We start from the raw sequence: 55,988 nt of genomic DNA, 5'->3' as shown, positions 1-55,988 counted from the left end.
TCAAAAAATACGGTTAAAAAGTTGAAACAAGGTTCATGGTCATGTGCTCCAGATACTAGGGATCTGTATTAGAGCACACCAAGTACAACTCACATCATTTCTCTCGGAGGATACAGTCATGTTAGGCAGGACCACACCATTTTATCCAGTTCTTCTAGTTTGCTTGAACTACTGTAAATACAGTAATTTGGTTTAATAATAAGTTCAATTTTTATACCGATTCTTGAAGGCATGGTCTGTGGTTGTTACTATTCATTGCTAATGTCAACTACTGTCACAGCAGAAAACCCTCAACCTCTTCCTTGTCCATCACTTTTTCTTTTGTGATTATTCTTGCTTTACAGTTGGTCAGTGAACTAAATTCTCACATCAGTCCTACTTCACATATAAATTCACAATAAAATATGGAGAAGTTGGAGGATATTCTTTCACTAATCTATTTCTCCTTCCCACAGGCCAGTCAAGGTCCAGCTTGGAAGGAGTTGCAGGACTATCTTTCCAGCACTGGGTAGCAGAGGCAGGATTAGGTGTTCAAAGCAATTCACAATTACGTAGGGTGAGGGAAGCCTGAGCTACAGGAGACATTGATATAAACCAGCTATTCTCAATCTTCCTAATGTTGTGATCCTTTAAAATGTTCCTCCTTATTTGTTGAACCAGGGTGTAAAATGATTTTCACTGCTACTTTATAACTATACTTTTGGTATTTTATGAATTATAATGTAAAATATCTGTGCTTTCTGATGGTCTTAGGCCAGTCCTGTGATAAAGTCATCTATCCCCCAAAGGGAGCTGTGACCATCAAGGTTAAGAAACCTTGCTGTAAACTGATATAAGTAAATAAACAGCACTTAAGAAAAAATGGAATGAAATTCTTAAACTAAGAAACATTGAAAAATATAGCAGTAATGCATTTAAAGAAAATGAATGTTAAAAATGATACCAATAATTCATGCTTTAAAAATGATAAAAAAGTAGAACACTTATCAATACTAAATTTGAAATGGAGTAGGACCTTCCCTGATAGAGAGAATGCCATTAATAAGAGACTGTATGACTTTGTTCCATACATAACATAACATAACATACATAACATAAAATGTTAGCTACTGAGTGATTTAATACGATGGTGTTACAGTCAATTGCCTGTTTCTCAAACCTTTCAGCTGACTTAACTGTGTCAACTAAGATTGTACATATCTACATAGGAGAGTTCTCTAATGGGAAACTGAATACTTAGTAGTTCAAGCTATCATCCCTAAACTGTACACCCACCAACTCTGTCTGTCTTCTTTCACATGGAAGGAATTAATACAAGCAGGGAAATTACAAAGAAAGTCACTCACCATGCCCTAGCAGTCCTTCTTTGTAATGGAGAGCCCTGTAACTCACTGCCTTCAACTTCAGTCTGTGACCTAGCTATTATCTAGTCTGTTTCCCCTGCAGTGAACACAGAACAATGTTCTTCCTCTCTGGTAGGAAGGGAGAAGCCATGCTCCACACACAAATCCTTTCCCTGTTCTGTAATGGACAGTTTCCTGATCTGCAATGGACAATTGTCCACTGTGTGACTCAAACACAATTTTAGAACCGTGTGGTGCTGCAGACATGCAATCCAAGGTTTAGAGTGTTTAGACAAGAGAAGAAGGACAATGCCTTGTGTGGCTACAGACAGGGTTCAAGCCCAGTGCAGTCAAAATAGGAGACCTTGACTCAAAATCACTTTTCAAAAAGACTGGAAATTAATTGTAGAATTAATATACCTTTATCACAAAACAGGACTTTATTTTGATTGTGACCCTGTAATGGCCCCTTGAGCAGCATTTAGAAGCCAGTTTTATAATGGAGGGATGGGCAGGTTGCAAATCAGGCTTGTCTCCTTTGTTAAGGGAATGTGGCTAGTTAATCCTGGGGGGCAAACTTTTATGTTTTACCATACTAATCTCAAACAGGCAAAGTAAGAATCCCATTACCTTTGGGGTATTTAGGATGCAGTTCTCCCTTACCTAAATTTTGCTTTGTGACTTAATGTTTCCCCAAAAATGGTAATTCCTTATACCATCAATTCTATTCTTCTACATCACAGATTAGCAGTGGAGTGATACTCTATACAGGCAATACTGTTTACAAGCTCCACAGAATTAACTCCAGATGGATCCTAAACCTAAATATTAAATGTTCAACGTGCAGAACTTCTGGAAGATACTAGACAGTCCAGGGCTATGTGACTTTGGCTAATCCATGTTCCTTTGCAACAATACAAGCACTAAGGAAGCCCGCATTTCACAGTGAAGTCAACAGCAATGGTATTTCAAAGCACAGTCCCATTCCCAAATCTCTGAACAGGCGCAGTAAGGAGAGTGAAGTTACTCAGAGGCTGCCAGCCAGCTCGGGATTTTCAAAAAAACATCCAGATTCATACATGTTCACGCAGACCCTGCTGGAGCAGGTAGGACCAACATGACCAGGCAGAAACAGGATGAACTCTGCATCTGCTCAGCGACTGGCACCTGGCCAGAGGAGGATGCAGCACACTGTCTCCCATGGCTCAACTAGCCACTTCTCCTGGTCTGAGAACAGCCCCAAGCTCACCACATTGTTGTTTTCCAACTTGCCCATGCTCCTTGTTCAGCTTCCTGCACTCACAGCAGAGCACACAAGACCACTGCTGCTGACTTCTCTTCAAAGTCAAGCTTGAAAATGGCTGCCACCACTGGAAGAATCCTGCACAACTTCTGACTGGCAGGTCTCCAGAAGGGTCTGATTGGCTAATGAGGCCTGAGCGAGAAGAGCACCTCCCATAGAGTTATATTGTACTTAAGACATAGCTCACCTGGGTGGTGATGGTGGTGGTGCATGCCTTTAATGCCAGCACATGGAAAGCAGAGGTAAGTGAATCTCTTTGATTTCTAGACCAACCTGGTCTACAAGAGCTAGTACCAGGAGAGCCTCCAAAGGTGCAGAGAAACCCTGTCTCGAAAAACTAAAAATAATTAAAAAAATAATTACAGAAGAAAGAAAGAAAGAAAGAAAGGAAGAAAGAAAGAAAGAAAGAAAGAAAGAAAGAAAGAAAGAAAGATAGAAAGAAAGAAAAGAAATCTGCAAGACCTAGTTCCAGGAAAGGGTCCAAAGCTACAGAGAAATCCTGTCTTGAAAAACAAAAAATTAAGTTATTAATTAATTAAAAATTTAAAAAATGAAAAATTAAAGACACAGCTTAATCGTTACTGACCCTGTCTTTCATTCAAAATACCTTTTCTAGATTACAGGCAAGTGTTTCAATAGCATGTTCCCCTGACTCCAATAGCAGACCCTACTATCTTCCTGCTCTCCACAAGCACTTCCCATTCTTCTCCTTGACACTACAGCATACTATGTCCCTGTCCCACAGGTGGAAGGATGCCCTGAATATTAACAGCTAAAGGGAGATTTAAAGATACAAAAGGAGATATTTGTTGTTGTGAGACCCTCATCCTGTGGGGGCCAGTCATGAAAGCTAAGTTTGGGCAGGTCAACCAAAGGAAGTTCTTTACTTCCAACCATTATCACCTGGGACTCTGGGCATCTATAGATTTAAATAGAGTCTGGAGTCTCAATAGATTACCCTGAGAAAATGCCTGGCAGGCTGAGATTTCCAAATCCCTACCCAAGAGTAGACCATTCAAAGGAAATTCCTAGCATTCCAAGCACTGTGAATAGAAACACCTACCAGCACTTCACCAGGACACCCACAAGACAAACGTCTGCCAATCAGGGGTCCTGAACCTCAGAGACCCCCTCACTATAATGATCTGTCTCTTTAAGAGACAAGCCACACACACTCTCTCAAATGATGCAGAGTAAAGACAGGTCTTTAATTTAAAAACCTTTAGAAAAATCCTTCATTGGTATACCCATTGGGTTTACCAGATATAGTTAATTCCAGATGTAGTCAATTTGAATTCCACGATTAGCCATCACAACAGTCAAGACAGAAGAAATGAGAAAAATTGTTATGTGCAGGAGGTAGGGAAAGCATGGGAATTATTTCCAAAACAATGCTTTTCCAAAACAAAGGAAGCATGTGGATTTTACTGAGGGGGTCTCTACACATTTATGTAGAGTTCTGTCTATTCCTAAGCAGGCTCAGTTAACAAATCCATTTCTGAACATGATGACAATGTAAAAGCAGGACATTCTCATTTCAAAGTCATGTAGAAACATACAAATTATAAAATAATGTAAAGAAATGCCTCTGGCATGTTCGTCCTGTAAGTTTTCCTTTTGAGACACTTTTTAAATTTACAACAAGGTCTTAACTGAAAATCAGGTAAATGGCACAGTGAAAGAATACAGCTTTAGGGCCCATGTGACCTGTCAGTTTGATGTTTGATCTAAATGTAACTGTACCAATGTCACAATTCTCACAGATACAAAAGACAGAGAACATAAATACAAAAAACTTCAAGGAAAGGTCACTTACTAGCAGTGTGTACTCTGCTCATGAAAGACCTGGATAAATCCAGATCCCCCTAGCAGGAAAATAGAGCCTAAAATCTAGCAGGAAGAGAAGAATCAGAAATCTAGGATTAGCCAGTTTCAGGAACTAGCTGAAGATAAAGGTAGATTGTAATCTTGAGAGTAATCTTAGAGTAATCTTGAGAAACGCGGAGATTCCCCCTAGTAATTATCACCCCCTAGTAATTATCATTGGTATTTTTAGAATAGGAACTAGCTGATTATGTCCTTGAGAATGATCTTGAGAGGTAGGGAGTTGCCCCCTTGTAATCATCCTGGAATTTTCAGAATTTTCTGTGACACCCTCCCTGCCGCCCTTTCAGATTACTGGGCTGCATGGTTTCTTCCTATAAAAACTACTTCTTCAGGTCACTCGAGGTCGAACTCTTCCCCTGCCTGGGTTATGAGTCTCGACCCCAGTGCACTGGTTCCTGTCTTGTTTTCTTGTCATTAAAACTTGTGTGATTGCAGCAAGGACGTTCTCTCTTGAGTTACTTGGGGGTGTCACATTATCCCGAGGCTTGAGTGAGAGTCTTCCAATATCGGGGGTCTTTCACTCATAGATGGTGATTATGATGAACTCTATTAAGTTCAGAATGAAGCTGCTTTCTGCCTGAACTGGCCTTGGCCCATACCATACTGATGAATATTTTGAATATCACCATAGAATCTTCATCTGGCGATGGATGGAGATAGAGACAGAGACACATATTGGAACACTGGACTTAACTCCCAGGTCCAAATGAGAAGCAGAAGGAGGGAAAAAGTGAGCAAGATAGGCAGGACCAGAGTTAACCTTCATCCGACGATGGATGGAGATAGAGATGGAGGCCCACATTGGAGCACTGGACTGAACCTCCAAGGTCCAAATGAGGAGCAGAAGGAGGGAGACCATGAAAGAGGAAGTCAGGACTGTGAGGGGTGCGTTCACCCACTGATTCAAGGGGACTGATCGAATGACAGCTCACCAAGGCCAGCTGGACTGGGACTGAACGAGCATGTAATCAAACCGGATTCTCTGAATGTGGCTGACATGGGGCCCGACTGAGAAGCCATTTTCAATGGCACTGGGTCATGTTTCGTCTGCATGTACTGGCTTTTTGGGATCCTAGTCTGTTTGGATGCTCACCTTCCTAGACCTGGAAGGAGAGGGGAGGAACTTGAACTTCCCACAGGGCATGAAACCCTGACTGCTCTTAGGACTGGAGAAGGAAGAGGAGGGGGGGAGGAGAGGGAGTGGAGGGGATGGGAGGGTATGGGGAGGAGGGGAGGAAGTGGAAATTTTTATAAACAAATAAATAAATAAAAAATTTTAAAAAAAGCTGCTTTCACCAATGAGCAGGCTGCCTTGGCAGAAGATCACAACTATTTCCATGTAAGATTAGAAAGAGTTCATTTTAACTAACCCTGGCTGCTGTCTCAGGATTGTGACCTCACTGTAGAGAATTTTATTCTTTCCTTTCTCTAACTTTAAAAAATCAATAGTTGTATGGGTGTTTTGCCAGCATGTGTCTGTGCACAGTACTTACAGCGGCCAGAATATGGAGGATGTGATAAAACTGGACTCTCTGAATGTGGTTGATAATGAATGCTGACTGAGAATCCAAGGATAATGGCACTGGGTTTTGATTCTACTGCATGGACTGACTCTGTGGGATCCTGCTTTGTTTGAATGCTCACCTATATAGACAGGGATGGAGGGGGCAGGGACTCCTCACTGCCCTTATCACTAGAGAGGGCAGGTGAGGTGGAGAAGGGGAGGGAAAATGGAGGAAGGGAGGAGGTAGAAATTTTTAATAAATAAATAAATAAATATATAAGTAAAAAAATAAAATAAAACTAAATATTGTTTATGAAAAAAAGAGGGCAGAAGATGCCTGGGATTGGAGTTACAGCAAATGGTTAGCTACAATGTAGGTTCTGGGAATGGAACCTTGGGATCTGTAACCACGCCCAGAGCTCTTAATTACTGAGCCATCTCTCTAGTCCCTCTATTTATTTAAAACTTATTTCCATAATGGTATGGGAGGTCCTTCTGTCTCTATGTTGATTTTACTGTTTAATGAATAAAGAAAACTGTTTTGGTCAATAGCATGGGATGAAGAAGTCAGAGTTAGGAGAAACCATGGAGCTGCCAGAGACAGACACTGGTTGAAATCTAGCTGGCAAGCCACAGTCATGTGGTGATACACAGATTAATAGGAATGGGATAAATTACTGTGTAAGGGTTAGCCAATAAGAAGCTAGAGCTAATGGGCCAAGCAGTTATTTAATTAGTACAGTATTATGTGTAATTATTTTGGGTCTAAGCTAGCTGGCAGCCAGGAATCAACTAGCAGCCTCTACAGCTCCATAAAATTATAATTAAAAGATACTGCACCACTTTCCCCTTTTTCTCTCTTCATTCCCTCCTTTCCCAAATCCTTTCCAGTTTCTTCCTTGATTTTTATTACTTTATAAATAATACCAATCAAAATTCCCACTTCCTCCTCTCCTCCCACTTCTTCCTGTTCCCCTCACAACCTCCCCCCACCCACTCCATTCCTAAGAGAGGGAAACGTACCCTGCCCTGTGGAAAGTCTGAGGCCCTCCCTCCTACATCCAGGCTTAGGCAGGTATGCATCCAAAGAGAATAGGATTCCAAAAAAAGCCAGTATGTGTAGTAGAGACAAATCCCAGTACAAATATCCTTGACCCCGGCATCTTCCTCAATTGTCAACCACAACCACAATCACAATAGAAACACAGAAAACAATCCAAAGAATAATGAAACAGAGCTGGTTCTTTGAGAAAAATTAAGAAGATTGACAAACCCCTATCCAAAGTAATCAAAAGGCAGAGAGAGAGCACATAAATTAACATGATCAGAAATGAAAAGGGGACATAACAACAGACAGGAAATTTAAGGAATCATTAGGTGTTGCTACAAAAGCCTGTCTGCCACAAAATTTGAAAATGTAAAAGAAATGGACTTTTTTTTTAGATAAGTACCACATACCAAAGTAAAATCAAGACCAGGTGAACAATTTAAATAGACCTATAAGTCACGAGGAAATAGAAGCTGTCATCAAAAACCTCCAAACTAATAGAAGCCCAGGACCAGATTGTTTTAATGAAGAATTAAACCAGAACTTCCAAGAAGAGCTAATACCCATACCTCTTAATGTTTTTGAGATGATAGAAACAGAAGAGTCATTGCCAAACTCTTTTTATGAAGCTACAGTTACTCTGATAGCAAAACCGCACAAAGACTCAACCAAGAAAGAGAATTACAGACCAATCTCACTCATGAACATTGATGCAAAAATTCTCAATAAAATACTGGCAAACGGAATCCAAGAACATATCCAAAAAATTATCCATTATGATCCAGTAGGCTTCATCCCATAGATGTTGAGCTGGTTGAACATATGAAAAGCTATCAATGTAATCCATCATATAAATAAACTGAAAGAAAAAACTATATGATCATTTCATTAGATGCTGAAATAGCATTGGAGAAAATTCAACACCTCTTTATGATAAAGGTCTTGTAGAGACTAGGGATACAAGTATCATACCTAAATACAATAAAAGCAATATACAGCAGGCTGACAACTAACATCAAATTAAATAGAGAATATCTCAAAGCGATTCTACTAAAATCAAGAACAAGACAAGGCTGTCCACTCTCACCACATCTCTTCAATATAGTGCTTGAAGTTCTAGCAATAGCAATAAGGCAACAGAAGAAAGGAAGGGGATTTGAATTAGAAAGGAAGAAGTCAAACTTTCGTCATTTGCAGATGATATGATAGTGTACATCAGTGACCCCTAAACCTCTACCAAAGAACTCTTACAGCTTATAAATATCTTCAGTGATGTGGCAGGATACAAGATCAACTAAAAAAAAAATCAGTTGCCCTCATATACACAAAGGATAAAGAAGCAGAGAGGGAAATCAGAGAAACATTACCTTTCACAATAGCCACAAATACCATTAAGTATTTTGGGGTAACTATAACCAAGGAAGTGAAAAATTTATTTTATAAGAACTTTAAGGCTTTGAAGAAAGAAACTGATGAGGATACCAGAAAATGGAAGGAACTCCCATGCTCTTGGAGTGGTAGGATCAACATATTAAAATGGTAATTCTACCAAAAGCAATCTATAGATTCAATACAGTCCCTATCAAAACATCAACAAAATTCTTCATAGACCTTGAGAGAACAATAATCAACATTATATGGAAAAACAAAAAACCCAGGAGAGCCAAACCGATCCTATACAATAAAGGAACTTTCTGAGGCATCACCATCCCTGACTTCATACTTGATTACAGAGCTACAGTAATGAGAACAGCTTGGTACTGTCATATAAACAGAGACATTGACTAATGGAATCAAATCAAAGACACGGATATTAATTCACACACCTACGAACACCAGATTTTTGAAAAAGGAGCTAAAATTATACAATGGAAGAAAGCAAGCATCTTTAACAAATGGTGCTGGCATAACTGGATGGCAACCAGTGGAAGAATGAAGATAAATCTGTATCTATCAGTATGCACAAAACTCAAGTCCAAATGAATTAAAGGCCTCAATATAAATCTGACCACATTGAACCTGATAGAACATAAAATGGAAAGTAGCCTGCAATACGTGGGCACAGGAGACCAGTTCCTATGTAAACCCAGTAGCACAGACAATAAGAGAAACTATGAATAAATGGACCTTCTGAAATTGAGAAACTTTTGTGAAGCAAAGGACACAGTCACTAGGACAAAAAGACAACCCACTGAATGGGAGAATATCTTCATCAACTGTACATCAGACAAAGGTCTGATCTCCAAAGTATATAAAGAACTCAAGAAACTAGATATTAAAATTCTATATAATCCAATTAAAAAATGGGGTACTGAACTGAACAGAGAATTCTCAACAAAAGTTCATATTGCCAAAAGATACTTAAAGTCATGTTCAACTTCCTTAGGGACCAGGGAAATGCAAATCAAAATATCTTTGAGATACCATCTTACGCCTGTCAGAATGGCAAACTCAAAAACACCAATGATAACCTATGCTGGAGAGAATGTGGAGTAAGGAGAACACTCATCCATTGTTGGTGGGAATGCAAACTTGTGAAGTCATTTTGGAAATAAGTGTGGTGGTTTCTCAGAAAATTGGGAGTCAGCCTACTTCAAGATCCAGCAATACCACTCTGAAGAATATATCCAAAAGATGCCCAGTCTTAGTACAAAAGCATTTGTTCAGCTATGTTCATAGCAGCATTATTTATAATAGCCAGAACCTGGAAATAACCTAAATGCCCCTCAATAGAAGAATGGATAAAGAAAGTGTGGCACATATACACATTAGAGTACTACTCAGTGGTAAAAGAAAAAAATGACATCTTGAATTTTACATGCAAATGGATGGAAATAAAATACACTCTCCTGAGTGAATTAACCCAAGCCCAAAAATATGAATATGGTATGTACTCACTCTTTAGTGGACTCTAGACATAAACAAAGGACTTTGAGCCTATAGTTCACAAGCCTAGAGAAGCCAAATAACAAGGTGAATCCAAAGAAAAACATATATAGATCTTTTTTGAAATTTGAAGCAGAGAAGATCAACAGGCAAAAGTTGGGAGCATGGGATGAGGGTGAGGTGGACAGAAGAGGAGAGCAGGAGGGAGAAGGGAGAAGATTAAGATTGGGAACAGCTTGGGGGAGTGGGATTGTTGTTATGGAGGAAGGGCAGATACAGGAGTTGCGAAGAAGACATCTTAATTAAGGGAGCCATTGTAGGGTTGGCAAGAGACTTTGCTCTAGAGGGGATCCCAGGTGTCCAGCTAGGTCCTTGGGCAGTAGAGTAGAGGGTGCCTGAACTGGTCTTTTCCTATAATCACACTGATGAATATCTGTAATGTCACCATAGAACCTTCATCCTGTGATGGATGAAGATAGAAACAGAGACCCACATTGGAGCACTAGATTGAGCTCCCAAGGTCCAGGTGAAGAGCAGAAGGAGGAAGAAGATAAGCAAGGAAGTCAGGACCACTGTGAGTGGTTGGTCAACCCACTGAGAATTGTGCCTGATCTAATGGGAACTCACAAAGCCAGCTGGACTGGGATTGAACATTCATGTGATCAAACCAGACTCTCTGAATGTGGCTGACAATGGGGCAGACTGAGAAGTCTGTAACATGAGAGGGCCTGCTTGTTGGGGTATCTTTCCTGACCAGTACCCCACAGCTGGCAAGACCCAAAGAAAATCACACACAGTCTACATTAAGTTATAAACTGATTGGCCCATTAGCTCAGACTTCTTATTAGCTATTATGACTTATATTAATCCATTATTCTGATCTATATTAGTCATATGGCTTGGTACCTTTTTCAGTTGTGAGCTCACATATTGCTTCTTCAGTGGCCTGGACTTGAATGGTGTAGGGAGCTTCCTGTTTCCCAGAATTCTCCTGTTCTCATTGCATCACCTCTACTTCATGACTGGTTTTCCTGCCTATACTTACCTGGCCAATCAGCATTTATTTAAAGTATAGTTGACAGATTACACACAATTCTCCCATACCATTTCATCCTCTTTATTTTTTTTAAGCAAATGAAAATATCCACAGTCCATTTTTTGGGAATGTGGGCATAGTGTTTCAGGCTACTTCCTGCTGATTGGGGACACTGATAATCTTATGGAGAACTAAAGAAAATTATCATCAAGTCCTGACTGAGTATCCTATGAGTTTTGATCACCACAGGTAGCAATTCTGAATCTGTTTTGGATGTACAACTCTGTATCTAGGCCATCTGTTCCTACCAGAGATTTCTCAGGGGTCTTCCTTGATTGAACCTGATTTTTCTTAATTCAGAATGAATCCACATCCTCTCATTTCCTGTGGAAACAAAAGCAAAATCTCTTCTCCAAAGTAACATACCTTTTGACTTCAGTTTTGAAGCCAAGGTATTTTCAAAATACCTATCATGGGTTAGTTCAGCAGCATTTATAAACAAAAGTGTTTTAGCAGCTGTTGCTCCTTCCTCAGCATTCAAATAATTCAAAGAGAGCATAATAGCATACAGTATCCAGATTCTCTGCATATTTTCCATCTTTCTGTGGCTTTATTTTAGCCTCTATTTCTTTTATTTTTACTTTTACTTTTTGTGACAGGTTCTCTGTATATCTTTGTCCTGGAATAATTCTGTAGACCAGGCTGTCCTTGAATTCACAGAGATCCTTCTGTCTCTGCCTCCCCAGTGCTGGGATTAAAGGTATGTACCACCACACCCAACTACTCATTTTTTTTTTTACTTTTAAGAACTTTAACCTTTAGCCTGCATATATTTTTAACACAGTGTAAATCATTTAGAGGTTTTCTTTGTTTTTGAATTTCTCTTTACTGTATATCTCTCTTTTTCTGACTACATGAGTCTTTAAAGAGAAGATTAAAGCTGTGGCTTTGACAGCTAGATCCAGCCTAATCCTTAGCTTTCCAGCCTCATGGCAGAGGTACAGGCTGTAGCCATTTTTATTGCCACAACTCTATGGCATTTCAAGGTCCCTGACAGCAAGTAAGCTGCAGCATTTTGCTCACAGACCACACGCAGTCGGACTGCCTGCCTGAAAGAGTCAGAGTTTGCCCTGGCAGGATGGCCGGCATTTTAAAACAGTGCAGCTTTTTTCCTGCTATGACTGAAAACTGAAAAGCATGCGTTCAGCTTTCCCTCAACACCATTTAAGTTTTTATGGCAGGACCTCTTAAAAGAGCTGCAAGGTTTTGCAGCTAAAGCTAAGATGGGAAACCTCTCTTAGATGAGAGCCTTGCTTGCCTCTAGCAAGCAGAGCAGATCTGAGAAATTGTTGCTACCAAGAAAACATGCTGTACTCTATTCTTTTCCAAGCTTTCTCAAGCTTTCTGTGGATTCAGTTATCCACATGGGTGCCATCTATAACATGAGGGGGCCTGCTTGTTGGTGTATCTGTCTCACCCTGTACCCCACAGCTGGCAAGACCCAAAGAAAATTGCACACAGTCTACATTAGGTTATAAACTGATTGGCCCATTAGCTCAGACTTCTTATTAGCTATTATGACTTATATTAGTCCATTATTTTGATCTACATTAGCCATATGTCTTGGTACCATTTTAAGCTGTGAGCTCACATGTTGCTTCTTTGGTGGCCTGGGCAGGAATGGTGTAGGGAGCTTCCTGTTTCCCAGAATTCTCCTGTTCTCATTGCATCACCTCTACTTCATGACTGGTTTTCCTACCTATACTTCCTACCTGGCAAATCAGCATTTATTTAAAATATAATTGACAGATTACAGACAATTCTCCCACACCAGAAGTCATTGATAATGGCACTGGGATTTGTTTCTTCTGCAAGTACTGGCCTTTTTTGGGGATCCTAGTCTGTTTGGAGGCACATTTTCCTAGTCTTGGATGGATGAGGGAAGTCCTTTGACTTCCTACAGGGCAGGGTACCCTGCCCTCTCTTAGGAGTGGAGTGGGACGGGGAGCATGAGTGGGGGAGTGCGAGGGAAATGGGCAGAGGAAATGAAGTGGATATTTTGAATGGTACTATTTATAAAGCACTAAAAATTTAAAAAGTAAAGAATATTCTGTTGATATATATATGTAAATCACCCTGGCTTTTTGACTCTGATAATTACATGAGATCAATCATGGAGATTTTTGCTTTTGGCAATACAGGGGACTCTAAAAGTTTCATATTTTGATCTGGGTATGATGGCTCCAGGCTGTCATCTCAGCACTTTCAAGGATGAAGCAGGAGGGTTGCTCTGAGTTCTAGTCAGCTTGGGTAGCAGAGTGAAATTTAATCTCAAAAAAAGAGAAAAAAAATGAGCCAGGAGTGGTGGGACATATCTGTCATCTTGATACTTGGGAAGTGGAGGCAGAAATATCAGGAGTTCAAGGTCATTCATAGCTTCCAGGATACTTGAACTATGTGAGCCATGTATCAAAAAGAGTTTCAGATTTTGAAATTTTGTTAGAATCTTGGTTGTTTCCATTTTTTCTTATAAGTAGTGCTATGATGAATATGCTTTTGTATTAGGATTCTTATTTTTAGTTATTTCCCCAAGGCTATGTCTGAAAGCTAACAAGTAATTTGCTATAAATAGTTACCTAGTCTCTTGCAAAATTTCAAATCATTTTCTGAAATTTATTTAAAATGACTTGAATTTTAACTAGTATAGCAAAGAAAAGGATTTTGAAATGGGTGGCCAAGTGGCTATTGTTTCAGCAAGGGTAGGTGTAAGGAACACATTAGTTGTGTGTGTGTATGTGTGTCTGTGTGTAGGTTAACTCATCTGTGGTGTCTATCTTTGTGTGTGTGTGTCTGTGTGTGAATGTGAACTCAACTGTGATGTTTGTATGTTGCTATGGAATAGCCCCTCTGTATGCTGTGAATATGTTTTTTTATATCAGTTAATAAAGAAGATTCTTTGGACTTTGGCAGGGCAGAATGTAGCTCGGTGGGAAATCCAAACAGAGATAGAGGAAGAAAGAAGGGATAGTCAGGAAGATGCCAGAAGCTACTAGAACAATAAGATGTACTAGAGAACAGGTAATGCCACAAAGCCACGATACATAGATTATTAGAAATTGGTTACTTTATATGTAGACTTAGTCAAGCATGAGCCATAGGCAAAACAATTATACTTAATGTTAAGTCTCTGAGTGATTATTTTATAAGAAGCTGTGTGGATGGGTGAACAGGAAAAAAAATGGTTTAGTGGGACCAGGTGGGACTGAGAAAAGTCTCCAGCTAGTGTGTGTGTGTGTGTGTGTGTATGGGAGAGAAAGATTGTATGTAAATAAACACAGATATTTGATGCTGGGAATGGATTTAGGGCTTCTAGGTACTGGATAAGCACTCTACACCTAAGCTTCATTTCCAGCCCATCTATCTTTCCAATGTGTCCCTTGTGAAAACCATAAGATACGTTAGGTGGAATATAGCTCAGTGTTAAAGCACTTGCCTAGAATGTTAAAGGCTCTGGGCTCCATTGCTAATGCTGAAAGTGAAGGCTGAGGAGATGATGGAGAAGGAACAGAAGAAGAGGTTCCCTACCCACAGAACTCTCTAATGAAGATAAAGCTAAGGTATTATGCTCTAGAAAGGTAAGATGCTGCTTGTTTCAAGGAAAAAAAAAAGGCACCCCTAATTAGAAAAATAAAACAAAATAGATGAGTTTCACTAAGCAACAGAAAATTCAGAGTCTTAAAATTAGAGCAGTGTCTGGGTAGTGTTGCTATAGGTCAAGCCACAGTTCAGTTCTAGTTGAAGCACAGAAGACTGAAGGGGAATGCACAGGATAAAGGGCAATGCAAATAAAGAAATAGATCTGAATGGGGGTATAATAAGGGGTTCTTTATTTAGGGGGAACTGACAGATCCCAGCCTCTGTATGAATCAGGAACAGCAACTGAACCCAAAATTCAGGTGTGGGAAAAAAGAAAGAGAGAACACGCCAGCGGCCATGCATTTTTGGTACCCAAGGCCATGCCTAGCCTGGTGCAGACTCTCAAAGGCCATTGGCTGAAGGAGGTTTTCCATCTGAAGACCTAATGCACAGAGGGAAGGGCTCCCTCTCCCCTTAAGCAGGGGCCATTGAGTGTGACTGGGGCTGTTGAGAAAGGCCCTCAGTTCAATTCCCAAGCCCACCACCACCAAAGGAAGAAAAATATTTCATTCTCCTTACAAACATCATTGTTTGTGGTAAAGAAGATGTACTCTTCTTGCAGAGGACCAGGGTTTGATTCCCAGCACTTGTATGTGTCTCACAACCACCCACAACTCTAGTTCTAGGGACTTCAAAGCCCTCTTCTGATGTCTGAGCACCAAGCACACATGTCGTATAAATTCACACATGCAGGCAAAATATACATACATATATAACAAATCTAAAAATTTAAACAATCATCGTTGTTTGGGAGTCATAGGGCTGCTGTAAAAAGTCCACTGGCCAAGCCTGTTGGGAGCAGATAGGGTTCTGAGGGTCTGAGCCTCACAGCAGGTCCTGGAATCCACTCATAACTTCAGCTTAGGTTTTCCTATTGCCAGGAGAAATTTACGTCATGTTGAAAAATCCCTGTCTCTTTTCTGAGTCTTATTTTTAGTTTCTGTTGAAAAAGTTCATCAACTTGGCTCTGCTAAGAAGAGACATCCACCCTGACTTCCTGTGACTGAGTCTTTACTCAGCACAGCACCTCACAGGCTAGTGCCCTGGGCTTTTCCATTTAACTGAGCTCTTCTCTGTCGTAAACATCTCTTAGGATACAAAGACAGAAACTGTGTCTTCTTTTTGGCCAGATGCTGTCAACATTACCGATATGCAATACATGTTGATGCAATTGAAAACCGGGGCCTGGAGATTTGACACACAATTAAAAGCGCTTACTGTTCTTGCAGAGCATCTCGATTTGGTTCCCAGCACCAGGGGGATTCAAAACTCTCCTGAGGATCCAAGGACACCAGGCATGTGCACACTGCACATACACACATACAGGCAGAACATTCAGATTCATGAAACAAAAATATATCTTCTTTATTATAAATAACAGAATAAAAAAATTCATGCACTTCATACATAGATTTAATTCATTCCTTCAATTACTCTCTTATTAAACTTTATGTTGAATGTTTCCAGACACTAAGCTCTGTATTAGGTACCAAATATACTCACAGGATGTAATGTGGTAGTTCCTAAAGAGCTCACAGCTTTGTGAGGAAGTCAGTTAAATAAACGGGTGGTTACAGATTTTAAATAGAGGATATTAGAAATACAGGGAAGGGTTTTTCAACTCAAACTGCAGTGGTGGTACTGATGCTAGCTAGAGAATTTTACTGTGTAGTCCTGACTGGCTGGAACTCTCTAGGAAGACTAAGCTGCCTTTGACCACACAGAGATCCTCCTGGCTCTGCCTCCTAAGTATTGGAATTAAAGACATGCACCCCAATGCTGAGCCTGCTTTACTATTTTTAAAGAGCTGATTTCTCAAGAAGGAATAGAAGCAGAAGGGCCTTCTAGGGACAAAATGTGTGACCCATGATGTGAGGCTGGGAGCTGCAAGTAGTTGTGTATGTTGCAAGAGAGCACATAAGGACATGGGTCAGAATAGAGCAGGGCAGATATCATGGGACTAGAACTCTGGGTTGAGAAATTTGGGTTTGGAGCTGGAAAAATGGCTCAGTGATGAAAAGCACTGGCTGTTCTTATAGAGGACCTAAGATCTATCACCCAAGTACCGAAATGGTTGCCCACAACCAAATCTAACTCTAATTCCAGGGAATCCAATGCCTTCTTCAAGCTTCCCCAGATGTGAAGTATGTATGCAGTGCACAGATAATGCATGGCGTCAGGACACCCAAGAACCTAAAAAAATAATGAATAAAAAAGTTTATGATTTTATCCTTTAGGTCATGGAACGCATTAAATAAACAGTAAAAATAGTTTAAAGGAAGACATGCAATGACTAGAAAGACTTTTTGCTCTATAATCAATACCAATTTCCTTCCAGCAGATTGCAGTCTGACAGGGCTCCTGGCAAAGCTGAGGATGACCTTACAATTAGCGGGAGGTGTGAGAAGTCGCCATTCTGGGAACTTCTTGGAATGCTTATCACTTCAACTACACAGCTTCACTGGGGCTTTGGTCACAGGTTGTAAAATGTGCAGGATTCCCTCTGTCACCTACCTCTGTTAGAACAGCTCTTATTCCAACTTCCACACTCCAAACTATGGGTACAATAGACAATTCAATGTTCTCTACATTTTAAGAAATATTTAATTCTTCATTAGAGATAAGATCTTCAACTCTAGCCAGAGAGGCAGGCCTTTGGGTAAATATTATGGCTTCAAGTGTAGTGTTTTTGTGTCATCCTGAGTGTGTGTATGAGTGGGTCTCTGTACCTGTGTCTGTTTCTTGTGTGTCTTCTAAGGTGGGTTCTTTTCCTTTCGATGGTTTATTTTGTCCTATCCTGTTGTGTTAGATTTGCTTTATCTCAAATTTTATTTTATTATTATTCCTAAAAAGCCTGTTTGGTTCTAATGAGAGGCAGAAAGGGAGTGGAACTGGATAGCAGGGTGTAGGGAGGGACCGGGTGGAGAGCGGAAACCCTTAGTCAGACTATATATGTGAAAGCAAACAACAGTAAAGAAAAAATGAAATGCATCTCCTATGACGTTATCATTATTATCTGTTTATGGCCTCCTGGAATACTGCTCTCTTTTGTTTCTTTTAGATTTATTTATTTTATTTTATGTGTATGGGTGTCCTGTTCAAATGTGGGTATGTGCACCATGTTCAGTGCCTGGTGTCCAGAGACCAAATGAAGGTGTCAGATCAGTTATGGATGGTTGTGAGTCTTCATGTTACTGCTAGGAATAGAACCCAGACCTTCTGCAAGAATGGCCAGTGCTTGTACCCACTGAACAACCCCTCAAGTCCCACCAGTACCATTTTCATGAAGTCCTTTGGAAAACAATAATTTCTTCATGCTGTAAACAGGTCAAGTTCAAAACTTGTTGGTGGCATTCAATGTTAGCTTCTGTGTATTGTATAGGGCTTATTGTTCTACATGTGCCTGAAGGAGGGAACTGCACATGGTTTAGCTAGGAGCATTATGTGCCTTCTAGCGCAGGGTCATGCAAGTGTTGAATGAATTGTTTTGCTGAACTACACTTTAGTGTGTGATGGTGGTTTTAAGTACCAGTGTCACTGGGTATAGGGTGGAGTGTTCAGAGATTCAGTGACACATTATTCTGGGTGTTCTGTGAGGTAGTTTTGGATGAAATTAACATTTAAATGGGTCCATTATGTATAGGCACTTGCTCTTTCTAATGTGGGTTGGCCTTATGCAATCAGTTGAAGACCCTACTAGAAAGAAAGGGTTAACCCTTCCCTGGCTTAGAGAGCTGCTTATTCATGTCTCTCTGTCTCTAAACTGAGGTTTTTCTTCTTTTTTTCCTGCTTCCAGACTCTGTTTGAAATGTCACCTCTCACTGGATCTTGGGCCTGCTAGTCTCTGGGCAGAAACCATTAGAGCGCTTTTGTATGTTTAGCTTGTGGGCCCACTTTGATCCATGATCCTATTGTTGACTATCTATGGAGAGTTCAAATGATAACAATTAGCATTTGAATTTTAGAAGTATTTCAGAGAAGGAAGAAGAATTTTCTCTACCATTCCTAGGCCTGCATTGAAAGAAGGCAGTTTTGAAAATGATGCTAATCTTTGATGCATATAACCTGAAATTCTCAGTAGTTGAACTTTTCTCCCTAACCATGGTTTCAGGCTCATAGGACTTAGGTAGTAACGTTGGCCAACCACTATAATATCTACTTCAGGCCTGCCTTGGTCTTCACTGAAGGAATGTTCTCCTCAAGTCTGAGTGCTTTTCCCTGCCCTCCCTCATATGAAGCCTAACTTAGTGAGGCAGACTGGCCAGCTTTGTGACTAAGGGAAAAATTAGACTGCCCAATTGATTCATGTGGTGTTGCAAAGCAGTCTAATCTCAGAATCACTTGCTAAATGAATTGATAATATTATGCCTGGTGAAGACAATCTTAGAGTAACTGCACCATGTGCTTGTGGTGGAGACCTACTCCAGAAGCCTCAGGGTCAGCACCTTGTGCACTTACTGCATTCCTGTTCCAGCCTGTGGAGGCTCAGCCCCCCCTAAACAGCACCAGAGAAACACTGCCACAGAAGAAGCACTGGAGAGACTAGGGTTTAGATGAAAGGAGAGATGGCAGGAATCCAATGCCAACACTCCAGGGGATGAGACAGGAGTGTTGTTCTTCGAAGACAGCCTGTGCTATGTAGGTGAAATGCTATTTTAAACCGAAAAACTAAACCAATCAACTAAAACAATGAAAATAGAGCAAAAGTCTTCCTTCTCCCTACTGAAACCACAAAATTAAAAAGAATGGTGACAGAATCAACTACATACACATCTCTGTTGGAGTTTGAAAGGCCAGGCAGTGGTGGCACATGCCTTTAATCACAGTAGTCACATTAGTTAGACATAGAGGCCAGGTGGTGGTGGTTCATGACTTTAATCCCAGGACTAGAGAGGAATATAAGGTGGGAGGAGATGGGCCTCAAGCTCAGTCTGAGGATTCGTGGAGGCAGGATCAACGATTTTGGTCTGAAGTAGAGGTAAAAGCTGGTGGTTAGCTGTTTTGCTTTTCTGATCTTGAGCTTGAATGCCAGTGTCTATCTCTGGGTTTTTATTAATGGTCCAATACAAGTACTCTACCAAATGAGAATCACCAGCCACAGATGGCTGTATCTTGAATTTTGCTTGTATTTTCTTATAGTTTCATAGCTTCAGGTCTTAAAAGACTGGAATTCACTTTGAATTTGTTCTAGTGCAGTGTAAGAGATATGGATCTAGTTTCCTTCTTGTCTGTGTGACTATCCAGAGCACCATTTGTGGGAGAGGCTTTTCTCCCATTGTATGTTTGTTGTTATTGTTACGGCTTTAAGACAGGCTCTCTATAAAGTACAACTATTTCCTCGAACATCCTTTGTAGACCAGGATTGTGGAATGACTAAGTCTGATAAGCCTGAGAGTCAACTAGTCTAGACCGATAGTAAAGAGAATTCGTGGTAGCTATATTCGTAAAGTCAGCCTGGGTCTGCCAGACAGTCTTGACCACAGCAGCTAAGTCTGACAGGAGATGATGTGGGTCTATGGACAGTGGCCACATAACTTCAGCAGATTCTCTGTCCTGGGCAAAGTGGGGAATATACAAGGCTTACCCCTTCCTAAAATAAACCAAACTTGTTTCAACCTGTTCCTGGAGTTTGTCTCATTGGTACTGAGACTACTTTTGTATGGGACCCTGCAACACAGGCTAACCTTGGACTCACTGATAAGCTACCTGCCTCTGTTCCTGCGTCCTAAGATTAAAATTGTGCACTACCATTCCGTACCTAATGTATGTTTTTGATAGCTTTGTTAGAAACAAGGCAGTGGTGGCTGTATCGCTCGTTTCTAGATCTCCTGTTGTATTTATTGGCTCTGCATTTCTGTCTTTGTGTGAGTGCCTTGTTCTCTTTGTTTCTATGATTCCGTTGCATAGTTTGGAGATCAAGTAATGTGATGCCTATGTGATTAGAATAGTTTTGGTTATTTAAGATGTCTCAGACTTCTGTATGAACCTCAGGATCTGTTTTGTTGTTATAGATGAATACTATTTAGATTTTGATGGAATGTGTTGCATGTGTTGAATAGAACACGTAGATAACTATCTGCAACACAGCTAGTTTTCCTAAAATCATTCTACTCAACCATGAGCATGGAGACTGTTTTGTTTTCTACTGTCTAAGTCAGTTTTTTTCTGATGTTTTCATTGAGAGGTCTTTCACGTCTTTGGTTGGGCATAGTCTTAGTTTTTGGTTTTATTTTTCATTTTTTTGTTGCACTATTGTGAATGTGATTTCTGCTCCTGTTGGTTACTGGGCTTTGCTTGTTGATTTTATCTTGGTTCTTTACTGAAAGTGCTTATCAGATCTAAGAGGTTTTTGGGAGTCACATAGGAATAGGGTGAGTGTAGCTCTACTTTTCTTACATTTATTTTCTTTTGTTTCTTTCCCTTGCCTTTGTTGTAGCTCAGGCTTCAAGCACTATACTGAGTATGAGTGAAGAGACTGGGTACCTCCGTCTTTATAGAGATTTTCAGGGAAAAGCCCTCAATTTCCCTCTAGTATGATGTTGGCAGTGTATCATCTTCAATGAACCTTAGTCAAGTGGATACACATTCCTTAAACCCCTTGCTTCTTGAGTGCTTTTTATCAAGGGATGCTGAACTTTGTGAAGGCTTTCTGAACATATTAAAGTGATTACGTGATTTATTTCCTTATCTCAATTCATGTTCTGTATTTTGTTTCTTGATTTACACACGTGGAATCAATTATTTGGGAGGTTTCATAGATCTTCATGCTTTCCTTTCTCAGAGACCAGGTTAATCTGTTAGTTTAGTTAGCATAATGCTGTCTCCACAAACACCAGTAGCTTCCTTTCCATAGATCCACTGCTTACAGAGTCAAACTTCTTCATCAGTTACCTCCACCTCCCTTTAGCATACTTGAGCAGATTTTGTTCCCTGTTGTGCAACAGAAACTGTTCTAGTCAAGGTCAGCAGTGTTGAGACTGCCCAAAGTACAATAAACTCATCTCCTGTCATGTCACCTGTGGTCACAGATCACATAAGGAGGTAACCACTGCTTCTCTCAGTCACAGCTGTTTCACTGCCACTTCTGCCTTCCCCTCTCCTCTCCTCTCCTCTCCTCTCGTCTTCTCTCGTCTTCTCTCCTCTCCTCTCCTCTCCTCTCCTCTCCTCTCCTCTCATCTGCTCTCCCTTTTCCTTTGTCACCCATGTTTCTATCCCTTAAAGATCAGTGTTCAGCAGTGTTCTGTCCCGTGTCCTATCTCTTTCTTCATGTGCTCACAGAGCCCTCTGTTGTCTGATTTAACTGGCATATGATGAACAAGTCCTCATTCTTGAGGGGTTTGTAGACCTCCTCTGGCTGTTGGGTTAATGTGTTAGAATATATAGCATGTCTAGGAAACTGATTGTTTATGGGGCAGAGTCTTAACTGTGTTGCTCAAATCACCCTTGAATTTATTTTATTTTGCTTTACTTTTAGACTTGTTTTAAGTGTATGAGTGTTTTACCTGTGTGTATATCTGTATACCACATATATGCCTGCATGCAGAGGTGAGAAAGGGCATTGGATCCCCTTAAATGGAAAGTTATCGATGACTGTGGGCTGTCATATGGTGCTAGGACCAAATCTGGGTCCTCTCTAAGAGCAACAAATATTCTCAACCACTAAGCAGTGTCTCCATCCCCAAGTCTCAAATGCTTGATTTACCTGCTCCAGCCTCCATGTTGCCCTGATATCAAAACAGCTATTATTTCAAATTGGTTCCTGAAAACAAAGCTATTTTTCCCTCAGTCTACAGTATCCCACAAAACACATGCCAGCAACCTGGCTACTGGCCTTAGTAACTTTCCTTTTTTATGTTCTTTTTTTGTTTATTTATTTTATTTATTTATTAAAAATTTCCACCTCTTCCTTGCCTCCCTATTCCTTCCCCCTCCCCACCTCCCTTTCCCCACTTCCCCCTCCCTCTCCAGTCCCAGTAGCAGTCAGGGTTCCCTGCCCCGTGCGAAGTCCAAGGTCCCCCTCTTCATACAGATCTATCAAGGTGAGCATCGAAACAAATCAGGCTCCCACAAAGTCATTCCATGCAGTAGAATCAAAACCCAGTGCCATTGTCCTTGGCCCTTCAATCAGCATTCATTGCCAGCCATGTTCAGAGTGTCCATTTTAATCACATGCTCCATCACTCCCAGTTCAGCTGGCCTTGGTGAACTCCCATTAAATCAGTCCCACAGTCTCAGTGGGTGGGCGCACCCCTCGCGATCCTGACTTCCATGTTCACCTTTTCCCTCCTTCTGCTCCTCATTTGGACCTTGGGAGCTAAGTCCAGTGCACCAATGTGGGTTTCTGTCTCTATCTCCATCCATCTCCAGATGAAGGTTCTATGGTGATAAGCAAAATATTCATCAGTTTGGCTATGGGAGAAGGCCCATTCCTGCACCCTCCCCTCTGCTGCCCAGGGAACAATCTGGGGACCTCTCCTTGAAGCTGGGAACCCCTCTAGAACCAAGTCTCTTGCAAACCCTAAAATGGCTCCCTTAGTTGAGATATTTACTTCCCTGCTCCCATATCCATCCTTCCTCCATCCCACCCATTCCATTCCCCCAAGCTATCCTGAATCATCCCCTTCTCCCTTCTCTCTACCCATCTCTCCTTACATCCACTACCCCCCTTGCACCCAAGGTTGCCTGGCAATCTTGTCTACTTACAATATCCAGGAGGATAACTATATGATTTCCTTCAGGTTCACCCTCCTATTCAGCTTCTCTAGGATAACGAATTATAGGCTCAAGGACCTTTAATTATGGCTAGAATCCACTTATGAGTGAGTACATACCATATTCCTCTTTTTGGTTCTGTGTTACCTCACTCAGTAAAGCGTTTTCTATTTCCATCCATTTGTATGCAAAATTCAAGATGTAATTTTTTTTTTAATCGCTGAGTAAAACTCTAATATGTATATGTTCCACGCCTTCTTTAACCATTCTTCTATTGAGGGGCACCTAGGTTGTTTCCAGGTTCTGGCTATTACAAATAGTGCTGCTATGAACATAGTAGAACAAATGCTTTTGTAGTATGATAGGGCATCTCTTGGGTATATTCCCAAGGGTGGAATTGCTGGGTTCTGAAGTAGTTTGATTTCCAGTTTCCTGAGAAATCACCACACTGATTTCCACAATGGCTACACATGTTTGAATTCCCACCAACAAGAGATGAGAGTTCCCCTCTCTCCACATCCTCTCCAGCATAGGCTATCATTGGTGTTTTGGAGTTTAACTATTCTGACAGGTGTAAGATGGTATCTCAAAGTTATTTTGATTTGCATTTCCCTGATCACTAAAGAGGTTGAGCATGACCTTAAGTGTCTTTTGGCCATTCGAAGTTCATCTGTTGTGAATTCTCTGTTCAGATCAGTACCCCATTTTTTTACTGGGTTAATTAGAGTTTCAGTGTCTAGTTTCTTGAGTTCTTTGGATATTTTGGAGATCAGACCTTTGTCTGATGAGGTGTTGGTGAAGATCTTCTCCCAGTCAGAACGTAGCCTTTTTCCCTTACTGACAGTGTCCTTTGCTTTACAGAAGCTTCTCAGTTTCAGGAAGTCCCATTTATTCACTGATTCTCTTATTGTCTGTGCTACTGGGGTTCTACTTAGGAAGTGTTCTCCTGTGCCTATGTCTTGTAGACTACTTCCCACTTTCATAAAAAGAGTTTAGCAATGACTCTTCTGATTCTATTATGTGAAACACATTAAGAAGTATAGGTATCAGCTCTTCTTGGAAGTTCTGATAAAATTCTGAATTAAAACCATTAGGTCCTGGGCTTTTTTTGGTTCAGAGGTATTTTATGAGGGTTTCTATTTCCTCATGACTTATAGGTCTACTTAGATTGTTCACCTGGTCTTGGTTCAAATTTGGTATATGGTACTTATCTAAAAATATGTCCATTTCTTTTACATTTTCCAATGTTGTGGCATACAGGCTTTTGTAGTAAGATCTAATGATTCTCTGAATTTCCTCTGTGTCTGTGGTTATGTCCCGCTTTTCTTTTCCGATCTTATTAATTTGAGTGTTCTCTTTCTGCCGTTTGATTAGTTTGGATAGGGGTTTGTTAATCTTGTTGATTGTCTCCAAGAACCAGCTTTTTGTTTCATTGATTCTTTGGATTGTTTTCTGTGTTTCTATTTTGTTGATTTCAGTCCTCAGTCTGATTATTTCCAGTCTTCTACTCCTCCTGTGTGAATCTGCTTCTTTTTTTCTAGAGCTTTCAGGTGTGCTGTTAAGTCTCCAATGTGTGCTTTCTCCGTTTTCTTTAATTGGGCACTTAGTGCTATGAATTTTCCTCTTAGCACTGCTTTCATAGTGTCCCATAGGTTTGAGTATGTTGTGTCTTTATTTCCATTAAATTCAAAGAAGACTTTAATTTCTTTCTTTATTTCTTCCTTGACCCAGGGATGATTCAGTAGTTGACTGTTCAGCTTCCGTGAGTTTTTGGCTTCCTGGGTGTAGCATTGTTGTTGAATTCTAACTTGAATCCGTGGTGATCCGACAAGACACAGGTGGTTACTAATTTTTTTTAATCTGTGGAAGTTTGCTTTGTTACCAAGTATGTGGTCAATTTTTGAGAAGATTCCATGAGCTGCAGAGAAAAAGGTAAATTCTTTCCTATTTGGGTGGAATGTTCTATAGATGTCTGTTAAGTCCATTTGATTCAATACCTCCAGTAATTCCTTTATTTCTCTGTTAGGTTTCTGTCTCATTGACCTGTCCATTGGTGAGACAGGTGTGTTGAAGTCTCGTACTATTAGTGTGTGTGGTGTGATGACTGACTTGAGTTCTAGAAGTGTTTCTTTTACATAAGTGGATGCCGTTAAATTAGGGGCACAGATATTCAGGAATGAGACTTCCTCCTGATGAATTGTTCCTGTTATGAGTATGAAATGTCCATCTCCATCTCTTCTGATTGATTTTAGTTTGAAGTCAATTTTGTTAGAAATAAGAATGGCCACACCTGCTTGTTTCTTAGGTCCCTTTGCTTGGAAAACCTTTTCCCAACCCTTTAGTTTGAGGAGATGTCTGTCTTTGTGGTTGAGGTGTGTTTCTTGTAAACAGCAGAATGTTGGATCCTGTTTTCATATCCAATCTCTTAGCCTGTGCCTTTTTATAGGTGAATTGAGTCCATTGATATTAATGACTAGTGGTTGTAACTCTGGTTATTTTATTTATTTATTTTTGGGTAGTAGAGCTTGTGTGTTTCCCTTCTTTGAGCTGTGCTTATAAATGGTCACTAGAGGTCTGAGTTATTGTAGGCAGTGTTGGCAATGTTGGATTCCTTGGGTTGTGATTTTCCTTCTATTACATTCTATAAGGCTGTATTTGTGCCTACATATTGTTTACATTTGTTTTTATCCTGGAATATTTTGTTTTCTCCATTGATAGTGAATGATAGCTTGGCTGGGTATAGAAGTCTGGGTTTGCATTCATGGTCTCTTAGTTTCTGCAGTACCTCTATCCAGGACCTTCTGGTTTTCAAGGTTTCCATAGAGAAGTGCGGTATAAGCCTGATAGGTTTACCTTTATAAGTAACTTGAACTTTTTCCTTTGCAGCTCTTAATGTTCTTTTTTTAATCTGAATGTTTTGTGTTTTGATTACTATATGGCGAGGGGATTTTTTTTTTTTGATCCAGTCTATTCGGTGTTTTGAATGCTTCTTGAACCTTCATAGGGATATCATTCTTTAGGTTGGGAAAGTTTTCTTCTATAATTTTGTTGAATATATTTTCTGGGCCTTTGAGCTGCAATTCTTCTCCTTCCTATACCCCTATTATTCTTAGATTTAGTCTTTTTATTGTTTCCCAGATTTCTTGAATGTTTTGTGATGAGAGTTTGTTGGATTTGCTGTTTTCTTTGATCAGAGTGTATATTTTCACTATGTGTCCTCAGAATCTGAGGTTCGTTCTATCTCTTGTATTCTATTGGTTATGCTTGTTTCTGTAGTATCTGTTCGCTTACCTAGATTTTCCATATCCAGCTGGCCCTCAGTTTGTGTTTTCGTTATTGCCTCCATTTCAGTTTTCAAATCTTGAACTGTTTCCATTATCTGTTTGATTGTTTTTTCTTGGTGTCACAGAGTGTCATTTATGGAATTACTCATTTCTTCAAACTTTTTGTTATACTTCTCTTCCATTTTTAAGGGGGTTATTCATGCCCTCTTTAAGGGACTCTATTGCTTTCATAATGACATTGTTTTCCACTTCTTCCGGAATAGGATGTGCAAGTCCTTCTGTTGTAAGATCGCTGGGATCTGGTGTTTTCATGTTGTTTTTCAGATTGTTGGAGGAATTCTTGTCTTGGCGCCTGCCCATCTCTTCCTTAAATTGCTCTCCAATGGATCTTCTGGTACAGGGTCAGATTCCCATGTTGGCCAGGGAATTGCTCTCTGACGGATCTTCTGTTATAGGGTCAGTGCCCCTTGCTGGCCAGGAATCTCGCTGACTAAAGGCCTACCTTGCTGCAGGTAGGCTATTAAAACACAGGAACTCCGTCCTGCCTGGTAGCACTCACCACCCTGTCCTAGTGCCCATGCAGGCTGAGCTGGGGGATTTTATGGCCCCGAGGAAGGGATTGAGGAAGGGAATGGGTTCCTGGGTTTAAGGTGGGATGGGATAGGAGGAGAGAGGGCTTAGCAGGGTGAAGCAGCCCCTGCAGAATAACCAGGGAGATAAGGGTGTTGGGGAAAGTCTGTGTTCCCTTGCCAGGCTTCTGCCATGGGTCAGGAGCACACTCACCCCTCCACTGGATCTTTAGCTACAGGCTTGGTACCTTTCTTAACCTCTAGTTTACTTGGTCATTGAACTTTAAAGATTTTTAATTTATTCTAACTTTGTGCCTTTCAATCTCTCTTTCTTTTTGATAGGGTCTCACTATGAAGCCTTAGCTGGCCTAAAACTCACTATGTAGACCAAGTTATTCTCAAACTCATAGAGATTGGCTTACTTTTGCTTCCTGTATACTGGAATTAAAGGTGTCTGCCATTATGTCCAGACATTACTATTGTCCAAATAAGTGTGTGCATGTCAGAGGTTGACTTTGCATAATTCGTTCTCTTCTTCTACATGTTTGTGGGTTACAGGATCAAACCCAGGTTGTCAGGTTTATGTAGCAAATTGTCACCCACTCGCCCCCAATAATTCAGTTTTTGTTTTCTGAGGCATGGTTTTTATATGACTATCCTGGAACTACTATGTAGACTAGGCTGACTTTGAACTCACTGATACCTGCTTGCCTCTGCTTCCAAAGTGCAAAAGTCAAAGGTGTATGTCCTTATTCCTGGCTCCCAATCATTAAGTTTTGACAAGACTATGTACTCCATATCTCTAGACTTGTCCAATCCTCTTTATATACTCACACTAACAAACTGGGGTCTCTCTTTGTAGATTGCCATACCAGGCTTGCCTCTGCATTTAGTTTAATGTCATCACCCCTACCTCATTGTCTACAATACAGGTAGTCTCATGACACACAATTTTGATGGCAAGGTTTGTTATTACAGCCTTTTAGTGGTTTTCTGTTCCTGTGGGATGCATTTCCATCCAGTCAGCTTGACTGCCAAAGGTTTTATTATGTCCCAATCTTGAAAATCTTGCTCTCCAGTCTTCCCTTTGCAAACTCCTTCCCTACCTTAGCCCATTCTTAGGGTTGTAGCCTCATATAAATGACCTTTCCCTAAATATCCCTACTCTGTACCATCTCTTAGCCCTTGGGTGTCTGTGTGTCTAGAACACTCTGATTTGTTGCTTTCTCAACTTGATTTCAGCTGTTTGTCAGGTGTTGCTTTATGTATCACTTCTGTGGTCCTGTGGAAGTAGCCAGCACTGTCCTCCTGTCTAGCATTTGCCATTTCCTCTGGTATGAGAAAGTGGATGAGTGCACTGTCAGCATCTTATAAGAAGCAACTTCATATTTCCTGTGGAATTCTATAGCCTAGACTAACTCTCTGTTGCTTAACCAACGCTGACATTTTTAATATACTTGTGATGCCACTAAAGGATTTCTCCTTTAGACATGCTTCTGATTAAATAGTTGAACAAAAAATGCAGAGTTGGTCGCAAGAGAGGGAAAATAAAACTTAATTGTCATGTAATTCTTTGTGCTCTGAAATAGAAAGCTTGCTTGGAGTCAGAGACTGGAGATAGCCACTAGTTAACCATAGAGGTCTGGAGAACTATACAGACAGATAGAAAAAGAGATAAGGTGGGGCTTGGTGGTTGTGGTGTACTCCTTTAATCCTAGCACTCAAGGCAGAGGTAGACAGATCACTGTAAGTTCAAGGCCAGCCTGGTCTATAAGAGCTAGTTCCAGGACAGGCTCTAAAACTACACAGAAAACCTGTCTCGCAAAGAGAGATAGAGAGAGAGAAAAAAAAGAGAGACAGAGACAGATAGGAAGGGAGGAAAGAGAGAGAGAGAAAGAGAGGAGAGAGAGAGAGAAGGTGGGGAGAAAGAAGATATGAGCCCTTTCAGTTGGATGAAGGATAAAGATTTTTGTCATGATATTAATGGTCATATAGACTACTAACTAATTTTATTAAAAGGTTTCTTCTAGTTTACTTTGTATGATTTCGGGATTGAGTCTCTATCAGGTAGCTAGGAATTAAGTTTTTGTACTCTGGGTGTATATGAATTATGGTCCTTTAACCTCTTCGAGATCTACCCCATATGACATTTAAAATGCTTAAATTTTCTGCAGTGACCCATGACCATGCCTATCAGTGACCTTTGAAGTTCTCAAAGTGGGGCCCCACAATGACAATTCCACCATGATTGTGGCACTATCACTAAACTGACAAACACTACCCAAAGATTGGCTTTGGGCAGTAAACTGCTCAGCACAATTTCAAGGTGTTGAGATGAGATATTCCAGCCTTACAGACTTCTCTGACCCAGACTTTGGGTAAGCTCTGCACTTTCCATTATACAGAGACAGAACAACAAATGATACAATAATTTCTCTCAGAACTTGACAATATACAAATATTTCAGGGCTCCAAAAGATACTGCCACTCCCAAACAAAAGGAAGTAATTTTAAGACATGATGCCGACATTCCCAAGAGGTTGGATGGGCAGTTTTTGGTCATTAAGTGGATTATGGATATTTGCGATTGTTTAGTGGGGGCTAGTTAAAATTTGTGCCAATTAGTTGTAGGAGGACACTTGCTTGTTACCAGCTGCTCAACCCCAAAATAACCACACAGAAACTGTATTAATTAAATCGCTACTTGGCCTATTAGCTCTGACTTCTTATCGGCTATGTCTTACATCTTTATTTAACCCATTTTAAATAGTTTATATTTTTACCATGAAGCTAGTGCCAACCAGCAAGTTTCCAGCTGAAGCTCTGATCTTTCCCCTCTGATGGCTACAGCACATCTCACGACTCCACCTTCTTTCTCCCAGCATTCAATTTAGTTTTCCCCACCTACTTCTATTCTGCTCTGTGCATCAGTTTTTTAATTAACCAATGATAATCACAGTATACAGAGGGAAATCCTACATCATTATTCTGATGTGGGATATTACTTTAACTTTGCAAACATGTGTTACATTTGTTTATGTTGTGAAATATTACTTTACCTATGCAAAGATGTGTTATACTTGTTTATGCTGCCTTTGTTTAACTATGTAAAGATGTTTAAGTCACCTGATTTGTCTAATAAAAGGCTGAATAGCCAATAGCTAGACAGTGGAGGGATAAGTGAACCTCCTAGGCAGAGAGATTACATAGGAGAGAAGGGGGCGAGAAAAAGGGAGATGTCTAGGCAGAGCCAGCCATGCAGGACCAGCCAGTCAGACACAGAGTAACACATGCAGAATGAAAGAAAGGTAAAAAGAACAACCCTGAAGCAAAACATAAATGAAAAGAAACAGGTTAACATAGGTTAGAAGGGCAGCAAGTAACGAGCATAAGACCAAACATGCATAATTAACAAGTTTCTGTGTCATGATTTTGAAGATGGTAGGTGACTCAAAAGAATTCCTGTAACATTATTTGCTTCAGTTTCCTCCCCTTCTCAGTTTTCAAAATTAAATAATACATTCATAATGCTTGGCAACATCAGTCTTACAAGAAGATTGACAATGAATTCATATCTTAAATATTCTTTTACCGAGCTTAAAATTTAATAATCTTGGTCCTTTCCTCTCCAATTTACCCACAAAAGTATTTTATTGGCACATATTAATGATGTACATTGGTTAGATTATGACATTTTCATATAGCTATATATTTTGAGTTATGTTCCTTTATTATCTTTATTGAGCTATATATTTTTATCCATACCCTTCCCTTCTCCCCTTCTCCCCTCTCCCATGGTCCCTGTGCGCCAAAGTTACTCAGGAGCTCTTGTCTTTTTCTGTGTCCCATGTAGATTAGACCCATGTATGTCTGTTAAGATCCTCTTTATTATCTAGGTTCTCTGGGGTAGTAAACTGTAGGGAGTTTTTTTTCTTTGCTTTATGTTTAAAAGTCTATTATGAGTGAGTACATATTACATCTGTCTTTATGTGTCTGGATTACCTCATTCAATATTTTGTTTTCTAGATTCATCCATTTGCCTGGAAACTTCAAGATGTCATTACTTTTTTCTGCTCTGTAATATTCCGTCAGGAGATGGATACAACAGATAAGTAAAACATTAATTGAAAGGGGGACTCTATGATGCTGCTGTAATAAAGTCATCATCTGTCATGAGAAAGAAATTTCTGATGATGTTTCGGGTCACTTAAGTTTCTGTAAATAACCACTCTTTCATTTTCCATAAATATCCCCAAAAAACAGGTTCATCAAGTTGCATTTTGATGGAACTACTATTTGGCCTGTTACCGGTACCCGTTCTGGCTAAACAGACATTTTATTTACAGCTCCCAGGAAAAGGCATTGAAACAAAAGTGGGACAGGAAGGTTAAAGAAGCAGAGCCAAGTGTGGTGTCACATTCCCGCAATCTCAGAACTTGGATGTATTAACACAGAACAAAAAAAAAAATATTAAAATATACAAAGAAAAAAGACTGGGTAAAACATGAAGGCAGACATACTGGAATTATATTAGACTTTTCAAGGAAGACTCTAAAAGTCAAAAGCCCCTGAAGAGATGTGCTTAACACTGAAAGATCAGATGCCAGTCGAGACTACTATACATACATGAAAAAACTTTCAAAACTTTCAATTGCCTAACCCTAAACTCTTACCTTCCAACCATAACCCCTAACCCTAACTGACTGTGGAAAAGTCTGGCAATGAATGAAGCTATAGATGGAAGGCATACTGATACCTAGGGCTCCGAAGGAAAAGGTACCCTGACTATTAGAAGTCAGGCCATACCTACAGCTGTGAAGGGAAAGTGTATTGTATGCCTACACCTATGAGGAGAAAAGTTGTCCTTGTGGAGCTCCAAAACCAGGAGTCTATTTCCACTTTATCTGAAGGTCAGAGTTAGAGGTTGCTCAAAGTTGTTAACAGGTGTGGTTACACACCCTCACCTAAGGTGGCCTTGTTTTGTGTTTTGGACTTTAAGAGGGCCCATACAGTTAAATCTACTTGCTGTTGAAGAAAGTGAGAAAATTCAAACATGCCTCTTTTGAATGAAGGGGTTTGACCTAGACAATGACTGTCGTTAGAATACTTTGTCTAGGACGGATTCACTGCCTGAATAATGGAATGTTTTTCTCAACAATCACGGACTTGATGGCTCAAAGGATTGAAGCAAGTAACTGTTTTAGTTGTCCTATGCATCACGTTAAAGCAGTCTTTTGTCTTCTTCCCCCTGTTGTATCAGGGTATAAAAGTCTATGGAAAATTAAATGCAGGCAGACTTACAATATTCACAAGAACAACCTCCCAGTACTGTCCTATGCTTCTGTTTTATTATTTACATATGTGTCTTCATTCTCCTTACTTATTTTTCTATTTCCCATGGCCCTACCCTGGTAAGTAATATAATTGTCAAAGATGATCCCTGATGTATACTGACTATTGAAAAGTCCAGCCATACCTGAGGCTGTCGTCAGGTGGGAGAGGTTCTTCCTGCAGGATGTAGCAATTCTGCTCCTCTCCAAGAAAGCCATCACAGATGGGCCCTGTTTCATTCTGCTAAGAGAGCTTCAAAGCAGAGGTGTTCATTGTTGTTCTGCTCCACTTCCCTAAGGGACTTTCCTAGCAGTAGTTTCCAATACTTCTCTGTTCCACCACACTAGGGAGTTTCCTAATAGAGATGTCAATTGTTTTCTCAGCTTCAGCCCAAATTGTTATTTCTCTGCTTCACTGGAGGTAATAGGAAACTGCTGCTGAAATGTTGCAGTCTCTGGTGAATTGTTGCTACTTCTGCTCTGCTCCTTTAAGAGAGTTTGCCAGCAGAGCTGATCAAAGCTTCTCTGTTCCAATCCACTACAAAGTTTCTAATCACTTCAGTGAAAGATCTTTACCCAAAACTCATTCAAGAAATTTATTTGGAAGGGAATAATCCAGGAGAGGGGCTGCCTCTGCTAGAACAGAAATGGGCAGATGCCACCTGAAAAGGTACAGAACTTATATAGGATTTCTTAGGGGCAGAGTTTTCTCAGGGAGAAGATTCTCAGGGTGGGAATTGGTTAGATATTAATCTTTGATCTAGAAAAATGCAGACATTGGATGGATTCCATGCTCTGGGGTTGGTAGATCTCAAGCTTACAGATTAGCAGGTTTTGTGCTCACTTGGACAAATATAGTGTATGTTTCTTTGGCTCTTGTTTCAGAGTCAAAGTGTGTTCTTTCACTAGCCCCTTATAAGCTTTTGAGTCTGGTTTCAGGGCCAGGTGTTTCTTTCATTGTTTCTGGATTCAGGAACAAAGTGTGTTCCCCTGTCTTGGTTTTGGAGTCAGGATATATTTCTTTGGCTCCAATTTCAGAGTCAAAATTATGTATTTCACTGGCTCTGATTTCAGAGTCAGGATATGTTTACTTGACTGGTCCATTTATCCGGTACAAAGGGCTTTGTAAACTCACAAATTCATTTTTTACCTTGAGTTTGTAAGCACAAACCATATAAAAAGGATGCAATACTTGAAAAGATTATTAACACTCCCAAATTTATAGGCAGAAGATTCTTGTTCATTCCTGACTGCCCAGACCTGATATAATCACTCAGAAACTACATTAATTAAAACACTGCTTGGCCTTTTACCTCAGAATTCTTTTTTCTGGGTGTTGGTTTGGGACAGGGTTTCTCTTTGGCTCTGGCGCCTGTCCTGGAACTAGCTCTTGTAGACCAGGCTGGCCTTGAACTCACAGACATCCACCTGCCTGTGCCAGCCAAGTGCAGGGATTAAAGGTGTACGCCACAATCTCCCAGCTAGCTCAAAAATCTTAATAACTGGGCTGGAGAGATGGCTCAGTGGTTAAGAGCATTGCCTGCTCTTCCAAAGGTCCTGAGTTCAATTCCCGGCAACCACATGGTGGCTCACAACCATCTGTAATGAGGTCTGATGCCCTCTTCTGGCCTGCAGACATACAGACAGAATATTGTATTGTATACATAATAAATAAATAAATTTTTTTTAAAAAAAATATTAATAACTAAGTCTGACATCAGAAATTAACCCGTTCCTATTTTTTGGTATTTTAACACAAGACTTGTGATTTTCCACTAAGGTTCCAGGGCATCTTTTTTCTTCAGCACAACATGGAATCTGACTCCACTTTCTTTTTGCCTCTGTCTCTGCTTTGGATACCTGCCTTGCTCTATTCTACAAGGTTATAGACACAAAGCAGCTGCTTTATTAAACAATGGTAACAAAACATATTCATAGCAAACAGAGGGGAATCCCAAATCACTGTGTAGCTGATTATAAGTGTTTTGGTTAAAGATCTTACCAAATACTTTATAATAAGAAGTCCTCAGTATCTTTTTCAGGAAGTCAATGTCTAATGTCATATGCAAAGATTTTAACAGATTGTTGCATACAAGAAATTTTACTCCTATATAAAGTACAAAACTTTATCACACTGAATACATTTAGAGGGTTTCTCTACAGTATGATTTTTCTCATAATTTTGATTATTCATACATTCAAAAGCTTTACCACACTTATGATTACATTCATAGAGTTTATCACCAGTGTGTGATCTTTCATTCATTTGAAGAGTCTATGAAGTGAAAAGGCCTTACCACACTGATTACATTCACAGGGTTTCACTCCAGTGTGGCTTATTTCATGAATACGTAGATGACTGTGACATGCAAAGGCTTTGCCATACTCGTTACATTCATAGGGTTTCTCTCCAGCATGTGTTAGTTCATGTCCTTGAAGATGACTCTGATAAACAAAGCATTAACCATACTAATAACAGTCAAAATGTGTCTCTCTAGTATTTGTTTTTTTATGTTTTCAGAGACGACTGTGACATTCAAAGGCTTTACCACATTGATTACATTCATAGGGTTACTTCCCAGTATGGGTTCTTTTATGCCTTTGGAGGCTCCTATGAAATAAAATGGCTTTGTTTTTCTCCAGTGTGGATACTTTCATGAATTTGTAGATGACTGTGTTGTGTAAAGGCTTTACCACACTGACTACATTCATAAGGTTTTTCTCCAGTATGGATTCTTTCGTGAATTTTTAGATTACTGTGTTGTGCAAAGGCTTTACCACAGTGATGACATTCATAGGGCTTCTCTCCAGTATGGATTCTTTCATGATTTTCTAGATGACTATGACGTGCAAAGGCTTTACCACACTGAGTACATTCATAGGGTTTCTCTCTAGTATGTGTTCTTTTATGTCTTTGGAGATGACTGTATTGTGCAAAGGCTTTACCACACTGACTACATTCATAGGGTTTCTCTCCCGTATGGGCTCTTTTATGTATGTGCAGACTACTGTGACAAGCAAAGGCTTTACTACAGTGATTACATTCATAGGGCTTCTCTCCAGTATGGAATCTTTCATGAACTTTTAGATCACTGTGACGTGCAAAGACTTTACCACAGTGATTACATTCATAGGGCTTCTCTCCAGGATGTGTTCTTTTATGTGTTTGGAGATTACTGTGTTGTGCAAAGGCTTTACCACACCAACTACATTCATAGGGCTTCTCTCCAGTATGTGTTCTTTTATGTCTTTGGAGATGACTTTGTTGTGCAAAGGCTTTACCACACCAACTACATTCATAGGGCTTCTCTCCAGTATGTGTTCTTTTATGTGTTTGGAGAATACTCTGTTGTGCAAAGGCTTTACCACACTGACTACATTCATAGGGCTTCTTTCCAGTATGGGCTCTTTTATGTTTTTGGAGACTACTGTGACAAGCAAAGGCTTTAAAACAGTGATTACATTCATAGGGCTTCTCTCCAGTATGGATTCTTTCATGAACTTTTAGATCACTGTGACGTGCAAAGGCTTTACCACACTGATTACATTCATAGGGTTTCTCTCCAGTATGTGTTCTTTTATGTATTTGAAGATAACTCTGATATCTAAAGGCTTTACCACACTGACTACATTCAAAAAGTTTCTCTTCAGTATGGCTTCCTTTATGTCTTTGGAGACCACTGTGAAATACAAAGGTTTTAGCACAGTAATTACATTCATAAGGCTTCTCTCCAGTACGTGTTCTTTTATTCCTCTGACAGTCATGACATGGAAAGCTTTTACAGCATTGATTACATTCATAGGGCTTCTCTCCAGGATGTGTTCTTTTATGTCTTTGGAGATGATTGTGATGTGAAAAGGCTTTACCACACTCATTTTCTTCATAGGGTTTCAACGTAGTATGTGTTTTTTCATGCCCATGAAGATGACTGTCCCATGCAAAGGCTTTAACACATTGAGTATACGCAGAAGTTTTCTCTCCAGTTTGACTTGTTTCATGCCTACGATGATAATGGTACATGTGAAAGCATTACTACATTTAATACATTGTTGAATTTTTTATCTCTATAAATTAACTTTATAATTTAGTCCTATTTTAAAGAGGAATTATATGTTAGGGTTTTATCACCATGTTTACAACCTTTTTTTTACTCTTCATTAAGGCTTGCTTTTGTAATTTGAAGATAACTGATACCAGCCTTTATTACATGGTTCACATTTACAGAATCTTTTTTTCTTTAAGAGAATTATCATGTATTTGAAGAGAACTGAAAAGACTCAGAGCTTTCCCACTCTTTGCAATCATAAAGTTTCCTATATTGTGAGTGATACTATATTTGCTAAGTGAACTAGGACAACCCGAAGTATTTACACAGTCCTAGAACTCATGGTGCTTTTCTGAAATGTGAGCTTATTGATATATTAACAATGAGAGTAGAAAACCAATTACTTGTATACTTGTACATCAATTTCAACAAGTATACTCTGCATGGGGACCGCTACACATCTTCTATCTGTCCCCTTATTAAACTTACCAAGTATATGGGTTAAAACACACTTTCTATAGACTTTTACTATAATAGAGAGTTTTAGAGATATACTTATCACCTTTTCAACATGTAAATCTTTTATACTATGAATAATATGAAATGAATGGATCGGCAATTTTACACTATAGCTCTCATTGTATTATGATTCAAATAGTAATATAGGTTAAGACATTGCTTCCTTGACTTCTTTCTTAAAAGAACGACTTGCAAGTGCAGTTCACCTATCTGAAATTAAAGTATATGATTTTATGAGAATTTAATAACCATTGATGCACTTTATTATTTACACTATTGCTTTTCTTTCAAACATATAGGATACATTACAAATTCTTCAGAGGTACATTTCTATCAGGTTATACATGAAAATTACCTTTCATGTCTTCTAGAACTTTGAAAATCTTCTTCAATATTATGGTCTTCCCAACTGTATCCTAAAAATATAGTGCCAGAAAAAATATATGTTATATATTAAAAATTGTAATAAATTTACTTACCGTTTGAAGCAAACCTTACAGCCATGCCTGATTTATTTACCCCATTCTTCTTTCTCAATCATATCACAAAAGGCCATCATTAACCAATGAACAGTTGTCCCTGTATTTGAAACATGAAAGATAATTCAGTCTTACCTATACTAGTGAGGTTCCTGTAGGTCTCCTCCATCACATCTTTGTAGAGATTCTTCTGGGAAGGATCCAGCAAAGCCCATTCTTCCAAAGTGAAGTTGACATGCACGTCATCATAGGTCACTGCATTCTAAAACATCCCATACAAGTGAACAACAGAAAGCATGAGTTTGACAACACTGTAAATATATACTTGTTTGACATAAAATCATATAATTCTGGTGCCCTCTTTACTTACTGCATGACATAGGCATCACAATTTAATCACTGAGTCACTTTAGAAGCCAACTGAATAGGACGTTCACCTCTGTCATTTCTGAACCCTTTCAGTGGGATATCACCCCGCAAGAGAGATGCCTACTAACCAACAATGAAAGATATGTAAACAGAGCAACAGTATAGAGTACAGATAATAGAAATTGTATGAAAGATTAATTCCTAACTACAAAAATTAAAAATAAGATGTAAAAAGCTGGATACATTGAATCACGCCTCTAACCTTTGAACTCAGAAGGCAGAGGCAAAAAGATCTCTATCTGCCTCTGAGTTGACTACAAGCCTAGTCCATGCAATAACTTCTAGGAAATCCTGAAATACATATTAAAAACCTGTATCACATGAAAAAATTAATCAAAAAACATAACAGATAGAAATAACTCATAGATTTTGGATGAAACTTCAACAAAGAGTTATGCCTGAAGTGCCCCAATTGAAACTGCAACATAAATAAGATTTTACTAAAAGGTACTGTGTGTTTAAAAAGTTAGAAATGGACAAATAAAATCAATAGTAATTATTACGCTAATAACAAATAATAAACAAAGAGAAGGAAAGATGGTTCAACAATACAGAGCCCTTCTGATCTTGCATATAGCTGGGCTAATGTGGATCATAAATATCCATTATTCCAAGTTCAGAGTTTTTAGTACCATCTTTTTATCAATATAAGAACCAGGTACTCACATGGTGCATATCCATGCATTCAGGTAAAATACTCTTTTTAAAATAAAAATTCAAAACAAAGAAAAACAGGCAGGAAGAAGGTTATGCACCTGCAATCCAATGACTAAGAAGGCACAGGAAGTGTTAATGTCATGAATGCATGCCATCCTGGGAAACATAATCATACACTCTGTAAAATTTTAAAATTCAAGATATGGGTGAAGCTCAGTACAACAGCATATGTTTGATAGGAGCAAAACCATCATACAGCAATATAAAAACAAAAAAGCCAGGAACGCTGGCCTACCGTTAATCCCAGCACTTGAAAGTCAAAGTCAGAGGATATCTGAGTTTGAAGACACCCTGGTATGTAGACCTACTTTCAGGATAGATAGGGCTACTCAGACAAACCTAATCTTCAAAGAAAAACAAAAAAAAATGAAAACAATATGCAATCAAACCACCTTAACACCAAATAGCAGTTAGTTCTACTGAATCTTATATGATTTAGTGATAGAGTTCATGATGGTGGGGAAGTTATGACAGCAAAAGAAGAAAGCTGACTGATTAGATTCAACCACAAAACAGTAGGCACAAAGAACAGGAAATGGGTTGAGGCTATAGAAACTCAAATTGTGGGATTCCCCTCTGTATGCTGTGATTATCCTTGGTTAATAAAGGAACTACTTTGGGCCTATAGCAGAGCTATAGCATCTTCGAGATCTTCCACGGCTTGGAAAGGAATTCTAGACATTAAAAAATGAAGTTTAGCCGCATTTATTTCCCCAGGTAGGCTTTGCGTACTGATGACATGCTGTGGCTCCTTTAAGAGAGTTTTTCCTGATTTAAAGTTAGACATCATTCTTTATATTGGGAAAGTTTTCTTCTATAATTTTGTTGAATATATTTTCTGGGCCTCTGATCTGCCGTTCTTCTCCTTCTTCAATCCCTATTATTCTTAGATTTGGTTTTTTTATTGTGTCCCACAATTCCTGAATGTTTTGTGATGACGATTTGTTGGATTTGCTGTTTTCTTTGGTCAGAGCGTTAAATTTTTCTATGGTGTTCTCAGAGACTGAGATTCTTTCTTCTATCTCTTCTATTCTGTTGGTTATGCTTGTTTCTGAAGTCTCTGTTCGTTTACCTAGATTTTCCATAGCCAGCCGGCCCTCGGTTTGTGATTTCTTCATTGACTCCATTTCAGTTTTCAAATCTTGAACTGTTTCCATTACCTGTTTGATTGTTTTTTTCTTGGTTTCCCAAAATTTCATGTATGGATTTACTCATTTCTTCAAACTTTTTGGTATATTTCTCTTCCATTTCTTTACTCATTTCCTCAATCTTTTTGTTATACTTATCTTCCATTTCTTTACGGCAGGTTTTCACCTCCTGTTTAAGTTCCTCTATTATTTTCATATAGATCCACTTAGAGTCGATTTCTTCTATTTCTTCTAGAGTAGGGTGTTCAATTCTTCTCATTTCGTGCTCCCTGGATTCTGGAGATGTCATGTTGCCTTTCAGGTTGTTGGAGGAATTCTTTCATTGGCGCCTGCCCATCTCCACGTCTCTGGATGAAACTACTCCACACTCTCTGGATAGAACTCCCCAGCACTCTCTGGATAGAGCTCCTCAGTACTGCAGCTGGGATAGCTGGCCTTCCCAGGGCTCAGGAGACAAGAGTGCAGCAGCAGTGGGGGCAGGGAGGGGTCCAGTGAAACATGGAAGACCCTGCCGCAGAAGTGATAGATTCATCTCTCCCCAAAGGGAGTTGTGACCACCAAGGTTAAGAAACCCTATTCTGTAACATGAGACAAAAAGGCTACCTTCTGACTGGGAGAAGATCTTCACCAACCCCTCATCAGATAAAGGCCTGATCTCCAAAATATACAAAGAACTCAAGAAACTAGACAATAAAACTCTAATTAACCCAATTAAAAAATGGGGTGCTGATCTGAACAGAGAATTCTCAACAGAAGAACTCTGAATGGCCAAAAGACACTTAAGGTCATGCTCAACATCCTTAGCGATCAGGGAAATGCAAATCAAAACAACTATGAGATACCATTTTATACCGGTCAGAATAGCTAAAGTCAAAAACACCAATGATAGCCTATGCTGGAGAGGATGTGGAGAGAGGGGAATGCTCATCCATTGTTGGTGGGAATGCAAACTTGTGCAGCCACTGTGGAAATCAGTGTGGCGGTTTCTCAGGAAACTGGGAGTCAATCTCCCTCAAGACCCAGCAATTCCACTCTTGGGAATATACCCAAGAGACGCCCTATCATACCACAAAAGCATTTGTTCAACTATGTTCATAGCAGCACTATTTGTAATAGCCAGAACCTGAAAACAACCTAGGTGCCCCTCAATAGAAGAATGGTTAAAGAAGGTGTGGAACATATATACACTAGAGTTTTACTCAGCGGTAAAAAACAATGGCATCTTGAATTTTGCATGCAAATGGATGGATATAGAAAATGCTTTACTGAGTGAGGTAAGCCAGACCCAAAAAGAGGAATATGGTATGTATTCACTCATAAGTGGATTCTAGCCATAATTAAAGGTCTTTGAGCCTGTTATTCGAGATCCTAGAGAAGCTAAATGAGAAGGTGAACCTGAAGAAAATCATGTATTTATCCTCCTGGAGATTGGAAATAGACAAGAGTCCCAGGTAACCTCGGGTGCACGAGGGGGGGGGAGGGTTGTTGGAAGGGGAGAGGGTTAGAGAGAAGGGTGTAGGGGAGGAATGGGGAATACTCGGGGGACTGAGATGGGGGGAGGGAAGAAGGATGGATATGGGATCAGGGAAGAATATACCTCAACAAAGGGAGTCGTTTTAGGGTTTACAAAAGACTTGATTATAAATGGGATCCCAGATCCAAGGAGAGATCCCAAGATTGTTCTCTGGACAGAGGAGAGGGTGCCTGAACCGGCTTTGGCCTATAACCATACTGATGAAGATTTTGCTTATCACCACAGATCCTTCATCTGACGATGGATGGCGATTCAGATGGAAACCCACATTGGAGCACCGGACTGAGCCCCCCATGCTCCAAATGAGGAGCAGAAGGAGGAAGAACATGGAAAAAAACTCAGTACCGCGAGGAGTGCAATCACCCACTGATACAAGGGGACTGATCTAATGAGAGTGCACCAAGGCCAGTTGGACTGGGACTGAACAAGCATGTGATCCAACCAGATTTTCTGAATGTGGCTGGATTCTCTGAATGTGGCTGGCACAGAGCCTTTCTGAAAAGCCATTGACAATGACACTGGGACTTGTTTCCTCTGCATATACTGAATTTTTGGGATCCAGTCTGTTTGGATACTCACCTTCCTGGACCTGGAGGGAGGGGGGAGGAACTTGAACTTCCCACAGGGCTGGAAGCCCTGATTGCTCTTAGGGATGTAGAGGGAGCAGGAGGGGGAGGAGGGAGTGGAAGGGAGTGGGGAGGAGCGGCGGAAATGGAAAATTTCAAAATTTAATAAACTTTGAAAAAAAAAGAAAACAGAAAAAAAATTAAGTTAGACATCATAATCAAAATCAAAAATCAAAAAGCTGCACCATTTTGAAATGCTGGAATTCTGGGACATGCTGCCAGCACAAACTCTGACTTTTCTGGAGGACCAGGTATGGGGTCTGTGAGCAGATTGCTAATGGCAACTTAGACCCTCTATATGCCTGAAAATGGGGCAATGTACATGGCTCTCAGAGGCAGCAAACATGCCCCTGCTATGTTGGAGTGGGTGGAGCAAGATGGAAGGCCATATTTGCTCTACCAATGGCACAAACTATGTTCAGAAGAAGTCCTTAGCATATTAGGAAGCACTCATGAACACTAAAGATTTACAGATACACAATAGGACAGATTCACACATAAAAGACCTCTAAATGAGACACAGCATGTTTAAAAATTGTACATAAGCTTGGGAGAGAGAAGGAAAAAAATATAGAGAGTCATAAAAAGAAGTAAATGGTTTAAAAAAGTGAAATGAAGTCTTTAAAGAGACAGAATACAGACAGTCATAAATTAAAGGAGTAAATAGAATAAAATAAATATTAAAAAGTAATAGAATAAAAACAAATAAACCACATAAAGATGGACTATACACAGAGTGTCTGAATTATGTATATTATTGTGTTTTTTTTGAATTTTTTTGACTGTAAAGGAACTAAGAAACCAACATATATGCTTTAAAGGTATCATGTCCTCAGAATTTGGATCTAAGAATTTGTTGCTTTGGAAAACAGGTTGTTCTTTTGTGTTCACAGAGGATGAGAACCTGTGGAATCCTTCCAGAATAATGTGGTTTGATGAATCAAGACTGCCCAAAAGGCCAATGTGACCAGCCCCAAAAAATCACTTTGCCAAATAAAAAGCAGGAAGCAGTTTGGAGAGAACTTTGCCCATATTCCCATATACTGTTCATAAATGGGAGGTTTTTCATTCAATAAATTACATTCTGTCCCGGGTCACTATAGGTTCCTGGTTATTTATGAGGAAAATTTATTTAGTCACTCATCGTCCACAAAAGCCCCTACACTGTTCAAATGTTCAAAGTCTCTTGTGATGCTCAAGATGATCACTTGACAGTGACTTGTCCCATAGTCATTCAGTCTCAAAGAAACACACAGAGCTCTACATTAATTATAAAGTGTTTGTCCTATTAGCTCAGGCTTCTTTGTAACTAATCCTTACATCTTACATTAGTACATAATTCTTAACTGTGTTAACCACATGGTTTGGTACCTTTTATCAGTGAGGCATGCTCATCTTGTTTCCATTGAAACTGGGTGATAACTGCAGACTGAGCCTTTCTTCTTACCAGAGTTTCCTGTTCTGATAACTCCATGAATCCTTCCTGACTGGTTACTGGTCAATCAGCATGTTATTAAACCAAAACAAGTGACAAATCTTCACAAGGTACAAGATCATTGTCCCACAGCAAGTAACATCTTGTAAAAATCAGAAAACAAGTTACATCTTTCCAACATACAATGGTACAGAGTACCATTCACACTCCAAAGTAGAGAAATGGAGACACAGTGAGAGAAGATTGAACCAAGGCAAGACTGAAGCATAGCAGGACAAACATCAAATCTTCTACATCTGTCTCAGGTGCACAAGGCTTCAGATTCAAAGGGCTTTGATGGCCCTATCCCTGCATTTGCTCATACATCTCTCTCTTTGGTTACTTCCACTCCCTATATTCAGCTAGCTCTCCTACAGTTTAGGCATCTTAATATCTTGTGATATCCAAATGCAACCTAGGTTGTATCAAAATGAAACTCTGGCTGTTGTGGAATATTATTGTTAAGATGTGTTATTTATTTATGTTGTGAAACAATTGTTTCAATGATGCAAATATGTGATGCATTCTTTTAATAAGCCACATAAAGATGGACTATATACAGAGGATCTGAATTATGAATATTATTGTGTTTTCTTTCAAGTTTTTGACTGTAAAGGAGCTAAGTTACCAACATATATGCTTTAAAGGTATCATGTCCTCAGAATGTGGATCTAAGAATTTGTTTCATTTGTTTACTTCTGTAAAGCTGTGATACTGGACTGCTGTAAAATACCTGTTTGGCCTAATGAACAGTCAATAGCTTAAGAAGGGCTTAAGCTTTCTTATTCTTAAGAATGAATAAGAAGGGCTGGAAGGTAGAAAGAATAAATGAGAGTGTTGTTCTTCTCCATAAAACTGATTTTTCGTTTTCTTTCTACACCGCTCATTTTTCTCCTGTATATCTAAATAAATCATTAGTAGTAAACACCCAACAGAATCAATACTTTGTCTAAGAAATCACACAGTTATTTTTTAATTTTGCTTACTCAATTTCTCAGGGAATGGAGAAAATTGGAATGATTTGGGAACAAAATATTATATAAATGACCCATAGATGAATTTTTCATGAAGTCTATTTCCTATTGAAATCTTATGAACTCAAGCTCCACTGTGTGCATTACTTTAAACACTCTCATATTCCTAGTCCTTTAAGAATAGTTAATTAAGCTCTGTGTACAGTTTTCTATGGCTTTTGCCATCTAAAGTCCTAATATTTTTAACATTCCTCCAAAAGACAATGTTCCCACATTCTACCCAGCAACAAATTCACTTGGGGTGTACCACATTTTGACCTAATTTGTTCATTTCTTGCTGTGACTAAATTCTCTAAATAAAAGCGAATGAGGAAATAAACCGGCTTGTTTGACTGATATTTCCAGATCACAACCCAGAACTGTGGGAGCTTAGGATAGAAACTCAAGTTAGAAACTGAAGGCAAGACACACAAGGAAAAAAATGTTTACTGGCTTTCTCTCTTGCTTAGTCACTCCTCAGATTCAGCAAGCTTTCTTATGCCGCTCAGTCACACTTGCTTAGTGTGTGATGACTTCCACCATCAGTGAAAGAGAAGAGCCTTCCCACATTCATCATCAATCAACACAATTTTCTCCAAACATAGTAGCAATGTTGATCTGGGCAAAGCCTCAATTGATGTTCTCTCAGATGACTCTAATCTACATCATGTTGACAGCTGAAGCTAATTAAGGTAGGGATGATAATACATAAAAAGATTTTTTTGAACACAAAATTAATATATTAACCATAACAAACATGAAGAACTGGAAAACACAGATAGGTCAAGAAATGGGAAAAGTAAGCCTCTAAGATCAAGAAGAGAAAACTAAAACTGGCTCTCCAAAGAAACTTTCTAAACCAAGAAATGCTCAGGGACCTCATAATATAGTACATTTTCTGAAAAGGAATGATGAAGATCTATCATTTTTTAGAGAAAAAAAGTAAATTTAGATGATAATTAATAAAATCAAAAATATATATGGTATCATAGGCAAAAGAAGACACAAAGACAGGCTGACAAATACATATGATGATTCCTGAAACAAGAATGTCAAGATACTAACCACAATTTAATATCAAGAAATCACTGGCCAGAACTCATCCTGTGCTCTATAGATCTCTCCTTTGCTGAGAATAGGAAATGGATTGGGTGAGGAGAGCTGTTCCACGAAATTGGAGAAATTTGCACAAAACTTTCTGATGTTTTAATTTAGAAATAAGTTTTGATTACTAAAAGGATCTCATTCTCTTATAAAAAGAAAATTATATTGAATAAGATCACATAGGCACCATTTTGTTTCCTTTGACAGAAGATTGTCTGTAAGTCTGTATCAGAGTGAGGAAATAAAAACTTTTTCAAACCAAATACAAGATAACAAATTAAAAAAACAGTGTATAATTTGTATTACACTTAAGAAACTTGTTTTGATCTGTTTTACGGCACACAGTACTTTTGAAAGGAAGTTTATCCCAACATTTTGTATATGTTTACTTGTGAAAAAGAATGTCTTCCATGTGTATAAGAACAGAGGGTGTCATGTCAGATCCCCTGAATCTGGAGTACCAGGTGGTTCTGAGCCTCCCAACTTGTATATTGGGATATGAACAGGCCTAATAACTTCAAGTCAATGAAAAATTCTTAAAATATAGACTGGCATGAGAGGAACAACACTTTAGCTATATCACTCTGGTTATCTATGAGGAAAAATCTTTTACAAACTTATAGAGCTACAATGAAAATCAAGATGGTAGTTCCTCAGAAAATTGGGACTAGATCTACCCCAGGATGCTGTTGTACCAGTCTTGGGCATATACCCAAAGATGATCCATCTGGTAGTTAGTTTTTTTTTTTTTTTTTTTTAACTCTTTGGCTCTTTTGGGATATAACCATCCAGCTCCCAAATAAATCAATGGACAATTAATTTTACCTATGAATGCCCAGTCTTAGCTTGGGCTTCTAGTCAGCTTTTCTTACTTTAAATTATTCTATCTACCTTTTGCCTTTGGGCTTTTATCGGGTCTGCTCTGCTTGCTAGAGGCAAGCAAAGGCTCTCATCTAAGAGAGGCTTCCTGACTCAGCTTTAGCTGCAAAACCTGCAGTTCTTTTAAGAGGTCCTGCCACAAAATACTTAAATGATGTTGATTAAAACCTGAGCACATGCTTTTCAGGTTTTCAGCCGTAGCAGGAAAAAAGCTGCGCTGTTTTAAAATGCTGGCTTTCTGGACTGTCCTGCCAGGGCAATCTCTGACTCTTTCAGGCAGGCAGTCGGACTGAGTGTGGTCTCTGAGCAGAATGCTCAAGCTTGCTTGCTGGCAGGGACCTTGAAGCTCCATAGAGTTGTGGCAGTGAACACAGCTCTGGCTGGTATCTCAGCCGTGAGGCTGGAAAGCTAAAAAATGGGCTGGATCTAGCTGTCAAAGCCACAGTTTTAGTCCTCTCCTTAAAGACTCATGTGGTCAGAAAAAGAGAGATATATAGTAAAGAGAGATTCAAAGACGAAGAAAAGCTCTAAATGGTTTACAGTGTGTTAAAAATATATGCAGGCTAAAGGTTAAAGTTCTTAGGGTAAAAGAGGAAGAAAGAAAGTAGTAGGGTGTGGTGGTACACACCTTTAATCCCTGGGAGGCAGAGGTATACTGACCTCTGAGACTTTAAGGGGCAGAGGTAGTTGACCTCTGTGACTTCAAGGTGTGGTAGCACACACCTTTAATCCCAATGCCTGGGAGGCAGAGACACATGGATCTCTGTGAGTTCAAGGTGTGGCAGCAAACACCTTTGAGCCCAGTACTGAGGAGGCAGAGACAGAAGGATCTCTGTGAGTTCAAGGACAGCCTGGTCTACAGTGTTATTCCAGGTCAAAGATAAACAGAGAACCTGTCTCAAAAAGTTAAAGTAAAAATAAAAGAAAAGAGGTTAAAGTAAAGCCACACAAATATGGAAAATACAAAGAGAATCTTGATACTGTATGTTATTATGCTCTCTTTGAATTGTTTGATTGTTGAGGAAGGAGCAACAGCTGCTAAAAGACTTTTGTTTATAAATGCTGCTGAACTAATTTAAGATAGGTATTTTGAAAATACCTTGGCTTCAAAATTGAAGTCAAAAGGTATGTTATTTTGGAGAAGAGATTTTGCTTTTGTTTCCACAGAAAATGAGAGGCTCTGGATTTATTCAGAGTTAAGAAAAATCATCTTTGATCAAGGGAGACCACCTGAAAAATCTCCGACAGGAATAGATGGCCCAGATGTCTGAGTTCTACATCCAGAACAGATTCAAAATGCTGCCTGAGATGATCAAGACTCACAGGATACTCCAATCAGGACATGAATATAACTCTAAATTTTCTTTAGGTCCCCATAAGATTATCAGCACCCCCAACCAGCAGGAAGTAGCCTGAAATCCTATGCCCACATTCCCAACAAATGGACTATGGGTATTTTCCTTTGTTTAAAAAAAAAAGAAGCGGGAAATGGTGCGGGAGAATTGTCTGTATTCTGTCAATCATGTATTTTAATAAAACACTGATTGGCCCGGTAGGAAGTATAGGCGGTCAACCAGACAGGAAGTAGAGGTGGGGCGATGAGAACAGGAGTATTTCTTCTGGGAAGAAGGAAGCTCTTCCTCCATTTCTGCACAGACCACCGAAGAGGCAACATGTAAGCTGTCACACTGAGGAAGGTACTGAGCCCATGCAGCTAACATAGATAAGGATAATGGGGTAATATATGTTATAAGAGTTAACAAGAAGACTGACCTAATGGGCCAATCAGTTTATAACCTTATGGATTCCTGTGTGTGATTTCTCTTTGGGATTTGCCAGCTGTGGGGCACCAGGAGGGACGAAAACCCCAACAAGCTGGCCCTCATGTTACACTTTCCTAAATTTTCTATTGTGACTTAATGTTTCCCAAGAACTGGTGATTCCTTATACCATCAATTCTGCTCTTCTACATCACAGATAAGCAGTGGAGTGCTACTCTATACAGGCAATACTGTTTACAAGTTCTACAGAATAAATTCCAGATGGATCCTAAACCTAAATATTAAATGTTCAAGGTGCAGAAGTTCTGCAAGATACTAGACAGACCAGGACAATGTGACTTTGGTAAATCTGTGTTCCACTGCAACAATACAAACACTAAGGGAGCCTGCATTTCATAGTGAACTCAACAACAACGGTATTTCTTTTTTTATGATTTAAGTAAGGTTTATTGTTACCTTTATTGCCTATAATCTAGAAGATGCAATTTTATTGTGCCTTTGCAAACAGGATACATCTCCTGAAAAACTGATCAAAAAATTTCCATACATATAGCTCTATATGATAGATTACAGTGCAACACTATTCATAATTATAGAAACACTATAGAACCCAGGAGCACGGGGTAAGCCAAAGAAATACAATCCTGATCCATCTCAGCAAGATCATCTGATGAGTTCTTAGTGTGGGTTAGAAAACACAGTGAAGTATATGCACGCTGTGGTCATGAATGAAACGGCCAACAGGGGTTGCTTGCTAGCTTTCAGGGTAATGGGGAATCTCCACACATGCACACTCATTGGCACTCCTGTGTCCTTCTGCTTCCCTCCCATGCCAGGACATTCACTCCAGCCCCTTCCCAAAAGCAATGTTCAGGCACTAAATCCTACAGAAGCCCACACCTGCCTGGCTGGGAGTAGCTTAAGTTGGCTACTAGAAAGTATAGGTATCCACCCATACCATGGAGCGAAGCACATGCTATGAGTCTAGCTGCTTTTTCCTCTTTGGAAATACATGAAGCATATGCCTGCTACAGCTTAAATACGCCTTAAAAAATTTCTCTTACTACACCTTGAAGTAAAATCAACAGTGGAAAATTCGCCCTAAAACTAACCGCTTCATCTGCTACTAAAACACATTTGCCACTCTGTTTTCGATATCTACTCAAGGGTAATTCAGAATGGAAAGTCAATGAAGATTGTACCTGCCTATGGTGAACACTGTAGTACCACATATAACCTGTCAGCTACAAGCTTATGAAACACCAAGCTTTGTATGTGATCCTTGCTACATATTCCCTCTCTGTGTTCCCCAAGACCACAGTACTCTATTGTAAGATAATGAACAGACAATTCAATGGTGAAACGTATTTTGTTTGTCTTCACCATACACATCCTAGAGATGAACCTCACAAGCCACATCTCCATACCTTCCCTGAAGATAACTTGAGTCGGCTGACTAAAGAGATGAAAAGCATTGTTGTCAGTCTACTAAATGAGAGGTTGGGCTGGGAAACCAGAGGGCTTGTTTAGTCTACCAGCAGCTGGAATTGTGCAGATAATCCAAGAGCTCTTGGCTTTTGACACTGTCCTAAAGGCTGTCATCTCTGAGGTGGAAACAATACACAGCATAAAAATAAGGAATCTGAGCTGCACAGTCTGTGGGACTGGCAACTGGAGAGGATGACTTGGGGATCCCCATCCCTACAGGACTTGGTGTGGGATTAATGTCTCCCTACACATTAGCTGCTGTGGGAAAAGTAAAACTAAAAATTTACTTCCTTTCTTATTTTCAATTAAATGCTCACACACTCACAAAACACATACTCTCTAAACATGAGGTGGCTCTTTTTCTTCAATTTTTTAAAAATAAAGAGGCACCAATACCCGTTCATTTATGTATTAAAAGTCTCTATAATCATCATTGAACAGAAATGGCATCTGTGATGATCACACAAAGGAGAAAAGGAAACGACAACTTCAGCCACTGCGGAGAAGCTCTGGCTACACCAGAATCTAAACATTTGCTAGTACAGATTTTTTGGTTCAGCAGAGTCCCATGGCGGCCTTGGTCCACTACTGGGAAAGGAAATGACTCTCAAAGAAGCTCCGGCTGTTTCCAATGCCTGTTAGCCATGTGACTGGCAATCGTGGCCTCTAGCATAACCTTCTCTAATAAGAGGCAGAAAGAGACACATGGCATCCTCCTGCATGCTAGCATGAGCATGGCATCAGGGATGGCATGGTCTTACACCACTGTGAAGGAGGTTCTAGAATAGAAAGATCCTAATACTGTACTTCAGCATCTTTGGTCAAGGTCTGGCTTCTTCAAATCCACCTCTGCTGCAGTCAGTCTCTCACAGATTAAAAGTTCACACAGGTAAAGAAGAGCCTAGAACCTAATTTTCACAGTAAAATGTCAGATCAAGTTTCTATTCTTGGCCCTTGACCACTGGGGCTATAAGACCTTACTGAGGAAGCTGTAAGACCAAACACTTGCTAAACTCATTCTTTAAAGTTTCATGAGCTTCACAAGAAAACTGCCAATGTGACTCACAGCACCAGGAGGACCAGGTAGAGCCTATGTCCTTAAAATGGCTTGAGCCAACTACTTGAAGGGTCTTGCTTCCAAAAAGGATTTGCCACCAGCCTCAAGAACATGTTGTATCACACAAACTTTATGTGAAGTCTAAATGTCATGTAGATGTTTGAAGTTGGAAGGTAAGAATAAGTTAGGAGGGGAAAAAAACCCTAAAAACTAAATTTGGCTTAGGAATAACAGTTATTAAAAAAAAAAAGCCTGATACTCTAGAATTTAATTCAAAGGAAAACTCATCTATAGTAAACAAGTTTACACCCTCAACAGGATACTGCCTAGCACTATGCCTTTTCTCCGGCAGTTCAGAGGCATCTCTACTCCCCTTTCACTGCTTGTTTCATGGGATATGGGGACTCTACAGAGCATTGCACAATGAAGCAGTCATGTGAACAAAGCCTGCACTCTGAGCTGGGCCAATCATGATCCCGGCCAACCAACACAGCACACAGGAGCCATCAACATGAAACTGACCATATGGTCATTCCACAGGGCTTTTCTGAGTATTATTCTTTCCCTTTACAAGCAAATGCCAGCTCTCCCAGGTAAACGTTCCAGTAAACCATCCAGGCTAGCATACACCACTGTGAATGCCAGCAATTTCTAACTAACTTAGCCCCAAAGCTGTTCCCCGTTCCCTTAAACCGAGTCCATCTGTAGTTTAAAACAGGAAAAGTCACGTTTCTCTTTGCTTCTGTGTTTACAACTTCCTCATTTTCACATGAAAGTACTCCTATGTTGATGTTCAGATCTATGTCAGATGAAACAAAGTTGTAGATTATTTGGTGACTTTCACACAGCACTCTTCTCAAGGTGAAGTATTTCAGGGGTTTAAGTCAGAATTATGTCCACAGAAGTCTTTGCCATGTAATTCTTCATACGGAGAATAACTCTCCCGCAAGTCTCTTTGTGGGGAGTGCATTAAATGAAGACACCTCACAAAAGAAAAGACATTATCTGTAGACATTTGATTACTATACAGGTCCACAGTCAACTCAAGAAGACGCTGCAGGGTAGAGGCATGAACAATATCTAATCCAACACAGAACAACGTGGCCACAGCACAGAAGGTGCTAGTGTCTATCCTTAATGACCTGAAGTGATGAATCTGGCAAATGCATTTAGAACTGGAACATGCTTTTTCCCTTCTACATACACAATGTTTGATGCCGGCACACATATTTATAGCCACATGCACAACACTGTGTGTCTGTGAGGAACAACTAATGTGATACCCAGCCAAGACTTGAAGGCAGATTTCAAAGGATAGGGTGCTAAGACCGAGAGAGCATGTATCAACTTAGTAACATCCTTACTTCAGAATTCCATTTATTAAATGTACTTTTTAAAAGCACCTCTTGTTAATAAAAACAAAGAACCAGTAATATCCCTTTCATTCTCACATCTGACGGCTAAATTCATGATGGGATTTTAAACAGGAAGCCTGCTGGGCTACAGACAGAACTCAAATGCAAGCGTGCCGACTTTGAAGCAAGAGCCGGAGCAGAGAAAAACATCAAAAAGCAACACAAATCTGGAATTCATCACAGCTTTCTTCATTAAGTCAAAAAGAAAGATAAAACAAAAAAGCAAATTTGTTGTATAACCACAATTCAATTTGTCAAACTCCTATGAAGAAGTTTCATTTAATTATGTATATATAACAATAAAAAAAGTTCTTCCACAAACACGCTCAAGCTTACAATTATCAAGAAAATGACAGAAGTAAAAGCAGGAATATTAATCACAAGTCAGGAAGGTCAACATCTGTTTCTGATTTTAAGTAACAAAATCACCTTATAGTAAATACAACACCTGCACTGAATGGCAACTGCTGGTGTGTTTACTTGATCAGAAACGGAGACCAAGAGTGATAAAAGCCCTATGGAACACCATCTGGAGCACGCCCTCGTGCACACTAGCGTGTCAGTAGCTTCTGGAGCACAGCTCATAAACCCGGCAGTCCTTGGATAGCTGCAGTCAATGGATCACTCGTCTTGAATGTACCCATAATTCAGTTTCACTTACAAATTGCAAACAAACTCATTTCTTCAGAAAAATATCTGTTTGGCATCTCCTGGACTTTGTTCCATTGGGCAATATGGACATTTTAAGTTGCTACCATTAAACATTTTATTCAGGGCATCTCTTGATATAATATGGCCACAAACCAATTTCATGGGTGGATTGTTATCTGTTGTTTGCTGACGAAAAATGGGGCAGGCAAACAGGGAGTGATAACAGCACTTTTTACCAAGGTCCACTTCAATAGGTAATTCGTCTTTCTGGTTCCAAACTCCAGTACACTGTCTCTGCTCAATCACAGCTTTGACGTTAATTAGTTCGGGCAGTTCCACACAACCTGCTGAGAAACTGACACTGAGAGGACACTCCACAGAGAGCCCCAGGAGGGCACAAGCATCCCGTGTAAAGATGTCACAGATGTCAGCCCACTGATTTGCATCAAGTAGGTGAACACATGGTGAATTCTCAATCCCTTGTCTCACGAGGCTTCCCATCAATACCTGAATGTCTTTTTGATGTCTTTTTAGAGGGAATGGCTGGAAATTTTTTGCATACTGTAAGGTTTCCTGCTGATTTGTAGTTCCACCCATTAACAAGCTAATAATGTACAGTTGGTGTAGGTTAAATTCCAAGGAGCTGTTCTGGGCTATGAGCATTTCTCGGCAGGATACTGCCCACTCGAGAGCAGGTCTCAGAACTCTGACTTTTAATGCTTCTAATATTCAATTTAACTCCACAAATGGTTCTTTTTGACTTGGGTCCACAGACAGTCCAGATTCCTGGCAGAGCTCCTCAGCTACATCCAGCATTCCTTGTCGGAAGAAGTATTCCACCATCACCTCGTTGAGAAGTCGCTGGCTATCTGCCTGCCAGCAGCCATCTATTCCCACACTGCTAATGTCAGAGGCAAAATTCTTATCAATGGCTTTTCCAACTTGAGAAACGCTGCTATGGATGTCTTTGTTATCAGAGGCCAACTTTTGAACCGTGTCCTTTATTCTTTGGCAGCACTTTGTCAAAACAAGTGACAGTGTCCCTGATAATTCAGCATCTTGACCGTGGCTCTGCAGGATCTCGTGCTTGAGGCCGCCGGTGTAGTCGATGAGCTCCTCCAGGCCACGCTCGCACAGCTGCCCTTAGCCTAAGAACTTGTGCAACACCTTCTCCAGCTCGCGCTCCACCGTCAAGCACTGATCCATGCCAAAGACCGCGGCGCCCGGCTCCCCTGCGGTGAGTCCGCAGCGATTTGGCCCAGGCCCCACCGAGGCCGCGTCCTGCTCCTCGTCCCCCAAGGCAGCGTCGGCGTGGGAGGCTAAGGTAAGGCAGGCACGCTAGCCGCGGTACCGGGGGAGCCCCGCGTAGCCCGTGCCTGCCTGCCCCATGGAGCCCTGGCCCTGCTGCTCGCGCTATCTCGCCTGCCCCATCCAGCCGAGTCCCGCCCCGGGCCCCCTGGCTCCCTGCTTTCCGCTGCCCCCCTGCAGCACCGCCATTTGTTTTTGTTTTCATGGGAACCGGCCAATGACCTGGTTCTCCCGGTGGCACCAAGAGCCGCGGCCCGGGACGGGGGAGCGAGCCTCACTCCCGAGCCAGCAAGGCACAGTCCCATTCTCAAATCTCTGAACAGGCTCAGTAAGCATAGTTAAGTTACTCAGCCGCTGCCAGCCAGCTCGGGAATTTCAAAGAACATGCAGAATCATGTATGTTCACGCAGACCCTGCTGGGGCAGGCAGGACCAGCAGGACCAGCAGGACCAGCAGGATCAGGCAGATACAGAACGAACTCCGCATCTGGTCACCGGCTCCGGCCCGGCCAGAGGATGAAGCAGCACACTGTCTCCCACAGCTCAACTAGCCGCTTCTCCCGGTCTGAGATTAGCCCCAAACTCACCACATCGTGGTTTTCCAACTTGCCCATGCTCCTTACTCAGCTTCCTGCACTCACAGCAGAGCACACAAGAACACTGCTGCTGACTTCTCTTCAAAGTCAAGCTTGAAAATGGCTGCCACAGCCGGAAGAATCCTGCACAACTTCTGACTGGCAGGTCACCTAGAGGGTCTGATTGGCTAGTGAGGCCTGAGCGACAAGAGCACCTCCCATAGCATTATACTGGACTTAAAGGCATAGCTTAGCTGGGTGGTGATGGTGGTGGTGGATGCCTTTAATCTCAGCACATGGAAAGCAGAGGTAGGTGAATCTCTTTGATATCTAGACCAGCCTAGTCTACAAGAGCTACTCACAGGAAAGTCTCCAAAGCTACAGAGAAACCCTGTCTCAAGAGACAATAGAAAGATAAATAGATCTATCGATCTACAAGAGCTAGTTCCAGGACAGGCTCCAAAGGTACAGAGAGACCCTGTCTGGAAAAAATAAAAATAAATTTTAAAAAATTAGGAAAGAAAAAAGAAAGAAAAGAAATCTGCAAGAGCTAGTTCCAGGAAAGGCTCCAAAGCGACGGAGAAATCTTGTCTCGAAAAACAGAAAATTAAGTAATTAATTAATTAAAAATTTAAGAAATGAAAAATTAAAGACACAGTACGATGGTTCCTGACTCTCACTTTCATCCCAAAGACCTTTTCTAGAATAGCAGAGATATGTTTCCATAGCATGTTCCCCTGACTCCAATAGCAGACCCTGCTATTTTCCTGCTCTCCACAGGCACTTCCCAGTCTTCTCCTTGACACTACAGCATCCTATGTCCCTGTCCCACAGGTGGAAGGATGCCCAGAATATTATCAGCTAAAGGGAGATTTAAAGATACAAAAGGAGATATTTGTTATTGTAAGACCCTCACTCTGTGGGGGCCAGCCATGAAAGCTAAGTCTGGGCAGGTCATTTTAAGGAAGTTCTTTACTTTCACCCATTATCACCTGGGACTCTGGACATCAATAAATTTAAATGGAGTCTGGAGTCTAGATAGATTACCCTGAGAAAATGCCTGGCAGGCTGAGATTACCAAACCCCTACCCAAGAGTAGACCATTCAAAGGAAATTCCTAGCATTCCAAGCACTATAAACAGAAACAC

General features: G+C 40.1%; 1 protein-coding gene and 1 pseudogene across 3 annotated transcripts; both read right to left on the bottom strand.

The window, feature by feature from the left end:
* Positions 1–16,037: 16,037 nt before the first annotated feature.
* LOC125405505 (zinc finger protein 120-like) lies at positions 16,038–54,991 on the bottom strand. 3 transcript variants are annotated; one of them, XM_087906150.1, is made up of 4 exons: positions 54,853–54,991; positions 37,778–37,904; positions 37,519–37,579; positions 16,038–16,896 (listed from the first exon to the last, which is right to left on the bottom strand). In XM_087906150.1, the coding sequence occupies exons 1-4, from the start codon at positions 54,877–54,879 to the stop codon at positions 16,827–16,829; spliced, it is 285 nt and encodes a 94-aa protein (XP_087762276.1). In that variant the 5' UTR covers positions 54,880–54,991; the 3' UTR covers positions 16,038–16,826. The 3 variants fall into 3 exon arrangements, with proteins under 3 accessions (XP_087762276.1, XP_087762275.1, XP_087762278.1); XM_087906149.1 differs by lacking the exon at positions 16,038–16,896 and adding an exon at positions 34,815–36,599; XM_087906152.1 differs by lacking the exon at positions 16,038–16,896 and adding an exon at positions 34,815–35,043.
* Positions 52,476–54,846, bottom strand: LOC146896074 (E3 ubiquitin-protein ligase RMND5A pseudogene; annotated as a pseudogene).
* Positions 54,992–55,988: the final 997 nt, after the last annotated feature.

Source organism: Myodes glareolus, chromosome 1 (genome assembly GCF_982192425.1).
Source record: "Myodes glareolus chromosome 1, mMyoGla1.1, whole genome shotgun sequence".
NCBI lineage: Eukaryota > Metazoa > Chordata > Mammalia > Rodentia > Cricetidae > Myodes > Myodes glareolus.
This window is presented reverse-complemented; position numbering and strand designations above follow the sequence as displayed.

Excerpts from the sequence above, each read along its gene's own strand:
- LOC125405505 (XM_087906149.1), bottom strand. The coding sequence starts at position 54,879 with ATGGGCAAGTTGGAAAACCACGATGTG. Across the intron at positions 37,580-37,777 it reads CAGGAACCTCACTAGTATAG|GATACAGTTGGGAAGACCAT; the intron begins GTAAGACTGAAT and ends CTATATTTTTAG. Across the intron at positions 36,600-37,518 it reads AGTTCTAGAAGACATGAAAG|GCATGAAACAAGTCAAACTG; the intron begins GTAATTTTCATG and ends TTATCATCGTAG.